Source organism: Tursiops truncatus, chromosome 5 (genome assembly GCF_011762595.2).
Source record: "Tursiops truncatus isolate mTurTru1 chromosome 5, mTurTru1.mat.Y, whole genome shotgun sequence".
Classification (NCBI taxonomy): domain Eukaryota; kingdom Metazoa; phylum Chordata; class Mammalia; order Artiodactyla; family Delphinidae; genus Tursiops; species Tursiops truncatus.
In genome coordinates, this window is record NC_047038.1 from 97,700,255 (window position 1) to 97,772,343 (window position 72,089).

Sequence of the window (72,089 nt, forward strand, 5' to 3'; positions counted from 1 at the left end):
TCTCCCAGTTCACACTGCATGAGCAGAGACAGAGTATCCTGCCCAAATTATAGACTCTTGAGTAGGAAAAATGGCTGTTGTTGTTTAAGCCACTAAGCAGCAGCAGCTAACTCTGATATAGCATCCATGGCAGGAAGAATGTATGGATAATTATTACACACCCTGGAAAAGTGAGATGAATTCTTTTGTGCTGTCTTTTGCTTTGTCAATTTGTAAATCTCCTACATGTCTCCTCCCGCAGTCCCAACCTCAGCCTCCTCTGAGGTTGCTTCTTGGCTCTAGCGATTTACTTCTAGCATGCAGTAGCATTTAAGGAGGTTTTGATTTAATTAAGGGAAGTGGCCTGGTATGAGGGAGCCTTAGGAATTTGGAAGGTACAGGATAAAGCATAATATCAAGAGTGGGAGAATGAGGCTAATGAGAACTGTTCTCATCCTTATCAAAGATTTTTTAAAAACCTTTTTATTTATCATAACTTTTAAGTAACTTTAAAGTAAGCTACATGGAAAACACATTATTTTGCTTAGTAGCAGAATTCCACGCCCATCCTGCATCTTTGGGGCTATGGTTCCTAGGACTAGAAGGCTGAGATGGAACTAAATTGCTCTGCATAAGAAAGGTATGTGGGCTGCACCCCCCTGTTCATTGTAGCATTATTTACAATTGCCAAGACATGGAAACAACCTAAGTGTCCACTGACAGATGAATGGGTAAAGAAAATGTGATATATATTGGAATATTGTTGGAATATTGTTCAGTCATAAAAAGAAGGAAGTCCTGCCATTTGCAACAACATGAATGGAACTTGAAGGCATTATGCTTTAGTGAAACAAGTCAGACAGAAAGACAAATACCATGTGATCTCACTTATATGTGGAATCTAAAAAAACAAAACAAAACAAAACAAAACCAAAAACACCCAAACTCATAGATACAGAGAACACATTGGTGGTTGCCAGCAGTGGGAGGTGGGCAAAAATGAAGGTGGTCATAAGGTACAAGCTTCTAGTGAATAACTCATGGGGATATAATGTACAGCATGGTGACTATAGTTAATAGCACTGTAGTGCATATTTTTTGATATTTATTAATATGGGAAGTCATTCATAATTTGTGGCTAAGCCATAAAACAAAACAAGCAATTTAGAAAATAGTATGCACAACATCATCACATATTTTCATAAGGAAAATGACTAGAAAAAATACCTCCAAATAGTTTCATTTTGCACAAATGTCTTACCTGATTACTATTCTTGCCACCTTTTACACCTTTGAAACTAATCTACTGACCTCTTGACCACAATATTTTCCATGTGCTGGGGGAGTAAAAAGGAAATTAGAACAAATATGATCTGTCCCTGCTTTCATGATGCTTATCAATCACCATCGATGCAGGTGTTAAACCAAAAAAAATGAAGACTGCTAGGAAGGCAAAAGACAGGATATTCTATAAATTTATAATAGCAATCTTTGGAATCCTAAACCCTAGGGTTAATTTTTATAAGACAATAAATAAATAAATAACTTCTGTTTACTGCCATGAACAATGAAACAGGACCTGCTTTCTAGACTCAGCACTGCCATTCTGTATACACTGGTGACCTTGTAACGCTATTTAAGTTTTCTGTCTTGCATATTTGAAAGTTGCCGAGAGAGTAAATCTTAAAAGTTCTTATCACGAGAAGAAAAAATTTTGTAACTGTGTGGTGATGGATGTGAACTAGAATTATTGTGGTGGTCATTTTGCAATATATACATATATAAAATCATTATGTTGTACACCTAAAATGAGTGCAATATTATACGTCAATTATATCTCAATTAAAAAAATGTAATAAAATTCCAAGTTAACCTAGAAAAAAAGGAAAAATAAAGGTATGTGGTGTCCCTGTGGCTGGCTTGCTGCAGGGGATGACTTTGGGGAGGACAGAGATGGGTGGTGGGAATGTTAATTAGGTGGTTTGCTACATGGCTTATGACAGAAATCCTCCCTTTGTGTATAAAATCTACAGTAAATTCTTCACTGCTAGGCAATTAACTCCTGGAGTAGATTTACTTTATGGGGCTGTGAAGACGTGCCAAAAGACATTCAGGCTCCCTGAGGGAGGAAACCACACTTTCCTGGGGTGAAGGGCCGTGCAGGGTAACACCTGGTCTCCCACTGCAGGGAAAATCCAAAATAACAGAAGCCTTTTACTTGACAGCATTTAAAAAACTTCTTATTCTGGACATTTTCAAACTTACGTAAAGGTAGAAAAGTAGAATGAAGAATCTCTACGAACCCATCATTCAACTTTGACATTTTGACAAGCTTGGGCTCATTTTTAAAAGAAGCATATTGTAATTTTCCATGAAGCAGTATTTAAAGACACAAGAATCGTTGAGGAAATGAATTTTTTAATGGCATTCATCTCAGAGAACAGCAGTGGAAATATATTTCTTTCAAAATAAACCAAAAATTAAAAATGTTTTGAAGCCATTTGAAACCATATGATTAGCTGAATTAGTTTCTTAAGGCTTGAGGTGAGATAGCACTGAATAGATGCAGTATTTCATTCCAGCATTTTCTTTCACTACTAGTGAATTTGACCTGTAGAAATCAGAAAAAGAAAAGGAAAGAAAGACTAAATCGATGAATGAATTAGGACTTATCAATTCCGTCTTTACATTATCTTGTTCCAAGTATCAAAACTTTCATTCCACTACTACCCTACTGCCAAATTGCTGCATATTTAAAATCTATACCAAATAATGGCCCCTGGTTCAGTACAGCCTACTTGGAGGAGTCATAAGCACTACTTAAGATTCAGATGAGTCTTCTAGGTTAGAGCCTCATTATGCTTCCTTGCTTGAAAGTTGCATTTATTTACTCATCCACATTAGTTATTAAGTGCCTACTATGCATCAGGCACCATTGCTAGGTGGTTGGGAAAACCAACAGAATGCTTTGTAGATTGCCAGAGCTAACCCCTCTTACCAAATGGCAATGACTCACCAAACATGCTAAGGTAAGAGACTCCTAAAGGCAGAGACCCCAAAACAATTTTTTTCATTAACTGGATGACTAGACCAGTAAACTGCCACATTCTAAGTAGGGGACTAGGGCTACTTTGGCAAAATTCTGAGCCACATTGGTAACAAAGGGCTTTAAAGAAACATCAATGCTAGGGAAGAGAAACAACAGCCAATTCTCAGGATGTAGGGTACAAGGAGGAAAAAGAATAAGAAAACTCACCATCCTGACTCTGCTTGTAAATGAGTAAAGCACATCAGTCATTGAAGAAAACAATCAGAAGACAAATACTAGGATACTAAAATGGTACTAGGGGCTTCCCTGGTGGAGCAGTGGTTGAGAATCAGCCTGCCAATTCAGGGGACACGGGTTCGATCCCTGGTCCGGGACGATCCCACATGCTGGGGAGCAACTAAGCCTGTGCACCACAACTACTGAGCCTGTGCTCTAGAGCCCGTGAGCCACAACTACTGAGTCCACGTGCCACAACTACTGAAGCCCGCGTGCCGTAACTACTGAAGCCCGCATGCCTAGAGCCTGTGCTCCACAACAAGAGAAGCCACCGCAATGAGAAGCCCGCGCACCGCAACGAAGAGTAGCCCCCGCTCACCGCAACTAGAGAAAAGCCCGCGTGCAGCAGCGAAGACCCAACACGGCCAAAAATAAGTAAATAAAATAAACAAATTTATAAAAAATAATAATAACAAAATAAAATGGTACTAAAATGCAACATGAAATGAGCTAAGTTGTTCATGAAGAGGACATCATTTGGTGCTGCATGTGGGCAAAATAAGTAAGAGGGAGACAGACTGTGCCAGTGCCAACCAGTCATACTCATGAAGGCACCATCCTGACCAAACACTTTTGAAGACTTTGGGAGATAAGACTTTGTAGACAATAGCTATTTCCAGGTGAAAATAAAACTTTGATAACAAATTCAATGGGATTGGCAGTAAGTGATGGAAAGGCAGGACTGAGTAAGCCATTGCTCTCTGGCCTGAGAAAAATAGGAAGAACTGAGAGGATTAAAAATGTGACCAGGGGCTTCCCTGGTGGCGCAGTGGTTGAGAGTCCACCTGCCAATGCAGGGGACAGGGGTTCTTGCCCCGGTCTGGGAGGATCCCACATGCCGTGGAGAGGCTGGGCCTGTGAGCCATGGCCGCTGAGCCTGCGCGTCCGGAGCCTGTGCTTGGCAACGGGAGAGGCCACAGCAGTGAGAGGCCCGCGTACCGCACACACACACACACAAAGGTGGAAAAATGTGACCAGGAGAGCTTAGGAAACTAGGTAAATGAGTAGCTGCCCAACTTTGACCATACTGCCACCAAAAAGTCAGTACTCTTCTTCCTAAACGGGAACTTTGGGCCTTTTGGATAACTGGGTAAACTGTCCACACTTAATTTATAGAGACTGAGATAGCTTTCTACCACTTTGGAGAATGAATTATTATTTCAATATTGTGGAGTTGACAAGAACATATAACTAGATATATTACACAGTCACACTTAGTGTAACATCTCAATGGGTTACTGTTGACAGCAGTGAACCTGTGATCTAGGCTTAGGGAAATGAATGTTCTGTCGTACACGTGTCTCTACTACCTTAAATCATGATGTAGTTAAGATAGTTATGGATGAGATGTGGTATGTTTATTTGGTACATCACACGGCCACTCTACATGTGGCAGACATCCTAACAAATCACAGAATTCTTTCCCATCCAATCGGGGTTAGCCCTCTCTACCCAGGCTCTGGGAAGCTGACTCCCAACTGATTGGTGTAGGCTGGCCATTGAAAGTCATTTACCCCCCAATTTGGTAATGGATATCTCATGTATCGGTGAGACAGAGTACCAAAGGAATCAAAGATGTCCTTGAGAATTTGTTTTGATACTCACAAATCAAAGAATTCCCACCAACTTACCGTGCATCTTTTACAAAGCATTCATTGCTCTTCTTTTTTCAATATCTCGCTTGAGTTGACAAAGGGTGCAAAGAGGGAACCATGCCAGACATAGGAAATCATTACAAATAGACCCCTGTTAAAAAACAAACGGATCAACATGTAGCCTATAAATACAGTCATACAATTCCTTGCATTTGTTTAACTTTTCATACCTCTTTAAAACATACATTTTATGTCACTTGTTTATCATGAGAATTCTGTGACGTTATCCCTACTTTTCTGATGACCAAGTGAAGTTAACTGACTTGCTAAGATCACAGAAATTAGTGGCAGTGATTGGTCTTTCTCTTCTCGAGCCAGTGCCCTTTTCATAATAACATACCATTTCAAATGATCTGCAGGTTACAATTATAGCCCCAGTTGTCTATCATCTGTTGTCTCTTTTTTTTCTTTTTAAGAAAACTTTTGGTTTATGTATTATTTTTATTAATGTGGAATAGTTCCCTTTAAAGCCAGTTGTGTAATGCACCAATTTTTCCAATTGGTTATGAGTATAGTGCCAGACGAAGCTTTACCTTGTATGCCTCTAGCCATTTCTACTGACGTCCCTCATGCTATTCTGCAAGGGAGGAAGTCCATAGTGAGGGAGGGATATATAAAGTACGGGAAAAAGAAGAAAGAAGAGAATGAATAGTGTCTGGAAAAGCCACTATTCATTCGTAGAATGGGCTGCTTTGCAAAGTTTTTTTTTTATAAATTTATTTATTTATTATATTTATTTCTGGCTGCATTGGGTCTTCATTGCTATGCACAGGCTTTCTCTAGTTGCAATGAGCAGAGGCTACTCTTCATTGTGGTGTGTGGGCTTCTCATTGCGGTGGCTTCTCTCGTTACAGAGCATGGGCTCTATGTGCACAGACTCAGTAGTTGTGGCTCATGGGCTCTAGAGAGCAGGCTCAGTAGTTGTGGCGCACAGGCTTAGTTGGTCTGCGGCATGTGGGATCTTCCTGTACCAGGGCTCAAACCCGTATCCCCTGCATTGGCAGGCAGATTCTTAACCACTGCGCCACCAGGGAAGCCTTTTGCAAAGTTTTGAGGGCCCTCTCCACGGTAGGTCTAGTTGGGTCTTAATGCCCTTGGGTAGAGATGCCCTTGAAGGGACTCCTGCCCTGTGTAGTCGGCACCGAGTGATCTGAGGGTTCTAGTCTGACAACCAGATTCTATGACTGTGTGTCTTGACTGATTGAAATAATTTTGAACTCCATTTTTGGATAGCACTTATTCTTTAAAATGTTGAATTTAATACAACTCCCAATTTACAGTGTGAGCAGGGACAGAGAGAAAGAGAGAGAGAGAGAGATCTATAGTAGATTTAGTTTATAAGGATTGGGAGCTCCTAGATGGTGAGATTATAAGTGATTTATTTTTCATAAAATTTTTTTTCTTTGCTACAGTGATTTTGATGTTCATCTAACAGAGGAAGCATGTGGGACAAAGAGTGGACAACTAGATAACAATGTTAGAAATCTTCTAATGATGTGACCTTCATCAGATGGAGGAATGGATATTCAGCTTGAAGAAAATTCAGTCTCTTGGCCTTCTCTTTTTCCCTGATAAAGCATCCAAATCCTCTAACCCTTCCTCAAAGTACTTGTTTTTTTCATTCTTTAGTTCATTGTTTATTTTTATTCTTTTTATCTTTTAAACCTTCATTAAACCAACACTTACTGAATACATATTATATGCTACAAGGAAGAAAATATTCAACAAGGATGTAACCACTTTTCTGTTCCAGCATGTCTGTGTCTGTCTTTTACCTCAGGAAGTTTTTAGGGGGAAAAAAGTCCTACTATTATTTGCTAAGAGACCTAGGGAAACCTTTAGAAAACACACCCTATTTCTAAGTCTGTTTCATAATACAAATACAGAGAATATAGAAAAGAAAAAAACATTCCTTTTTCAAATGAGAGGAAATGAACTACAGGTTTATACCATGCTGAAGTTAATAAGGGACATAAACGCCTTGACCAGAGCAGCTTCTTGGGAAGTGGGTGCCTGAAGCAAAGATTTTGCATTCATCACTCTGTTTGGGAAAGGGGACTGGTGCTTCACTTTTTTTGGAAGCTGTTAAAAAAAGAAGTCTTGTTTACAGAATCGTTGAGGAAATAAACAAATGAATTGTGGTACATGGCTGAATACACTTCAATTTGGGAAGACAAGGTGGTCAAGTGGGAAAGACCAGACCTGACTCCAAGTCAGAATAAGCTTGAGCCCGAATTTCAGCATTTACATGTTCTGTGACCTTAAGCCTTTCTCATTCTTGGTTTTCATATCTATAAAGTGGAGATAACAATCCCTGCACCATAAAGAGTTTGTAAGTAGTAAATGAGCACATATATGTTAAGGTAGTGTCCCAGCACCTAGGCGTTCAATCAGTGGTTGTTTTTTTTCTTTCTCCTCTGCTACAGAGGTTGTGGCCCTAGCCAAAGGGATGCTGTCTTGACTGTGTCCATGAAGGGAGGGGCAGTTCAGAGAGGCTGTATTGGAGCAGCCCTATAAAAGTTTGCATAGATGCAAACGGGAAACAAAGCAAAGAACCTGAATTATATAAATCAGTCCTAGGATTTACTAGCCATTTTTGAAGTCTGTTCTAAGGAAGAAGAAGAGAGATACCTTGTCTATAAATACACTTATTTAATGTATACCAAGGAAATTTATTATAGCATAGAATCCCAGACCCTAGAAGCGGCCTTAGAAATCATCTTGCACAACTTTCTCACGACAGATGAGAAAACTGATGCTGACAAATGACTTCTCAGAGAGTCCAAAAGTTAGCTACTTGCTGAGCTGTTCCCAGAACCTTTATCTCCAGAATCCAGCTAAGCACCCCTTCCTCTACGCCATTATGGTCGGGCCACTTTGAGAATCTCACCCTCACACCCATGTACACAACTACATACACCCAACACTTAGTGTACAGTTTTGGGAACTTTATGGGACAGCCACAAAGTTAAGAACCCCTGTGTTAAGTTATGCTGGCATAAATGAGAGTGGCATAAATGAGTGGCATAAATGAGAGCTGCAGGGAGTGCTGAGAGACAGGCAGCTGGGCAAGCCCACAGGAGGAATGTAGCCTGCGCGGAGAAGACAGCTGAGCTAAGAACAAAGATAACAACAGTTACCTGCCAGGCCCTGTGCTAAGTCCTTTCCATGCATGATCTTATGTGACTCTTACTATGCCACCTTGGGGGAGGTATTATTCTTACCATTTTATCAGTGAGGGAGCCAAAGCTTAGTAAGACGAATAACTTGTTCTCGGTCACAATGAGAGGGGCAGAGGCTAAGTTTTCAGGAACACAAATCCGTCCTGTCACTTCTTTGTTTAAAAGCATTTTAATGGCTTTCCGGCTCACTTAGAATAAAAGCTAAAGTTCTTATAATGGTCTCCAAGGCCCTAGAAGGTCTAACTCTTGCTAATGCTCTGATGTCATCTTGTATTATCTCTCCACGCTCCCGTCTCCCTCCCCCCACCCCCCAAACTATTTCTGCCTCTCTGGCTGCTTGCTGTGTCTGGAACATTCCAGGTAAGCTCTACTTCAGGACCTTGGCTCTAGCTATTTCCTCTGCCTGGACTTTCCCCAGATGAGTCATCCTCTCATCCTTTTAGGTGTTTACTTTCTTACTGAGGTCTTTCCTGATAACTCTATTCAAAATTAGAACCTTTCAACACTCTATTCCTCTTCCTTGCTTTTTTTTTTTTTTTTTTTTTGTGCGCTACACGGGCCTCTCACTGTTGTGGCCTCTCCCGTTGCGGAGCACAGGCTCTGGACGCGCACGCTCAGCGGCCATGGCTCACGGGCCCAGCCGCTCCGCGGCATGTGGGATCTTCCCGGACCGGGGCACAAACCCGTGTCCCCTGTATCGGCAGGCGGGCTCTCAACCACTGCACCATCAGGGAAGCCCTCTCTTCCTTGCTTTATTTTTCTCTGTTGCACTTATCGCCATCCTATAGATTATACTCTTACTTAGTTATATTGCAGCTATCTTGTTCCATTAGTGTCTGAGCTCTACCATTGATAACCATCATAGTAGTAATTGATGCGGCAAGAATCTTTGATGGGTGAGGGTTTGATGAGGAACAGGATATTTACATCTCTCTACAAAGTCCTTATCCATTATAAAGGGGAAAATAGCAACGTTGTGATGGAGAATCTTGACAGATGCTATCTTAACCAAGGAATCAAAGTTAACATCACGCCTAATGAGATAAATTGATGTCACTTGCTTCCTGATGTGATGCAAAGCAAACATAGCATCACTTCTGTGGAGTTTCTGCCAAAAGTGTGTAACCTAAGTCTAATCATAAGGAAACATTTGACAAGCCAAACGGAGGGATAGTCTACAAAATAACTGATCTGTATTCATTAAAAAAAAAAAAAGACAAAGACTGAGAAACTCTTCCATATTGTAGAAGACTAAAGAGGCATGACAACTGAATACAATGTTTGCTTCCAGATTGACTTTCTTTTCATCTAAAGAAAATTATTGGGATAATTGGTAAAGCTTAAATAATATCCATAGATTACCTAATAGTATTGTATCAATGTTAAATTCCTGGTTTTGATAATTGCACTGTGGTAATGTAAGAGGATGTCCTTGTTTTTCAGAAATACACACTGAAATAGAGATAACAGGGTATCACGTTTATAACTTGCTCTCAAATGATTCAGAAAAAAATAGAATAGATACATAGATAGATGGAGGAAAGAGAAAAAAATAAAGAAAATGTGGCAAATTTTTAATATTTGGGGAATCTGGGTGGAGCATATTCAGGAAGTCTTTGTACCATCTTTGCAACTTTAAGTCTGAAATTATGTTAAATAAAAATCTCAAAAAAAAAAAAGAATGTAAGCTCCATGAAGACAGCGATTTTGATTTCCTTTATTCACTGATGTGTCTTTAATATCTGTAATAGTACTTTGCGTGTTCTATGTGCTCAATAAATCCCTGTTGGATGAGTGAACTTCAGCTTATGACCTAACAACGTTCTAGATGCTCAATAACCCCTTTTGAATGAATGAACACTGGCATATGAGTTACCAGTGAAGTAACTGTCTCACCAATGTGCCAGCTCTGAGGGGAGCTATCATACACCCTTTTTTTACCCAATGCTTTCTAAGCAACTGTCACCCACCCTGCAGGGTCCTCTGTCTGACTCTGAGTAAAGCCAGGAGAGATTAAGGACTCTGTGCTGACCTCCATCCCTCACCTGCTCGCCGCCAGCAACTTTTTCAGAGACATATCTATTGGATCAATAAAAGATTTTATTATGAATATATTCCAAAGGATAGATAGCCACATGGTCTTTGTAAATCACTTAAAAAATTTAGGATGGTAGTGGAGAAAAGACTAGGGTCAAATCATGATGGTGAGGGGGGCAATCATGGAGATCCAGTCAGACTGAAGGAAGGCCCTCGGCCTGTCCTGTCTGGGTAACTATTTCACAGTGGACGTGGGTGACTCACCGGGATGCCGTATCGGGTCCGATACATGGTCCTCATGGCGACACTTGCTCCACACAGGCAGCATTCGTCCATGTCAGAGGCAATCTGACATGAAAGGCACAGGGGCAAGAAAGTCCCACAGAGGCCTGAGGGCAGGGTGAAATCACACAGAGGAATTAGTCAGGGTCATCGTGAGTTTGACTTAATCACACCGTTTTCAAAAAGATGCTCACTCAGGAAATGGCCTTAATGGACATTCAGAGAAAACACTGGGGTCCCCTGGCTCTTTATGTCTTGCTTCTGGACCCTACACTCCTGGAGGTGGGGAAAATTGACTTGTCATATGCCAGGTCAGATTTAATTGCAAAATCTCCTGCCTTGCCGATCTGAGCACGTCCAAATTGTTTCTTCCCTACCCTTGTTTACATTTGGATCATCCTTGAATAGGAAGTTTGTGGCGTCAGGGGGTCTGAGAAACCCTCTGAAAACTGTGGGAGGGTGTTTAGGGTCAGAAAACATGGAGTGAAGAAATAATTGGAAAAATGAGTAGAGCAGTAGGAAACAGATTCTAGATGGTTGTTCTGGCAAAGAGTAGAGGCCTATTATTGTTATGAGGATTGAAGCAAGTAAAAGTTAAGGCGTATAGGCATCAAAAGCTTAAAAAGCATACTGAAATTTCACTTTAAAGAGTCTGTATAAGACAAAAAAGGGCCTAAGGAAATAGCAACAAACAGGAAACTGTTTGCAAACATGCTGAGTACAAGTCTATTTTGAAAAGTTCTAGAGTAGAGTTTTGATATGACTGTATCCTACATGAGATAAGAAAGCTCTTGTTTTTTAATTGATGGCTTTAAGCAAAAGGCTATCGCCACTGAACTTGGAACTTCCATCATATACAAAGAAAAGAGGCTGTTTTTCAAGACAGTGGAAAGACCAGCCACACAGAGAATGTCTGCAACTCTTTCGGCAATAGACTCTGAAACAAGGAAATTGTCTTACACAAAAGTGTGTTGGGTAGTGTGAAGGAATTAAACTGAAAGCTTCCTGAAATGGAACAGTCACAAGAGTCACATGAATACTGAAAACCAGAAACACAGACTCACCACTGTAGGGAAAGGAAGAGGTAAAGAGAAGACTGGAGAAACACATCAAGAACACAGGGATACTAAAGAGGTGAAAAATATGAAAAAAGGTGATTGATCTGGACAAGAATCACAAACTCAAGGACAGGCAAGTAAAAATGAATGAGTAAAATAGTTGGAAAAAACCCACAAAATAGCCAATAGCAGATGGTGGACATAAATATGGCAAACTGTAGAGTGATGGTCCCTTTGAATGGGTTTAGCTAATACTCGGTAGCAACTGACTTCTGCCAGTTGAGGATGAGGAATCCTCTTTTCAGATTTTCCAAATTTTTAAGAGAAGCTGGAAATCTAGATTGGAAAGTTAGATTTTTATGTGGGCTCTGATTTTTATATGGTTCCTACTATTTTAAAATTAATACAGCAAGAGGGGTCATTATATACAGGACAAACAAAACACATCCTGTGGCAAAATCTGCCCAGTGGTTCCACCTTGTGACCTCTGAGTTCTAGAATAAAACATGGATCCCTTGAGAGGATAAGCAAACAATTTTTGTTATGTCAGCAACTGCACGACTGTAGCCCAGGAGAAAGCAACGACCATGTGCACTTACAAATCCCCACGTCATCACAGCAGTCAAACACGCCGGTTTGCCAGTCACTAACCGTCGCACCTCCTGCGCCATATCTTGGCTGCAAAACAACTGGATTCATTTTTAAGACTAAGTTCAAAAAGGTACTGCCTGTGAAAACAAAACCAAAACAGTATTCAACACCTAACTGTATTGGATATAACGTAGATACCAATTCAGAAGACATTTCATTGCACCCCTCCTGCTTAGGGTTAGTCACATTCAGCTAACTTAGCATAACATTTCCAGACTATTGCCAATATTTGAGAATTAAAAACATAAGGGAAAGAAAAACAACATAAAGGAGAGGGGATGAGGATTCCATTCTCAGGTTGTCTGGTTGTGTGTTTTGTTTTTTTCCTTTTTCTCCTTTCACCAATCTCTCTTTTCATCAGCAATTTTCAAGACAACCATCCTGAACAATGTCTATTTTGCATTTGAAGTGTTTCTATTTATAGAAATTAATTATAATTTAATTATAATCAATTTTTAATTATTTAATAATTAATTATTTTTAATTAATTATTTATTTAATAATCAATAATTAATTATTTAATAATCAATTTTTACGAAGCTATTCCACAGACATTATCTTAGTTGCTCTGTAAGAGAACTCTGTGAGATAAAGTTCTTTACATCTGCATAAAATTGTTATTAAAACAGATGCTTCTAGCTAATGTCAGCATTAACTGCTTATTAGTGGTGTCCTGATAGCTAAAGTTTACTTGGAAAAAGATTAATTTCCCTTTGTGAAGGTATCTCTGAAAAAAGAGGCTTCAAGTCCCACAGAAAAACCCAGTGGTTGCAAAACCAGTAGGAAATAAGTGTCCCCCAAACAAAGTGGTGCCTATACTTCTCATATTTCATCCAGCGATCAAGCTCAGTCTTGTGAGCTGCTACCCCGTCAGAACTCTCAAGAGAGAAAATGTCTTCACTAAAATAATTTCACTAGTGACTTCACTAAAATGATTCACTAAAATGATTTCACTACTGACTAATGTTAGACATTTCTCCTTTCTTATTTCGAATCTAACCATAATGCTGTGCTCTGTAGTCTTGATCCCTGGTCACTTTCAACACTTCCCTTGACTAGTTACAGGGCATCCCCCCACCCCTATTATCTCTCGGCTTTTGCTCCTTCAATATTCCTCCACTATGTTCTCAGGAAAGGCCCCAGTCAAAGGTTCTACCACAAGGCTTCCCAATCCCTAGTGCTTGGTTAAAAATGCAGATACTTGATTCTGATTCAGCAGCCTGGGGTGGACCCTGGGTGTGTAAAAATTTCAAGAGGTGATTCTGATACAGCCAGTTCTGGAGACCACAGTGTATATGTCATATCACTCTTCCTCAGTCCTTCCTAATCAGTCTTCTAAGCTCTTCACCTTGCTCTGCATTTCTTGCTGACTCATTTGTCTACTCTGAGATCCCTGACTATTATCAGTTGATTCCCACCAACAGCCAACTCCCCACCAAGTCAAAGTTCATGGAATAACAAATACCAAAACACTTTGAACTGCCTTAGAAAGGTGCCTCAAATATTTATTATCAAGAACTCGCTTTATGACACAAAGAGAAAACCACCCAGATTGAGAAGGCTATATAATTATGGTCAAATCACACGAAGAATCATGTTTGAAACTGCAAGGTGTAGATAAATATTTAAATAGAATTAGAAGGTCTTTCTTCTTTCTGACTGACTAGGAGGGCAATGATGGCTTTGCTGATAATGCAGGAAAATATATTGCTATGTGGTGGTGCAGACTATTAACTGACAAGCTAAAGTAATAAAGGACTGACCAGGGAGTCTTACAACAGTGCCTGGCACACAGCAGATATGCAGTAGAACATTGTTGAAAGAATGAATTAGCAGAGAGGTGGTGGTTAACAGTCATCAGAATGGATAGTATTCCCTTGTCTAATAGAGTGAATGTAAATTTGTGCTGGGGTAAGACACAAACTTTTCAGGTTTTGTATAGATGTGTTTTGTATTTCTCATTATAACGGAGTCTTTATGAATTAAACTATTCTACATAGCAGTTAGTGTCCACTGGTTTGTTTATAGATATTCCGTCTTAGAAAACCACTGTCATATTGTTAGCTAACATTTGTGATATAACTTATTTAAATGCAATAGAAAACTTGCTTATAACTGACAATTTTTCCTTTTATTGTTTTAAACTTTAGTGTAAGAATCACTTGAGGGCGTTTTTAAGAATGATACATCCCTAGAAATTTGGATTTAATCTAATAGGTCTGGAAAGGGATTGAGGAATCTGTATGTTTAATAAGTGCCCAAGTGCTTCTTAAGGGAGAAGGGTTAATAAAAAGTAAGAGTGGTGAAGGGGACCAGCTGTATTATTGCCTAATCTGACTGCTTTAACTCTAAATCATATTTGTTTGACTCCTTTCCCAGACAATTATTCCTCTGAGAACCAAATCGAAAGGGGACAAGAAGAGAAAAGGATGATTCATTCAAAGTCTTTTTATCCAGCAAGCCTGGCTTCATTTTGGTATTGGGTATAGTTACAAAACCAGAGGGGGGTATCAGAACTTTGAATAAGGAGGAGAAACTAAGAAGAGAACTCATGAGGTGGGAATCTCTAGTAGTGAAATTAAAGACCTAAAACTGCAGAGACACTTACATAGCACCGGATGGACAAGTACAATTCAAAGAGGAAGTGGTGGTATTTAATTTCACAAAACAAGTCTGTTCTGTGAATCTCTTTGACCCTGTGGGAGGTGTAAAATAAGCATCTGACTCAGGGCCCTGAGCTGGAGAAGTCCAAACATGTGATCTGGGAACAAGTTTTGTGTTTTTTGTTTTTTTCCAAAGTAACAGAAGTAGAATTATCATTCGTTCTGGTGAAGTTGGAGAAGGCTGATTGGAGGGCATGGGATTCTTGTCTAAGCATAGATAGTAGACATTCGAGGCAGGGGAAAAAATGTGAGGAAATGCAGAGGGGAAAGAAAGAGGGTGGAACGCATAAAGAACAGTAAAGACATTAGCTTTTGGGAGCAAGAAGCAGGGTCGGAGTGTAGGGATAGAAATGCACGGCTGTACCTCAAGGTCTCCTTCCCACACCTGCAGCAGACATTTTCCACCCTCTGTGTGTCCTTGGACAAATTAACTTCTCTGAGCCTCAGTTTTAACATCTTTAAAATGAGTATAATGTGACCTTCTTCTTTGAGTTGTCGTATTAATGTGATCGAATTATGTCTATTAAACACCGTGTTTCCTGTGTGTCAATGACCTGACATATGCACCACTGTGTCTGTTTTAAACTAAATGTTGCCAAGTAGCAGGGTCTATGCCTGATTTAATGGTACGGAAAAGCGCCTGAGAGCCCAGCACCCCAAGGCTAACGACAATGCGTTAGGAATCAGAAGGCTTGAATCGTAGTCACTGCTAGTATTGGGGAGGCTCAAATAAGATCATGTATGTGAAGACATTTTGAAATCTGCAAATCACCGTATACATGGGAGACAGGTGCCAGTGAAAGCTGATGGAAAAAATCTGCATGTGATGCGTTGCCAGTATCACAATGGCTTACACTTGTATAGAGTGCTATGCTTTTCATGTTTGATCTCTACTGAACCTTGGTCTCTATTTAATATTCACAGCAGGCCAGCGCACTCAGGGAATTAAGGGTGATAAGACCCTTTTTAATGCAGACAAGAAAACTGAGGCAAAGTGGTCAAGTGCCAAGGCCAAGGAAAGATCATGATCGCCAGGCCAACCTCTTTGTAGATGAGAAAATGAGGCTTGTCTCAAAGACTTAGTGTTCGTCCCACATCCTCTTCTTAGTCTCTCCAGGGAAAAGATATGGCAAGCACCTCATAGGAGATGTTGTAGGAACCAGAAGATGAGAAAGTGGACCGAGCAGCACGATCGAGTGGTTAGGTCATGGACTCTGGCCTTAGGCTCCAGCTCTCCCAGTGACTAGTTACATGGCCTTGGGCGAGTTACTTCACCTCTCTGTGCCTCAGTTTCCTCATCTGTGAAATGGGATGTTAACAGTATCTAACTTACAAAGTTGTCATGAGGATTAAATGAATTAATATTTGAAAAGTTCTTTGAGTGATTCTTGGCAGAGGGTAAGTACTTCATGAATGTTAGTTAAATAAGAGAGTAGTACTTGGCTCTGGAGGGAAACACAATACTCCTCCCACCCCATACCTCCTTTACACCCCTAGGAATTGTAAGATGTGGGTAGTTCTCCCACAAGGCTACAGAAGAAAGGGAAAGAAACAGAAAATAGCCACATGTTCAGAGTGACAAAGTGGCAGTGCTGGGATTTGAATTCAGTTCTGAGCTCCAAAGCCTTTATTCTTCTTTCCATTGAACTCTACCAATCAGGGACTATAAATCTTGGCCAGCAGAAATGAGCAAGCCTTGTTCAGGAATAAAAGGTAAGCATTCTCCTAGAACGTCCCTTCTCATACAAATTTTTGGGACTACCGGAAGCTAGACAGTTTGTGACTAACCTCTTTCTTTTTATGTCCGTACGTATGTCTGTATGTGTGTTATGTATTTTTAATATCTTGAAACCAGTCAATAAAAGCTTGTCCAAGGGTTCACAATACATGTGTAGAGAACTGGTTCTCAACCAGAGATTACTGCAACTCCCAGGGGACATTTGGCAATGTCTGGAGACATTTTGGGTTGTTGCAACTATAGGTGAGGACTACTTAGTGGGTAGAGGCCAAGGATATTTCTAAACATCCTGAAAAGCACAGGGTTTTTTTTTTTAGGGAAGAATTTTCCATCACCAAATGTGAACTGGGCTGAGGTGAGAAACTGTGGTTTAGAGAACATTAACAACATCATGAAACAAGAGCATCGGGAGGGATTCTGAAGGCTGTCTAGTGTAGTTTCCTAGCAGATACAGATGTCGTGTCTGCAGCAGGCCCGACGAGCTGTCCTGGTGACGAATGAAACCTTACACATCGCTTTTGAGTTAAAAAAAATGTTCAAAGTGCAAGTGCTGGAACTCAGAGATCAGAACAGGAATCCTGTGCCCCCATAGATTTGTTCACTTCCTGTCTGAAATGCCTCTTCTTTTTTTTTTTAATCAATTAATTAATTAATTTTTGCTGTGTCGGGTCTTCGTTTCTGTGCGAGGGCTTTCTCTAGTTGTGGCGAGCAGGGGCCACTCTTCATCACGGTGCGCGGGCCTCTCCTCTTGCGGAGCGCAGGCTCCAGACGTGCAGGCTCAGTAGTTGTGGCTCACGGGCCTAGTTGCTCTGCGGCATGTGGGATCCTCCCAGACCAGGGCTCGAACCCGTGTCCCCTGCATTAGCACGCAGGTTCTCAACCACTGCGCCACCAGGGAAGCCCCTGAAATGCCTCTTCTGTGTGGCAAGTCCTGCCGGGTACACCACTGCCCCCAAACTTGCCTCTTCTCTCTTCCTTCTACTTATTGTTCCTATGTTGACAGTTTAATCTCCCCAGTTCTATTCTTCTTTTCTTCTTTAAATAAACTTTTAATTGAAATGCACTATATATACAGTATAGAAATTGTAAACATGATTGATGAATTTTCACCAAGTGAACAATTCTTGTAACCACAACCTGATTCAAGAACTAGAAACTTACAGAACCCCAGAAGCCCTCCTTACTCTCAAAGGCAGTCTAACCCTCCACCCAGAGGCAACCTCTACCCTTTCTTCTAACACCAGAGGATCATTTTGCCTGTGTTTGAGACATATTTATTGAATTATATACATTATTTATTCTTCTATTCCTGGCGTCTTTTGCTCAAAATTATGATTGTGAGATTCAACCGTGTTGTGTGCTGCAAGAATTCATTCATTCTCATTGCTGTATAATATTCCATTGTATAGATATACCACAATTTATTTATCTGTGCTACCACTGTATTATTTCCAGTCTGGACTATTATCAATAGTACAGTGCTGCTATAACATTCTTGTACATAACTTTAGGTGAACTATGTATGTATCTCTGTTGTGTCGATATCTAGGAGTGGAATTGCTGGGTCCTAGGGTTCATAGATAGTGCCAAACAGTATTCCAAAGTGGTGGTACCAATTTACACTCCCATCAGTAATGTATGAGAGTTCCAGTTGCTCCACATCCTAGCCAATACCTGCTAATGCCACTATTTTTTACTTAAAGATTGCTAAAGAATCTGGGAAGCAGGCACCTAGGTTTAAAATTGAGAAAAACAGAAATTATGGTTAAATGATTAAATAGAGTTGCTGCATTTAGGGAAAAAATACAGGATATTCAGTTAAATTTGAATAATTATGTCCCAAGCATTATTTGAGATATACTAAAAAATTATTCGTTCTTTATTTGAAATTCAAATTTAACGGGGCATCCTGTATTTTATCTGGAACATTGAGGGAATGATTTTGGTATGAGGTAATACCAATGTGGGGCAGTTACTGCTCCCTGCGTTTCCAGGAATGGGAAGAGGGGGAGGAGGCGAAAACAGCAGACTTTCCAAGGTTGCTCTTCTCTCCACCCCCTCCCCCATAGGGTCCCAAAGCATACTAATGGCAGCAGTGATTTATTTGATTTCTATCTAAATTCTTTTAAGAGCATTTCCTTTGGGAAAACACAATTGTTTATTCATTAATAGAGGAAGGAAAACTGAAATTTCTTGAGCAGTTGCTATTGCCAGTTTCCATGTTTGGCAATCTTAAAGCTGTTGGATTCTAGCCTTATAACCATCTCGCCTTCTATTTTGAAATCTGATACCAGGAAAACTTAAGCAACTCAGGCTGGTTCAAAGCCAGACGAGCTAAAGCCAAAGTCAGAGCTCTTCCATTCTATCAAGGCTTCTGTCTTGTGGAAGGAGTTTCATTGACTAGCCCGGGTCCTGCGTGGGCTCTATTTCTCTCAGCCAGTCTGAGCTATCCTGATGGCATCGGGCGAGACCACTGCTTATCACTCACTTGGGCTTCCCAGGGCTCTTCATTCCCTCGATTTCCATCCCCTCCTTTCTCTGTCCACCTCCTTCTGGCTTTCAGCTTCCTACCAGATAATTCCATGGGTTATATGCAACCCACTTCTGGAACAAGAAAGTAAAATAAAGCCAACTGAGAAAGGTGTGCTTTTGATCATTTTGAGCTTCTGCAGCATCTACATGCCACAGCAGGCCTGTCTTCTAGTCCCAGGTCTGAGTCTGCATCTGGAGCAGGGAATGACCCACTCCTTTCCTCCAGCTCCTGTGTGTCTCAAGCAGAATTCTGCAGCCTCCGTGTCACACTAGACCAGTTATGTTGTAAACCAGAAAATGCCATCCACAAATATGCCTCTTTAGGATAACGGTTATTTTGAGCTGATTATTTTGAGAAACAGCAGACACAGGAGAAGACTGGAAAACAGAGTAGAAGTCACCCTTTAAGGGAAATTTATACTTATAAAGGAAATGTCCATTTGTAAGGGTGTCTCCCTCTCCTACCAAGAAAAGAAGGATGACTCTAAATCACAAGAAACTCTTCAGTGGAGTTACTGTCTGCATAACAAACCTTACCCTTGTTTACCCAGCCACCTCCCCATAAATGGCTTATCCCCACCTTCTCTCTTTTGCCTTTATCTGAAGATGGTATTTAAGCCTGAATTCTTATTTATTTATTTATTTTGGCTGCACCTGGTCTTAGTTGTGGCATATGGGATCTAGTTCCCCAACCAGGGCTCTAACCTGGGCCCCCTGCATTGGGAGCTTGGAGTCCTACGCACTGGACCACCAGGGAAGTCCCTAAGCCTGAATTCTAAGACACCTGTGAGAGTTACAGTTTTCCCTGGGTACCTCCCATGTATATGAGATACACGTGTTAATAAACTTCTGATTTTTAATCTTGAATTTTCTCTTCTTTATCTTTTGTTACAGGGGCCGAGGACATAGAAGGGTAGAGGGAAAATTATTTTTCTTCCCCTACAATGTCATTTCTGAAATTTTAGCCAAAACAATACAAACTGAATCAGGAAATTAAAAGATGATTTCGTAGAGTTGAAGGTATGGCATTTCCTAATTTAAACTAAATCATTTCTATAAACAAAAAGCCTCTGGTCACTAACTGGGGGGTGGGAGGAGGGCTTCCTGCCCCACCTAGGAAAGCCCCCATGTAGGCCACAGCTGAGGAAATGGTCCCTTCTTTTCTATAGACTGGGAGTAAAGAAAGAAGATTAGTCACTCATCTGTATCTGGCTTCCAACCCCCTGCAGCCTTGTCCCCCAGAAACATTCAGATCCTGCACCTATCAAGGAATCTCCTTTCTTGGTCTTCTCCAGCACCCAGACACTCTACAGCAGGCCTGCCTTTTAGTCCCTGGGTCTAAGTCTGCACCTGGAGCCAATTATCTGGATCTCATACAGAATTCGGTATTGTCTGTATGCCAATAGCATTCTGCCTAATGTACCACCGATTATGTCATTTCTGAAATTTTCATCGAAACAATGAAAACTCTCAGTTATAAGGAAATTTTAAAAGATTATGCATAATTGAAGGTAGGGCATTTTCTAATGGAAACTAAATTACTTTTATTTAAAAAATGCCACTCAAAACCATTTTCCCTAATGGTTAAAATGGTGCTCATGCCTGATAATGCTTAAATTAGGAGCTCTCTTGTATTTTTTTTTTTTTTTTGTGGTACGTGGGCCTCTCACTGTTGTGGCCTCTCCTGTTGCGGAGCACAGGCTCCGGACGCGCAGGATCAGCGACCATGGCTCACGGACCCAGCCTCTCCGCGGCATGTGGGATCTTCCCGCACCGGGGCACGAACCCGCGTCCCCTGCATCGGCAGGCGGATTCCCAACCACTACGCCACCAGGGAAGCCCCCTCTTGTATTTTTGATAGTGCAAGACTGGGAACTTTTCGGACACCAGGAGAGTCCAGTCACCCTCCTTTCATCAAGGAGGTGAAGGGGACTTGGCTCACCAAAGTGTGTAATTTGGGGAGAGGGTAGGGGATAAGAAGAACATGATACATGTGCTTCCATTGTCATTCTACCATCACTAATCTCTCTGGGGACCTAATTCATTAAGCTTCTTCTCTACTTTGATCTTATAATTTGTTAAGGCGTGTCGGGCACACACGGTTCTAGGGAAAGACTGCCTTGCACACCCGAACCCTGTAAGCCTGCCCTCAGAAGCTCTTCACAACTTGACTGACCCTGTTTTCCCAGTCCTTCCCTGACCATGTCCTTCCCATATCCAGTCAGATTCCTCACTGCTCTGCAAACTGTCCATCTATACTGTTCCTGCTGTGAATTCTTGCCTCCACTTTCTCCATTGACCTGTCAACATCTCATTTCAAATGCCACCTCTTCCATGAAGCCATTCCAAATCCTCCAAGTTGGCTTTGCCTCTCTCCCTCCTTTGAACTTGCTTAACACTTTGGTGGTGTGGTGAAGAGCCCACTGGACTTGGGTCAGGATACTGGGCTCTAACCATAGCACCAATACTTGGCTATCTCCGTGCCTTTTCTGTAAATGACAATGATAGTATCTTCACTTCCTCCTTCCCACAGTTATTAAGAAAGCTACAGAAAGTTATAGTAACTTCGGATATGAGATATCTGTAATTATGTGCATTCTGAGAACTTAAGTTTTCTTTCCCTTTTTTTTGGTTTTTCTGAGGGTGGTCACTGGGCTTCAATGATCGTTTTTCCCAAAGACAGTGGCCTCCACAAAGCCTAGAAACTACTAAGTGCTTGATGGGGTTCAGGACCAGCTACCTTAAAATGTGGCATCTTGGCATATTGAATATCTTAAGCTGAAGGAGTTTGAGAAAATGGCAAAAGCAGAAAGGTCTCTCCCTTCACCTGTCTTCCCTGAAAGCAGGAGATAAGTCTCTTATGTGAAAGGTACCCTCCCTGTACCAGAAGGAAGGCAGACACCCTTAACACCAGAGATGGAATTTAGGGCCAAGAATAAACAAACCTTGGGACTTTCCTGGTGGTCCAGTGGTAAAGAATCTGCCTTACAATGCAGGGGACGCAGGTTCCATCCCTGGTCAGGGAACTAGGATCCCACATGCCATGGGGCAACTAAGCCTGCACGCCACAACTACTGAGCCCACACACCCTGGAACCTACATGCCACAACTAGAGAGAAGCCCACATACCACAACGAAAGATCCCGTGAGACTCAATGAAGTTCCCGCTTGCTGAAACTAAGACCCGACGCAGCCAAAAATAAATAAATAAAGAATAAATTAAAAAAAAAGAAAGAGTAAACAAACCTTGTTACTTTTTCACCATTTAGTACCCCTAGAGCAAACCCCTTTGTCTTGTCAATTCTTCACAAGTTTACTGTTTTCTTTGTCTAAAAGTATGAAAGTTTCCCCTTCGGTCACTTCTTTGGGTCTTTAATTCTCTTACGAAAGTCCCCATGTATATATGCAAAAATTTAATAAAATTTGTAGGCATTTCTCCTGTCAAACTGTCTTAGTTTAATTTTCAGACCCAGCCAGGGATCCTAAGAGGGTTGAGGAAAACTTTTCCTCCCCTACATGTTCAATATCAGATTATTTATTCATTTAAACCAGTGGGTTTCAATCGGGGGTGATTTTGCCCACAGGGGACATTTGGTAATGTCTGGTGACATTTTGGTTGTCACAGCTTGAGGTGGGGGGACAACTGCTATTGGCATCTAGTAGGTAGAGGCCAAGGATGCCTCCCCTCCCTCCTCCTCCCCCATGCCCCCCATTCCCACCAACAAGGAACTATTTGGCCCCATCGTATCAAGGCTGAGAAATTCTTATTCATACTCTTGTCTTGTTTTTTTAAAAGATTTGAGCAGTTTACAAGTTTACATACATAACAAGATACAAAAATGAAGAAATCAGGGAAGTAAATTTGGAGTAAATTTGGTGCTTGCTCTAAGTTTCCTGTACAGCGTTCAACATGGGCTGCAAATTAGACTCTGAGATTCCTACTGAGGTAGGAGACAGATGGGTCCCTGGGCTGGACAGCTGGTGTCTGTCACGCGGAGTGAAATTGAAGCTTTGTTCTCCCCCAGACACTCTAAGGACAAAGCTAGTGGCAGAAGCTGAGCTCTGCTGAGAAGCGAAGAGATAAGTTGACCACTCCTGAGGTCAGGAAAACTTACCTTTCTGCACATGCGCAGGAAGGCTCCTTGGGGGTCAAAAAGGTAGGTGGCACCACCCAATAAAAAGTGTGGACATGCACCCACAGGCCTCTGCAGTGGGATCCATCTTAACAAAAATTTGCACACGCATGTTGGGGAGCATCCTAGGACCAGTCAGGTGTGAAGGAAGAAGCAAGATAATTGGCCAAATGTAAACAAAGACCAGGAAGGACTGTCCTATAGAAGGGATTTAAATCACCTCTTCACTGCTTTTCTCATTCAGGATGCCTGCACTCCTCTCTAGGTGTGTATTTCTGTAGCTTCTGATTTACTGCCTCCTCCTCTTTAGAGAGGATGCCCATACCCTTTCTCTCTGGGTATGTATTTCTGCCTTGCTTCTGACTTAAATAAGTAAACTGTTTCTCTGTGTGCTCTGCCACATGTTATGCTGTGTCTCTAATAATAAACTTCGTACCTGTTTTTTACAGTTTTTGCCTCCTTGAAACATTCTTGCTTTCAAACAGGGGAAAGAGCTAGGGCCACCTTGCTTCTAGCCTCTAGCCCCTGGTGGTCTAGCAGTTAGGATTCCTGGTTTCCATCCAGGCTACCCAGGTTCAATTCCTGGGCAGGGAACTAAGATCTCTCTTCAGGAGCACTGACTGCTGTCCCTCTGAGATCACTACCAGGCAAAGCAAAGAGGGAACATAAACATTTAGGAGATTGATCATGTCCATAAAATGAAAACAGATTGAGACCTAGAGAAATTTCTCATCAAGCTCCTCAAAAAGGAGATTATTTGTGACATGCAGTGGCTAAAGCCTTTATCAGTATCTCTAAAATAAATAGAATGACTTTCCCAAACCTATACCCTAATATAGGGTTACAGCACAATGCTAGGGTAGAATCACTGAAAGCAATCACCGAGAAGCTAAAATGATCCCATCTAAGTATTTACCCCTCTGATAATCTGGGATGATTCAAGATTAAAAATCAGATTTTTTAGATTGTTCAGTGAAACACATGGATGTATATTCTTTTATAAACTTCCATGAATAGTATTTTCACCAGCTGGGGCTTGATAAGATTTGGGCAGAAGTGAGGTTTAATTAGAAGCCTCTGGCAAGAAACTGAGTTCAGATTCCCAACTAGGGTTGCTTATTATACATAGCAACAGGTACACAGAAGGAAAGGTGTATAAGGCAAATGCACTGTTATAAAAATTAAAAGATGCAACCAGGACATGTACCTGAATAAAAGGCCATCCTAGCGTAGCATGGAGGTGAGCTAACAGCCATCCTAATTCAACACGGAGATAAGCCAAAGGCATGGCTGCAGAAAAGTCTGTGTTTTTCTCAGAAACCCATTCTAAAACTGCTTTAGCAAGTGACCAGTGGGGAAGCTTAGAAAGGAGACTTGGCTGACACAGGCTAACCCCGGTATTTAAATATCCATTTAAAACAAGCTGATGGTATTTTGTTAAGCAGTACATCTTGTGCACACACCAGTGAATCACATCTGACTGTATGACTGATCAAAGCCCCAAGTTCTACGCCCTAGAGCTGGAAAACTTTCATATCAGATGTTACCAAAACCCACCCATTCTGACAATAGAAGAGAGCAGTAAAATGCCCGTGGAGTCTAATTCTAAGTAATGTAACTTCCTGGTCAATGCTGTGAAGACAGAAAAATTATAATATGGAACCTTAGATTATGAGTTGACCTGTTAAAAATACCAACCACTTGGCTGCATTCTGATTCTGGCCCATTGGTCTGGCCTTGGCACTGATATTTTTAATGCTTCCCAGGTGATTCCAAGGTGCAGGGAGGGTTGAGAATTAAATTTTTATAATTATTAAAGGAAGTCTATCCAAAATGATGATTTGAGTACTGAAGTGGTGGAGCTTAAGCCTTTTTTCTTCTTTTTAATAAATTTATTTATTTATTTATTATTTATTTTTGGCTGCATTGGGTCTTTGTTGCTGTGCGTGGACTTTCTCTAGTTGCGGCGAGCAGGGTCTACTCTGTTGTGGTGCGCAGGCTTCTCATTGTGGTGGTTTCTCATGTTGCGGAGCTCGGGCTCTAGGCGCGCAGGCTTCGGAAGATGTGGCGTAGCGGCTCAGTCCCACCGCGGCATGTGGGATCTTCCCAGACCAGGGCTCGAACCCGTGTCCCCTACGTTGGCAGGTGGACCTCCTAACCACTGTGCCACCAGGGAAGCCCATGGAGCTTAAGTCTTTTACACAAAAATAAAACACACATTTCCCCTCTAATTTCAAATTTCCCCTCCCACTTAATTTTCACCCCAAATGTGTATAATCTTAAAAACTTAGCTCAATTAATATGATCAATGAAGACATGTCTAAAAATCACAAAAGTGTCGAAAGAAAAAATTTCTATTAAATCCAGCATACAAAGTTAACCACTATTGACATCTGTGATTATATCCTTCCATTTAATCTAACAAAAATTTTTTTGTGTGCAGGAACACCTTTTAATGAACATACCCAAAAGTGGCAATAAAATCATTTATCCTACAGTGAAGAGAAGGCTGCTTCCCTTTCTGTTATAACTGAGGAGCAAGCATTTATCTCTTTTAGAAGTGGGATCCAATCATTGTGCTCTAGCTCAGAATTATTATCTAATTAGTTAACACCTCTACCATGACTCTTGAGTTGGTATAAAGGAGCAGAAAGAGTCTTTCCAAGAGAGTTTAATCTGAGTTCTTCCAGCTCATCCCATAGTTTATTTCTGTTTGCAGAATTAAAGGTTGAAATATTATTGGTTGAGTGAATGAATCTTGGAGTTACCTCTGAAGTCTCAATTCATATGCAGCTATGAAAACTCTGAACTAAAATCATATTCCTCACTTAGGCAATTATTTATCTCCCCAGACTCATATCTTGCCTTTATTCTGTTTCTCTCTTCACATCTTTCTTAGAACACTTTGTCTTCAATAGGAGCTCAGCAGGGGGGAATCCCAAAAAGAGAAGAGGGTATCACCAGCTCCTGGACTTGCAGAGGGCTTGGCTCTACCCATGCCTGGCATATCTAGTATCTGGTCATAGCAGTATAGCAATCCTGCAACTGTCTCAGATTTAATATCTTGGTTAAAAAAACTAGAAGAGGACTTCCCTGGTGGCGCAGTGGTTGAGAGTCCGCTTGCCGATGCAGGGGACACGGGCTCGTGTCCCAGTCTGGGAAGATCCCACATGCCGCAGTGCCGCTGGGCCTGTGAGCCATGGCCGCTGAGCCTGCGCGTCCGGAGCCTGTGCTCCGCAACGGGAAAGGCCACAACAGTGAGAGGCCCACGTACTGCAAAAAAAAAAAAACCAAAAACCAAAACCAAAAACAAAACCTAGAAGACCTATGATGTACAGGACTGTATTTTAAATCTTGCTGCAACTCAGTTTTGAATTGAAATCATCTGTCCTTTGAATCATGTGGGTTGAAGATCACTTACCTGGTAAAAGACAGCTAATAGCTGCATCCACTTCAGCACAAACATCTTGAAGGGACTTAGTTGATTTTTTTAGAAAACTTTTTTGGTAAACAGTCAACTTTGTTAAATAATTTTAGATTTTGTACTATTTGTGAGGGATGGGGAGGAAAAGCCCCCCATCCCACCCAATGCCAACAACTTGTACTGGTGATGGAAGTAAAGAGGGTTAAGAGAGTGCTGGCCATTTGCCATAAAATCAAAGGTCAGAAGTTACAGAATGGTGAACTTGGGTGGTGTCTGTAATCTGTAACTTGAGCTAGTCCCATCCAATACTTTCTAAGAAGATAACAAAACCATTTGTGAGTGCTCTAGTCAGTATAAATGGATCTCAAAACTTCAGTAAAAATACAATTACCTGGTGGCCATGAAACGCTTAAATTTAATTCAGGAAAAAAGCAGCAGCCTATACAAGCACTCAATTATAAAATATGTTTTTCTCCCAAAAGCCTCCAGATGTATTTTTCTGGAGCATGATCTATGCGCTAACAGGGGCAGCCATTAAAAGCACACACATTTTTCTCCATTTTCATCCCCCCTCCCCCGCCCATCCTCATAAAACCCAAATGAGTTTGAAAGTAGTATTAAGTGCTAATTTCTCAATAAAACTGATGCCTAACCAATGGTGCTTGCTCAGTCCTCCTGGATTCCTCTGCATTTTGCTAATGCATTCAAGTGCATTGGGGTTGTTCTTAGGGTTGATTGCTTTGCAAGAGGTAAACTAAGCACATCCTTAAGGCACCAATAAAGTTGGGGCAATAAAATGAAATAAAATAGTGAAAACTTTGAGGGAAATAATCACAATCACATCAGACTTCTTTACATATGGAGGGGTGTGGATGGGTAGCACACCACACATTTTCAGTGTATTTAAGGCCTCTCAAGATGCCTGTCTGGTCCTGGTTATATTTTAAGGTCAGTTGTTTTCAGGTCCCACACCTCTATTGGAGTCTGAGCACAACGGGTCCTAGCCACTCATCTTTTTATCCTAACACAGTGCCTGGAGCAGAGTAAAGGTTCAATAATGAATGTTTAAAAAAAATAAATGAATGAACAAATGTATGAATACAGAAACTGTTATGTCCCATACACACAATTTCAAAATCTCTAGACTGGGGCTTCCCTGGTGGCGCAGTGGTTGAGAGTCCGCCTGCCGATGCAGGGGACACGGGCTCGTGCCCCGGTCCGGGAAGATCCCACATGCTGCGGAATGGCTGGGCCCGTGAGCCATGGCCGCTGAGCCTGCGCGTCCGGAGCCTGTGCTCCGCAACGGGACAGGCCACAACAGTGAGAGGCCGGCGCACCGCAAAAACAATCTCTAGACTGTACATCTATCTAGATGTCAGAAATAACACCTCCCAAACTGCACATGCCCTTTATCCACCATCTTTAAGAAATGTGTTTGCCTTAGGGACCTGGAAGTAAGAGGGAGAAAAAAACCTTCTTTTTCTCCTTTCTTTAAATCATACAAGTGAGAAAAGCTAATCATTCCCTCAACAGTGAAAATACTGAGATGTGCCTTGGTAATAGTGCCCATAATAACAACAATACAAATCAGGACAGGCAACAAGTGGCCAGATTGTGATGATCTCAAAAAATTGTTTTTGTTATATAAAAACAGAGCCATTTAGAATTAACTTCGGACAATAAAATAATAATAAACCTCAAAATGACTGAAGCAGACGTCGTGTCCCTCTGCCCCACACTAGCAAAAGTAATTCCAACAGCAAATCTTGAAACCAGCTACAAATGAAACAAGTTTCTAGAAGGAATTTTAGAATATTCTGCTTAAACAGAATATTAAGACACCAGTCTTAATGATGATACGATAATTTCTTCTTTCAATGTCTAAGAACATTTTTTTCTCTTAAAAAATGTACCTTCATTTTTAAGAAACTGTCATGATATACACAGGCTCTTATGAATCACCACTGTCAAATTTAATTTAAAAGACAATTACATGTTGCAGACGTGGGTTTTAACAAAAATTCACCAAAACAAATGATTAATACCTATTATTCAATTCTGCCTTGTGTTAGTTACGTGGTAACGTTTTACTGGCTCCGGAATTCGTTACTTTTAGAATAATTTTTTTTTTCTTTTGAAAGAGGATGAAAGAGAAAGACAAGAGGTTTGCAGCACTGAAATTATTGCAAAAATACTTACCACACGCAAGGTAACTGCAGAGGACAGCAGCTCAGACCAGCCAGGAGAAGCCTCTGGGAACATCGTTTTGTTGCTGCAGCTGGGGCTGTAATCAGCAAGGGCGGGGTTCGGGTGTGGAAAGTTAGGAGGTGGGATTGGAGGAAAGAAATTATGACCTGGCTGCCTTTACTGCCTGGTGTGGGTCACTGTTTCTCCCTTTCAGAAAGCGGACACTCCATTTTTACCTTATTCCGTTTATTTTATGTGACATTTGCCTGACAACACTGCCCCCTTAGAGAGCAAGATTTATTTATGATTGGGCAACAACACATTTTATGAGGGTCCAAGGCTTGTTTATTTATTTAGGATTTCTATAATTCATCTACTTCCTAAGGCACTTAAGGGTCTTGAAACACGTTTAAAAGTAAGCATTGGGCAGCTGATCTTAAGACTCAAAAAGTGCTAAAGACATAATTAATCTTCCTTCTTTTTTTTTTTAAAGCATTTCTTAATTTTTAAAAAACAATTTATTTATTTTTGGTTGCACTGGGTCTTCGTTGCTTTGCGCGGGTTTTCTCTAGTTGCAGCGAGTGGTGCGCGGGCTTCATTGCGGTGGCTTCTCTTGTTTCTGAGCATGGGCTCTAGGCACGTGGGCTTCAGTAGTTATGGCTCGCAAGCTCTAGAGCACAGGTTCAGTAGTTGTGGCACACGGACTTAGTTGCTCCGCGGCATGTGGGATCTTTCCGGACCAGGGCTCTAACCCGTGTCCCCTGCATTAGCAGGTGGATTCTTAACCACTGTGCCACCAGGGAAGCCCCTCGATGTTCCTTCTTGTCAGGTTGTTGAGACTTGTATTCTAAGCTAAAGTGCTGTATGGCAGAGGGGAGACAAGGGAAGATATTGAAGGTTAAGGGGGCAGAGTGGGACATGGTCAGTGGCATTTTGGAGCCGCCTGTCTGGTGCCAGTGTGGAGCCTAGATTCTAGAAGACAAGACTGTCGTCAGGGAGACCACTGCAGGGACAATTTTGTAGAGAGAGAAGGATGCAGAGGGCCTGAGCAGGGATGGAAAGCAAAAGTGTGGCTTGAACAGAAAATCATAACAGGAATGGGCAGTTCTTAGTGATTGGGCATAGGGATGGGAGGGGGAGTGAATAACTTCATGAATCAGAAGGTAGGTACATAGATATACAATACTGTATATAAAAACCTCAACTGTTTCCAGGTTGCTGACTAAAAATTTGTTAGTTTATCAGAGGTTAAAATGTCCTTCATCCTTCCTGGTGTGACTCTGATAAGTTTTATTTTCTTTCACGATGTTTGTGCATAAAACACGAATGAGTCACATGACTGAAACTGTTTTATGTTCTCCTTGGTTAGATGTGTGTACAGAGGGAGTTGTTCTTTGAGGTGGAGGATAAGGGGGACAGGGGGACCTGGGTGCTCACTTATTTCAGAGGACCATTTGCCTAGTCTATTAATATTCACACATACCACTGAGTAGAAAACCTAATTATCAGCATAATCCATGCTATCTTACTGCAGGAGACTGGAGTGTGAGTTATAACCACTGCATATATAGGCCACTAAACCAAAAAAGAGGTAAAGAGGTGATACCATCCCTGTCCTGGAAGAGCTCATGACCTGGGAAACGAGACAAACCAAATGGCCTTAGAGACAATATCCTTAGGATCCTACAAAGCAAGAGGTCATCAAGTTCCAGGCCACTTATTATGTGACTCTTGGGCAAATCTCTTAATAAAAAAGGTTATGATGTATTGAGTATCTAGTATGTGCTGAGCACAAAATCACTTCAACGAATGTGTCATGTATCTTCATCATAAGATATTCATAGCAACTGTAATTGTTACTAGCCTTATAATAGAAATAAAGAAACTGAGCCCAGAGAAGTTAAGTAGCTTGCCCCAGGGCCCTACAGCAGCTAATTTGGGAAGGGGGAAATGTGAATCCAGGCTAATCTGACATAAAAGCCCATATTTTTCCACTACAACTCTCAACTATAAAATGGTGGTGAAAACATCCACATCACAGGACCATGGTGAGGATTAAACGAGATAATATGGGAGAACCCAGATACACAGAGGATACGCAGTAGAGTCGTGTTTCCCCTCCCCTGTCACCCCTGCTCTTCCTCAGGACAAGACTCTGTTTTTTAGGTTCTTCCAGAGCCTGCTGGGTACCCCTCTCCTCCACAGTAGGGTATCTCACCTGCCTCATTCCCCAGCTGGACGCTGAGCCCTTTGAAAGACAGGTGGAGGCCTCTGTCATTAACATGACTTTAAAGCTGAGGCCAAGCCAGACAGAGGCATGAGAGAAATTCAGGGACTGGTGGTATCACACTAAAATGTCTTTATAGCATTATGGTCTAAGCAAGCTACATAAGAATAGGAAAAGAATCATTTGGGGATCAGTGGAATTCTATCAAAAGGAGAAGCATCCAGGGTTTGGGGACTTTACCCATTCTGCCCATTTATACCAATCAAGTGTTTTAAAAGCGGCGCACCAGGTCATCTGTGATTGGAGTGAAATCAGACCCCCCAGGTGCTATGGTCTAATCTCTGGTTGTTTTATTCGTTCACTCAAAAAACACACATATATATATATATATAGAGAGAGAGAGAGAGAGAGAGAGAGAGACACAGAGAGAGACAGAGAGACAGAGACAGAGAGAGAGACAGAGACAGAGACAGAGTACTTGCTATACATCAGGCCTATGTGAGATACTAGGGATACAACAGCAACAAACAGGTTTCCTGCTCTCAAGATTCCTGTTCGGTTTCATTCTAATAAAGGAGAAAGATGAGGAAAACACATGCAAACACAAACAAACCCCACGTCAGCATACAAGTGAATAAAATAGTAGCATGTTGTTCTAAGCGTTGGGAAGAGAGTCGTCAAGGGACTGAGGTTCTGAATAAGGCGGTGGTGGGAACGCAGGACCTACCTTAGGCAGGGTGGGCAGGAGAGGCCTCCCTGAAGCAGACATCCAAGGAAGAGCAGGTGCTGGCTCTGTGGAGACAGGTGGGAAGAGTGTCCCAGTCTCAGGCAAAAGTCCCAGTGTGAGCTCAACAGATTTGAGGAACTGAAAGGAGACAGCTGTAGGAGAAGCAATAAGCATTCTAATTGACTATGTGAGGAACCCAGGAATGGTGGCAGAAAGAGTTTTATATGACTATTCAGGAAAGACTCCATGAAGAACTATATTTCTAAGGAGACTGGTGAACTGGTGTGTGTGTGTGTGTGTGTGTGTGTGTGTGTGTGTGTGTGTGAATTCCAGCTGAGAAAATCATCATTTGTTTGTCTTTTTTTGTTTGCCATTTGTTTGTCTTTTTTTTTTTTTCAACATCTTTATTGAATCTGTTACAATGTTGCTTCTGTTATATGTTTTGGTTCTTTGGCCACGAGGCATGTGGGATCTTAGCTCCCTGACCAGGGATCAAACCTGCACCCCCTGCATTGGAAGACAAAGTCTTAACCACTGGACTGCCAGGGAAGTCCCTTGTTTGTCTTTTTAGGATTGAAAGATGTGGCATGGCCACAACCTAGCTAGTGTTGCTCTTTTCTTTGCAAACAGGCTCCACAAGGTTTGGGGCTGAGAATGGGTAGATTTAGTGGTTGATGACCAATTCCCTGAGAAAAGTGATCAGGTTGGGTGTGTGTGACTCCTGATATTGACTAGACTGCTTTAGAGAGGGTCATTGCTGCTTTCAAAAAGGACTAAGTAGCCACTGGCCTGTGTCATGTGGGCACTGCCTGGGGTGGAGTTCTGTAGATGTTGCTCCTGGGGTTAGCCGTTGAGTAAATGTTTATCAAGACAGTATGGCATAGTGGTGCCAAGTGTGGCCTCTGGAGTGGGAATCACCACCACTGGCTCACTGTGTGAACTTGGACTAGTTAGTCACCATCTCTGTGCTTCGAATTCCTCATAGAGTTACTGTCAGAATTAAAAAGTGAACATGGGGCCTCCCTGGTGGCGCAGTGGTTAAGAATCTACCTGCCGATGCAGGGGACATGGGTATGGGCCCTGGTCCGGGAAGATCCCACATGTCGCAGAGCAACTAAGCCCGTGCACCACAACTACTAAGCCTGCGCTCTAGAGCCCGTGAGCCACAATTACTGAAGCCCACGTGCCTAGAGCCCATGCAACAAGAGAAGCCACTGCAATGAGAAGCCCGTGCACCGCAGTGAAGAGTAGCCCCCGCTCGCCACAACTAGAGAAAGCCCACTCGCAGCAACAAAGACCCAGTGCAGCCACAAATAATAATACATAAATAATAAATAAATTTATTTTTTTTTAAAGTGAACATGTCCTAGCAGTCTATAAGTACGTGATAGGTACTCAGCAAATACTGCCTTTTTTTTTTTCCTCCCTTGAGTTAAGGATGTGAGAAAAAGGAATCATAATGGAAAGAAGTTGAGGAAGTGTTGGATAGAATCTGCAGACTTGCTATGTGGAATGTGGACAGTGAGAGGGAAAAATTGAAATGGGTCTCAAGTTTCTAGCTTGGCATACTGCTTGACGGTTGTATCATTTAAGACTATTTCTGACTCCAGTCACAGAATATTAGGCAAAAAAAGGGATTTATTGCCTCACGTCTGAAAAATCCTGGGTACAACCAGCTTCGGGACCCAGGCCCAATCCTGTGATCAGGGCCCAGTGATCTTGGCTCTGCTCTGCTTCATGCCAACTTCATTCCTTCTCAGACTTCATGTGCCCTATAGTGGTACAGGGGCTGCCAACAGCTCCAGGCTTGTCCTCCCAGATCCTGTATAATAAATAGGTAAAGAATAACAATAGTTAACACCCACATTTTCTTTTTTTTTTAATTTTTAGCAAAACTTTTTACTCTCACTTTTTTCTTATTAGTCATCCATTTTATACACATCAGTGTATACATGTCAATCACAATCTCCCAATTCATCACACTACCACCCCCACCACCCCTGCCACTTTCCCCCCTTGGTGTCCATACGTTTGTTCTCTGCATCTCTGTCTCTATTTCTGCCCTGCAAAACGGGTCATCTGTACCATTTTTCTAGATTCCACATATATGCGTTAATATATGATATTTGTTTTTCTCTTTCTGACTTACTTCACTCTGTGTTACAGTCTCTAGATCCATCCACGTCTCTACAAAATATCCTATTTCATTCCTTTTTATGGCTGAGTAATATTTCATTGTATATATGTACCACAACTTCTTTATCCATTTGTCTGTCGATGGGCGTTTAGGTTGCTTCTGTGACCTGGCTATTGTAAATAGTGCTGCAATGAACATTGGGGTGCATGTGTCTTTTGGAATTATGGTTTTCTCTGGGTATATGCCCAGTAGTGGGATTGCTGGGTCGTATGGTAGTTCTATTTTTAGTTTTTTAAGGAACCTCCATACTGTTGTCCATAGTGGCTGTATCAATTCACATTCCCACCAAAAGGGCAAGAGGGTTCCCTTTTCTCCAGCATTTGTTGTTCATAGATTTTCTGATGATTCCCATTCTAACAGAACACTCACATTTTCTTACATAATAGGCAACTGCTCTAACTTTTTACATATATCAACACTTGTAATTTTCACAAGAATGAGGTAGATAAGAAAACTGAGGCAGATTAAGTACTAGCTCGAAGTTAAAATAAGAGACAGAGCCAGGATCTGAGCCCAGGTGGTCTGGTTTCCAAGTCTGCGCTCCGAAGTGCCTCTTCTGAAAGACAGCCACCATCTTTTTGATTCCGGTTGTAGTGCATTAGTTCTGTTTGGGTACCTCAGGCTAGGAGAAGGTGATGTTTAATTGTCTAGGCTGTAGTAACATGCCCATCCTGAAGCAGGCATGAGGAAACGCCATCCAGAGCTCCTGGGCTGGAAGCAAGGGAGGGATGGTCCAGCAAAAGGATATCTGGATACTCTCTTCAGAACAAACAGCAGAACAAGAGCTTTCTATCACAACTGAGATAGAAAATAAAGAAGAGGAAAGAGTTTTAGGGGGGAAATGATGAACTCAGTGTTAGAATGCTAAAGTTTGAAGTACTAGAAATATATCAGTGTGAAGATGTGGCTCACTGGACATATTGATTCATACTTGAATCAAGGTGATAATAAAAACGTGAAAATAAAATGATAGGTAGAGAAATATTAAACAAGTGAAAAACAAATGAAAGCAGGAGTGGTAACATTAATATCAGATGCGATAGAACTGCAGAGGCTAAAAGCATTTAGAGTATGAAGAACATTATTATATAGTGATAAAAGACAAACAATAAAGATGTAGCAGTCATAAAGTAGACATCAAAGGACTTAGAAGCTAAATACATGTAGGTAAGGAAAACTTGATAAATATGCAGTTAAAATGAGAGAGTTCAAAATACCTCTCACAATTAGCCAGAATTAATAGTTAAAAAAAATTCATTATGCTGTATACCTTAAACTTATACAGTGCTGTTTGTCAATTTTATCTGCATAAAACTGGAAAGGACTTCCCTGGTGGTCCAGTAGTTAAGACTCCGTGCTTCCACTGTAGGGGGTACGGGTTCGATCCCTGATTGGGGAAATTCCACATGCTGCGTGGAAAAAAAAATCATTCAGACCAACAAAATAATACAATGTTACTAGTCAAAACATTATTCAGATGAGCCAAATAACATAATAAAATAACTTGATATAGTACATATAAGGACTTCTTCCATCCTACAAATAAAGAAAATATTTTTTTCATAAAAATGAAAAGTTATAGATACATGATAAAAGGTGACCTAAAAACTGTAAATAGTTAGAAATTAAGGGAAAAACTCCCTGCTAAGTCTTGGATCAAAGTGGAAATAAAAGGGAACTCATAACTCTCTGGAAACCAATGAAAAAGAATCCACTTCTACTGAGATTTATAGGACCCTGAAAACAGTACTAAGAGGAGCATTTAGAGCTCTAAAATGCCTTCACAATTTAAAAGTAAAACCAAAAAAATAAAGGAACTAAATAGTCATCTTAAAAATTTAGAAAAAGAAATCAGGAAATTGAAATCAATAAAGGTAAAAGTTGAATTAATATTATATAAAAATAATAGAAAGAATAAAATAGTAAGAAGGATAAATTAGTCAAAATCTACTGGAAATAACTTCGAAAGTTTATTGAATAGATTGATAAACTATATATTTATATAAAACAGACAAACAACGTGCAAGGTTGAAGAGAGGAAAAAAAGAGAAAAAAATAGAAGAGGTTAGGAAGGAGAAAAGAGTCATAACTACAGGTACCTGAGAAATTTAAAAATTTGAGAGACTCACTCTAGGCAACTCTACAGCATTGACCACAAAAGCCTACAGGAAATGTATGATTTCCTGGCAAAATACAAACTATTAAAACAGACCCCTAGAAGAGAGGGAAAACATGAATGGACCAATGATAAGGTGCTTGGAGGTCAACAGTGAGAAGACTCTAGGACCAGATGGCCTCACAGCTGAGTTTTAATTTACCTCTAAAGTCTGATAATTCCAGTGCTAAGTAATTTAGACCCTTGCTACTCAAAGTGTGTCCATGGACTGGTAGTATTAGCATCACCTGGGAGCTGGTTAGAAATGGAGGTTTAGCTACTGCAAGCCATAGAAAAATTTTTTAAATTCATGTTTTGAAGCCAATATAATTTTAATACCAAAACTTAAGAAAGAAAAAAGTATAGATTACATATAATTATTAATTACAATTATAATTATAGATTAATCTCACTGATGATTTAGAGAGGACAATTATAAATAAAATATTAGATTATAGAAGACTTCATTACATCAAAAAATAAAAAAACAGGGCTTCCCTGGTGGCGCAGTGGTTGAGAGTCCGCCTGCTGATGCAGGGGATATGGGTTCGTGCCCTAGTCCGGGAAGATCCCACATGCCGCAGAGCGGCTAGGCCCGTGAGCCATGGCCGCTGAGCCTGCATGTCCGGAGCCTGTACTCTGCAATGGTAGAGGCCACAACAGTGAGAGGCCCACGTACCGCAAAAAAAAAAAAAAAAAAAAAAAAAAATTAAAAAAAAAAAAACAGTAAATAAGCAAGTTTTATTTCACAACCACATGAGTGGTTCAATATCCAAATCCATCACCATAATCTATTACACTGATAAACTAAAAAAGAGAAAACATCAGTAGATATTCCAACAACACTTGTGAAAATTCAGCAACCATTCAATCTGAATAAAAATTTTAAGTAGGTAGGTATAGGAGAAAATTATTTAAATAGGCAAAAGACTATTTACCCCAAACCAATAGCAAATATTATCTTAAGAGAATGTGATAAGGTGGATGGATGCTAGATAAATATACAGGAATCTAAAGTTTTTTTTCTGCTCTAATAAGAGCCAGAAAAAAATTAAAATGGGAACATATTTTTCCATATATAATAGTGATAAAAACTATAAATTACTTTAGGAATAATTCTAATAAGAAAGTAACAGAAAATACAGAGAAAAAAACTTACTGTCTTGTTAAAACACAAAATAGAGCTGAATAGCTGGAAATGTCTTCCATGTTTTTAGATGAGAAATCTTATATCATGAAAAAGTCAATTCTTTTAAAATTGATTTCATGCAGTTTCCATTAGGATAAAAACAAGGTTGCTTTTTTTTTTTCTTGGAATTGGTTAAGATGATCATATAGTTCACTGGGGAAAATAAATGTCCAATATTAGGTTAAGGAAACTATGAAAAAGGAAACAGTACCGGATAATCAGAACCTAAAGCTACCATAATCAAATCAGTGCAGTGTGGACATAGACTCAGTGCAGTGTGGACATAGACTCAGATTCCAATGAGGCATTCATATAGGGAAAAGGTGGTAGTCTAATTTGGGGGAAATAGGTAGTTTAATTCCGGAGAAAGAGGTTTATCAAATGGGCCATTTAATAAACAACTGACTTCTTTCTGGAAGAAAATAAAAATGGACTCCACCTTATGCCATATAAGAAAATAAGCTGCAGATGAATTAAAGTCTTAGATATAATCTTAAAAATCTAGGCAACTACATGGACAAAGAAGCCCGGAAGCTATAAAGTTAACCGTATTTGATTACATGAAATTTGTAAAAAATTTAAAGCAAAACCTATCATAAGCAAAGTCCACAAGGCCAACAATAGATCTGAAAATATTAATAATGCATACAATAGAAAAGGAATTGATTTGTTTTAATATACAAAGAGCTCTTACGAATTGATAAGAAAAATAATCAACAACCCAACAGAAAACTTGCAACCGAAATGAATTGGCAAAATACAGAAGAGCAACTCCAAAGACCCACAAAGATGCTTAAATCCACTAGTTCCAGGGAAATGCAAACTTAAGTAACAGTAAGATATTACCTGACACTCATTAGATTGGCAAAAGTGAAAAGGAGTCATACTGTTACTTGCTAGTGGAATATAGGAAGTGTTTCCTATTGGTGGAAATGGAAAGTGTTAGAGCATTTTTGGAAGGCAACATAGCATTAATAAATGAGTTAATATTCATGAAATGCTTAAAACTGTGTCTTTCACATAATAAATGATATATTTTTTTGTTACCTGAATGAAACTTCTCTAAAAATAAAATACACGTATCTGTTGACTCAACAATGCCCCTCCCAGGACTCTATCCTATAACAAACATGCAAAGATGTTTTTATAGCATTGCTCATAGTGGCTAAGAGCTAGAAACAAAATTAATGTCCACCAAAGGAGAATGAATAAATAAACTGTGACAAATCTGCACCACGGAATATAATGTGGCCTTTCAGAAGAATGAAGTAGAAGTTTAACAGATGACTTGCTGGGATTTTTGCCTTGTACTCTTGAGTGGGAAAAGCCAGATGCAGAAAGTAGATATGGTTTCAGTTTTGTAAAGTCGTGACAAAAAGCCATATCCATGTATGCATATGTAAATCTGTAGAGAATTGTGTAAGAGAAAGGTATGGAGAGACACACGAGGTTGTTAACATGACTTACTTGGGGTGGAGATGGAGGGCAAGATGCTGCTATGAAGGGACAAAAGGAGAGACGAGAAAGAAGAAGTATCCACAATAAAAATAATGTACGAAATGATCCCTTTCATGTAAAATTATACTAGATGTATGAATATATAATGAGATGCATCAAAATATTAATAAGGTTTATCTTGAGGTAAAGAGTTCAGGTAATCTGAAGGTGATGGGGGTGTGGGTGAGGAGTGGTATTTTGGGACTGTAGCCAGTTGGGTTCAGTGAACATTTACCCAGGTGGATTGATGGGATGAACCCACAGAGAACCTATTATCATGAGGATTTAAAGAGCTCCCTGGGCAATAACTCATCCCCAAAGAAAAAAGAATCAAGGATCACATGTTGGGGTTAAGAACAGTTGGTCACTGTGGGAGGGGTGGGAAAATTTTGAGTGTATGTATTGCTCTTGTAAACTAGTAGCCAGTCTGGCCTCAGTTCATGCTTGTATTCTAGGTGGGGACCTTTGAAAAACAGCAAAGTGAAGCCAGAGGGCTGTTACAGATGTGCTCACCCATTCATTCCTTCAACAAATATTTCCTAAGGCCCTGCTATGTGCCCAGCAACATTCTAAAGGCTAGGGATATGGCAGTGAACCAAAGCAGACAAAAATCCCTGCCCTCATGGAGCTTACACGTTGGTCCTTCCCTCCCTCCTCAGTTGTAAGTCCTCTCAAGCACAGAAAGCATGTCTTCTTCTTTTTATCCCTGTGGCTAGAAAAGTTCTTGACACATGTGAAGTACTTTTTTTTTTTTTTAACTTTTTGGCCACACCTCGAGGCATGTGGGATCTTAGCTCCCCAACCAGGGGTCGAAACTGCACCTCTTGCAGTAGAATCACGGAGTCAACAGCTGGACCGCCAGGGAAGTCCCGTGAAGTACTTTTAAAGTATTTATATAATGATATAGCACTTTGGATGTTTGTGATATTCTAATCTCTGGATGTTTGTAGGTGTGTCTTATCTTCTCTTTGGATTGTAAACTCCTTGAGGGCAACACAGTGTCTTACACACAGTAGTCACAACAGACATTTGCCGCCTGATAGGTCTGAAGAAACAGTGACAAAATAAAGGGAATAGAAATGGAGACGACATTGGAGAAATAGATGTACAAGTCTTTGTGAAGGGACCCTCAGTGGATTGGATGACTTACCAAAAGCCAAGGCAAAGAAGAAGAGAATGAATCCAAGATTCTGGCACAACAATATTATTAGAACAGGGCTTCCCTGGTGGCGCAGTGGTTGAGAGTCCGCCTGCCGATGCAGGGGGCACGGGTTCGTGCCCTGGTCCAGGAGGATCCCACATGCCGTGGAGCGGCTGGGCCCGTGAGCCATGGCCGCTGAGCCTGCGCGTCCGGAGCCTGTGCTCCGCAACGGGAGAGGCCACAACAGTGAGAGGCCCGCGTACCGCAAAAAAAATAAATAAATTAAAAAAATAATAAAAAAAATTATTAGAACAAATGTAAGAAACTTTAAAAGCAAAACTGGTTTTTGTAGAAGACTAATAGTCACTATTTGGATGCTCACATAGACATATCCAGCTGCTAATGTGAAACATGCATCTGAAGAGAAGGAAGAACCAGGGAAGTGGGTCTGAGAACTTTTTGTTGCAGTCATGTGAGTGAGTCACCAAGGAAAAGAAAATGGTATTCCCAGGACTTAGGGTTGGAGACCTGGGGTCAGTCCAGTGGTGCTAATTACTGACCACGAAATTCTGGGTACACTGTTTAATGGCTCTGAATCTTGTGTCCTCAACTACATGAAGAGCTACTAATGCCTGCCCTCCCCTCCACAGAGCATCAGCATGATGTATGTGTGGTGTGTGGTAGTGGCTGAAAACTGCCGAGCACCATGCAAATGAAGGATGTTGGTGACGATGGAGCTGCCTGAGACTGAACATTGGGGTTATGGCCTCACTGTTTCACCTGGTCCACAGATGCCTACCCATCCTTCAGATCTGAGCCCCAGTGACCTTGCCTTATCTCCCCATGGCCCACTGCCTCTGTCATGGTCTGTCACTGCAAGTCCGCATTTCTTTTTCTCTTTTTAATTTTTTATTTTAATTTAATTTATTTTTTTATACAGCAGGTTCTTATTAGTCATCAATTTTATACACATCAGTGTTTACATGTCAATCCCAATCACCCAATTCATCCCACCACCGCCACCCCTCCGCTGCTTTCCCCCCTGGTGTCCATATGTTTGTTCTCTACATCTGTGTCTCTATTTCTGCCCAGCAAACCAGTTCATTTGTACCATTTTTCTAGGTTCCACATATATGCATTAAAATACGATATGTGTTTTTCTCTTTCTGACTTATTTCACTCTGTATGACAGTCTCTAGATCCATCCACCTCTCTACAAATGACCCAATTTCATTCCTTTTTATGGCTGAGTAATATTCCATTGTATATATGTACCACATCTTCTTTACCCATTCGTCTGTAGATGGGCATTTAGGTTGCTTCCATGACCTGGCTATTTTAAATAGTGCTGCAGTGAACATTGGGGTGCATGTGTCTTTTTGAATTATGGTTTTCTCTGGGTAAATGCCCAGTAGTGGGATGGCTGGATCATATGGTAATTCTGGTTTTAGTTTTTTAAGGAACCTCCATACTGTTGTCCATAGTGGCTGTATCCATTTAGATCCCCACCAACAGTGCCAGTGGGTTCCCTTTTCTCCACACCCTCTGCAGCTTTTCTTCTTTGTAGATTTTCTGATGATGCCCATTCTAACTGGTGTGAGGTGGTACCTCACTGTAGTTTTGATTTGCATTTCTCTAATAATTAGTGAAGTTCAGCAGCTTTTCATGTGCTTCCTTGCCATCTGTATGTCTTCTTTGGAGAAGTGTCTATTTAGGTCTTCTGCCCATTTTTGGATTGGGTTGTTTCTTTTTTTTACTATTGAGCTGCATGAGCTGTTTATATATTTTGGAGATTAATCTTTTGTCTGTTGATTTGTTTGCAAATATTTTCTCCCATTCTGAAGGTTGTCTTTTTGTCTTGTTTATGGTTTCCTTTGCTGTGCAAAAGGTTTTAAGTTTCATTAGGTCCCATTTGTTTATTTTTGTTTTTATTTCCGTTACTCTAGGAGGTGGATCAAAAAACATCTTGCTGTGATTTATGTCAAAGAGTGTTCTCCTATGTTTTCCTCTAAGAGTTTTATAGTGTCTGGTCTTACATTTAGGTCTCTAATCCATTTTGAGTTTATTTTTGTGTATGGTGTTAGGGAGTGTTCTAATTTCATTCTTTTACATGTAGCTGTCCAGTTTTCCCAGCACCACTTATTGAAGAGACTGTTTTTTCTCCATTGTATATCATTACTTCCTTTGTCATAGATTAGTTGACAATAGGTGTGTGGGTTTACCTCTGGGCTTTCTATCTTGTTCCATTGATCTATGTTTCTGTTTTTGTGCCAGTACCATATTGTCTTCATTACTGTAGCTTTGTAGTATAGTCTGAAGTCAGGGAGTCTGATTCCTCCAGCTCCGTTTTCTTCCCCCTCAAGACTGCGTTGGCTAATTGGGGTCTTTTGTGTCTCCATAGAAATTTTAAGATTTTTTGTTCTAGTTCCATAAAAAATGCCATTGGTAATTTGATAGGGATTGCATTGAATCTGTAGATTGCTTTGGGTAGTATAGTCATTTTCACCATATTGATTCTTCCAATCCAAGAACATGGTATATCTCTCCATCTGTTGCTATCATCTTTGATTTCTGTCATCAGTGTCTTACAGTTTTCTGCATACAGGTCTTTTGTCTCCTTAGGTAGGTTTATTCCTAGGTATTTTATTCTTTTTGTTGCAATGGTAAATGGGAGTGTTCCCTTGATTTCTCTTTCAGATTTTTCATCATTAGTGTATAGGAATGTAAGAGATTTCTGTGCATTAATTTTGTATCCTGCAACTTTACCAAATTCATTGATTAGCTCTAGTAGTTTTCTGATGGCATCTTTAGGATTCTCAATGTATAGTATCATGTCATCCACAAACAGTGACAGTTTTACTTCTTCTTTTCCAATTTTTATTCATTTCTTTTTCTTCTCTGATTGCCATGGCTAGGACTTCCAAAACTATGTTTAATAATAGTGGTGAGAGTGGACATCATGTCTCGTTCCTGATCTTAGAGGAAATGCTTTCAGTTTTTCACCATTGAGAATGATGTTTGCTGTGGGTTTGTCATATATGGCCTTTATTATGTTGAGGTAGGTTCCCTCTATGCCCACTTTCTGGAGAATTTTTATCATAAATCAGTGTCGAAATATGTCAAAAGTTTTTTCTGCATCTATGGAGATGATCATATGGTTTTTATTCTTCAGTTTGTTAATATGGTGTATCACATTGATTGATTTGCATATATTGAAGAATACTTGCATCCCTGGGATAAATCCCACTTGATTATGGTGTATGATACTTTTAAAGTGTTGTTGGATTTTGTTTGCTAGTATTTTATTGAGGATTTTTGCATCTATATTCATCAGTGATATTTGTCTGTACTTTTCTTTTTTTGTAGTATCTTTGTCTGGTTTTGGTATCAGGGTGATGGTGGCCTCATAGAATGAGTTTGGGAGTGTTCCTCCCTCTGCAAATTTTTGGAAGAGTTTGAGAAGGATGGGTGTTAACTCTTCTCTAAATGTTTGATAGAATTCACCTGTGAAGCCATCTGGTCCTGGACTTTTGTTTGTTGGAAGATTTTTAATCAGTTTCAATTTCATGAATTGTGATTGGTCTGTTCATATTTTCTATTTCTTCCTGGCTCAGTCTTGGAAGGTTATACCTTTCTAAGAATGTGTCCATTTCTTCCAGGTTGTCCATTTTATTGGCATAGAGTTGCTTGTAGTAGTCTCTTAGGATGCTTTGTATTTCTGCAGTGTCTGTTGTAACTTCTCCTTTTTTATTTCTAATTTTAATGATTTGAGTCCTCTGTCTCTTTTTTTTGATGAGTCTGGCTAATGGTTTATCAATTTTGTTTATCTTCTCAAAAAACCAGCTTTTTGTTTTATTGATCTTTGCTATTTTTTTCTTTGTTTCTGTTTCATTTATTTCTGCTCTGATCTTTATGATTTCTTTCCTTCTGCTAACTTTGGGGTTTTTTTGTTCTTCTTTCTCTAGTTCCTCTAGGTGTAAGGTTAGATTGTTTACTAGAGACTTCTCTTGTTTCTTGAGGTAGGCTTGTATAGCTTAAACTTCCGTCTTAGAACTGCTTTTGCTGCATCCCATAGGTTTTGGATCATCATGTTTTCATTGTCATTTGTCTCTAGCTATTTTCTGATTTCCGCTTTGATTTCTTCAGTGATCTTTTGGTTATTTAGTAACGTGTTGTTTAGTCTCCATGTGTTTGCATTTTTTACGTTTTTTTCCCTGTAATTCATTTCTAATCTCATAGTGTTGTGGTCACAAAAAATGCTTGATATGATGTCAATTTTCTTAAATTTACTGATGCTTGATTTGTGACCCAAGATGTGATCTATCCTGGAGAATGTTCTGTGTGCGCTGGAGAAGAAAGTGTAATGTGCTGTTTTTGGATGGAATGTGCTATAAATATCAGTTAAATCTATCTGGTCTATTGTGTCATTTAAAGCTTCTGTTTCCTCATTTATTTTCATTTTGGATGATCTGTCCATTGGTGTAAGTGAGGCGTTAAAATCCCCCACTATTATTGTGTTACTGTCGATTTCCTCTTTTATAGCTGTTAACAGTTCTCTTATGTATTGAGGTGCTCCATTATGGGTGCATATATATTTATAATTGTTATATCTTCTTCTTGGATTGATCCCTTGATCATTATGTAGTGTCCTTCCTTGTCTCTTGTAACATTCTTTTTTTTAAAGTCTATTTTATCTGATATCAGTATAGCTACTCCAGCTTTCTTTTGATTTGCATTTGCATGGAATATCTTTTTCCATCCCCTCACTTTCTGTCTGTATGTGTCCCTATGTCTGAAGTGGGTCTCTTGTAGATAGCATATATATGATCTTGTTTTTGTATGTATTCAGCAAGCCTGTGTCTTTTGGTTGGAGCATTTAATCCATTCACGTTTAAGGTAATTATCGATATGTATGTTCCTATGACCATTTTCTTAATTGTCTTGGAGTTGTTTTTGTAGGTTCTTTTCTTCTCTTGTGTTTCCCACTTAGAGAAGTTCCTTTAGCATTTGTTGTAGAGCTGGTTTTGTGGTGCTGAATTCTCTTAGCTTTTGCTTGTTTGTAAAGCTTTTGATTTCTCCATTGAATCTGAATGAGATCCTTGCCGGGTAGAGTAATCTTGGTTGTAGGTTCTTCCCTTTCATCACTTTAAGTATATCATGCCACTCCCTTCTGGCTTGTAGAGTTTCTGCTGAGAAATCAGCTGTTAACCTTATGGGAGTTCCCCTGTAGTTTATTTGTCATTTTTCCCTTGCTGCTTTCAATAATTTTTCTTTGTCTCTAATTTTTGCCAATTTGATTACTATGTGTCTCGGCATGTTTCTCCTTGGGTTTATCCTGTATGGGACTCCCTGTGCTTCTTGGACTTGGGTGGCTATTTTCTTTCCCATGTAAGGGAAGTTTTCGACTATAATCTCTTCAAATATTTTCTCAGGTCCTTTCTCTCTCTCTTCTCCTTCTGGGACTCCTATAAAGTGAATGTTGTTGTGTTTAATGTTTTCCCAGAGGTCTCTTAGGCTGTCTTCATTTCTTTTCATTCATTTTTCTTTAATATGTTCCATAGCAGTGAATTCCACCATTCTGTCTTCCAGGTCACTTATCCGTTCTTCTGCCTCAGTTAATCTGCTATTGATTCCTTCTAGTGTAGTTTTCATTTCAGTTATTGTACTGTTCATCTCTGTTTGTTTGTTCTTTAATTCTTCTAGGTCTTTGTTAAACATTTCTTGCATCTTCTCGATCTTTGCCTCCATTCTTTTTCCAAGGTCCTGGATCATCTTCACTATCATTATTCTGAATTCTTTTTCTGGAAGGTTGCCTATCTCCACTTCATTTAGTTGTTTTTCTAGGGTTTTATCTTGTTCCTTCATCTGGTACATAGCCCTCTGCCTTTTCATCTTGTCTATCTTCCTGTGAATGTTGTTTTTGTTCCACAGGCGGCAGGATTCGCAAGTCTGCATTTTTTACTGTGATGATTTGATCCACATCTGTCTCTCTTCTCTCAGGGGCACCCCAAGAAAGCAGACTCCGCATCCATTTTGCTCCCTGTTGGGAGCACAGTGCCTGGCACATTGCAGTCCCTCCAGAAATATTCACTGAGTGAACAGAGGAGAAAACCATGTGAGCAAAGGCAGCAGGAAAGATAGAGTCGTAGAAGGAGGAGGAAAAAACAGAAAACCACAGCTGTAGACAAAGCAGTAGAGAACATTTTTGTAAAGAGGCAGGGGCAAAGGTGCTGAATGCTTTAAGAAACAAAACTGAGTGAGGAATGGAAGATAGCCCTGGATTAACTGTACTTTGCTGTGATTAGAATGTTGCTGTCATTGAAAAAATATTTTAAATATGACAAGCGGCAAAGCTGTTGGATGAAATTTATCTCTAAAGATAATTTTCTGAAGAAAATTTCTAAAGAAGGGAAATGTAAATATTGAAACCCTTCCTATTTCTCTTAGGCATTTAGTAACCTTGCCTTGTGAAACAAGAAGACAAAAGGCATGCAAATTCAGCAGAGTAACTTGAATGGAGCTGTAGAACATTAACAGCCAAAGGCCAGGTCTGCAGTTGTTGCTAGAGAAGTTTCTAGTTACAAAACTTTTGTTCAAAACCGAAATGCTGCTAATAATACCGTATTATATACTTGAAAGTTGCTAAGAGACTAGATCTTAAATGTTTTCACCACAAAAAAGAAACAGTAATCGTGTGACGATGGAAGTGTTAGCTACAGGTGGTAATCTTTTCCAATATGTCAGTGTATCAAATCAACAGGTTGTACACCTTAAACTCCCAAAATGTTGTTTTGTTTTTTAATATTTATTTATTTATTTATTTTGGCTGCACTGGGTCTTAGTTGCAGCATGCGGGATCTAGTTCCCTGACCAGCGATGGAACCTGGGCCTCCTGCATTGGGAGTGTGGAGTCTTACCCACTGGACCACCAGGGAAGTTCCTCACACAATGTTATATGTCAATTATATCTCAATAAAGTTGGGGAAAAAACTCTAAAATGTCAGAGTTAATTTGGGTCCATGTTTTTTGTGCATTTAATAACTTTTATACACTATTTTATAGTGTGGACACACTTTTCTAAACTCAGTTTTTAGTCTGGGAATATGAAATATTTGGATGATATTCAATATTTTATTCCCATTTGACCCTATAGATCAGTGCTTCTATGTATCAATATCTGTAAGAATTCCAGAGGTGATAAGAACACCTAAGCTTTATATAAAATCTGTTATAAATAAAATGCAATATCTTTGTCCCTTGAGGGTCTTACCCTCTTTCTTGAGTGTATGGTGGAGACTTCCAGTGATTACAGTTTTAAATATTGTGGTAAAAATACACATAGCATAAAACTTACTGACTCACTTATTTTTATATGCACAGTTCAGTATTATTAAATATATTCACTTTCTGTGCCACCAATCTCCAGAAGTTTTCATCTTGTAAAACTGAAACTCTATACCCACTAAACAACAACTCCCATTTCCTCCTCCTCCCAAGCCCAAGGCAACCACTCTGATGGTAACTTTTCTTATTGGGCCAGTTTCCTAGAACTTCTGCCTGGATGGGTGTCCTTATGACATCCCTGGGAAGTCAGAAACTGTACGTACCCATAGAAATTAGTGTGTCATTTGGCTAATCCAGAGGATTTGTGATTAGGTATAATTCTATGCGAAGAGGAAACAAAATTCAGGGGTGGATTCATAAACACTAAAAGCTGGACAGAGTTTGGATATGGGTAAAGAAATTTAATTCCCGGGCATTAGTCACACGCCTTGTGCCTGAAGGAACAGGCGGATTCAACAGCTGGAGGAAGTGTAGAGATCATTTAGATCAGGTTCATTCAGTAAACGTGTACTGAATACAGTTAGGCCTGACCCTGACCTAGGACTTGGCACTCAGTGAGCTCCCTGGCTTCAAGGAGCTTGCAGTCAAGTAGTTGGAACAAGAGAAGGCAGATAATAAATGTGTGTTTGTTTGCGGTCACTTCCACAAGTTTCCATATGTGATGAATATCCTTTTAATCTCAAATATACTGACTTTGGATGGCAAAGACATAGATGGCCATATCTACAATTTTTAAGTTACCCATTTTCTACCATCTTCTATAGCATCAACACTGAAATGTTCACCACTTAGCTGAATTTGGCTGACATGCTTTGAATGTCTACTAAGCACTTACAGGTCCATAATCACATTTGCTCCTTGGAAATGCCCCAGAGGAGGATATAATTATTATAATTCTCATTTTGCAGATGAAGAAATGGAAGCTCAGAAAGCCTGGGTGACTTTCCTAGAGTCACAAAGCTAGAAAAGGTAGAGTCAAGATGGGACTCAGGTGCTCTGATTAAACGTGGTGCTTTTTTGACTTCCCCATATGTTAATCACAGCTAGAAGGTTGTCAGTCAGTTGGTCTTTAATACATAGTTATTGAGCACTTACTGTGCCAGGCATCCAGGATACTGTAGTGAATGTGATCCAAGTGAGCCGGTCCCTTCCCCAGCTAATGTTGTACCGTGAGAAGACAGATAATTACAGACAATCACAAATGCTAAGCATTGCAAAGGGGTGCTTTGGGAGAGTAAAACACAGTAACCTCACCCAGGCTGGGGCGGGGTAGGGGGTGGGAGCATCATGGTGTGGAGGGGAGTCACAGCCAAGTATTTTCCTTCGGGAAAACAAAGCTTCAGGACCCTGCCCTTAATTGCTGTTGGCTGCAGCCAGACACATTCAAGTTTGTTTTGTTTTGTAGGAGGATTCAATTACTGCACAGGTGGGTGCAACTGAACTGTGGGTAGAAAGTGCAACCCCACCCAGACCAGTGAAACCGGTTTCGGTGTTCTTACATCCTGTGCAATACACTCTGTGAAATGTTTGTTTAAATACACTCATTTTGGAGCAAAAATTAAATTTAGCCCCTGGGTGAGGAACTAGCACCTATTCTGTTAGTGCTACTTTAAGCAAGGGAAGAACATCCCACCTAAATGGGGAAAAAAGTGCTGTTTGACTTGATGCAAATCTTGAAAAACTGACTTCTGCACTGCTCTCTTCCAGCAAATTGACACAATCATAGAAACAGTTGACAAGAAAGTGATTTCCAAACACAATTGCAAAAGACTGTAATACTGGAAGGAATTCACTACCATTAAAAAAAAGGGGCGGTGCGAGGTGGGGGTGGGGGGGTGGAGAACATGTTTCTTCAGTTACTTGCATTCTGGTTGTAACTAATTAAGGTTCGTTTTAACATACTGTATGAACCACTGTCATTGGATGTTGCCAGGCTCAGAATGTGCTAGACTCAACATGCTGAGTGGGTCACTGCACTGGCCCCTGGGTTATAAAGATGCAACAAAAACTTTATTCTTGCCACTCTTCTACAGATTATGGTCTAAGAGTACAAGAATCTTGCTTTCTGGACGTTCTGGAACTGTCCCAATTTCAGGTAATTCAGTTCCTGGTCAAACCACAGCTCCTAGGAGACAACGGACTTCCTTGTCTCATATGTTGCTCTATATCTACCTCAAACAGAGAGTTTTCATGTTGCACATAATTAATGAGTTGTGTAAGGGAGGAGGTATTTTCCTCTACACTTCTAGGTTCTTTGGCCGGCCCGTTAATTAGATTGACATGAGATAGATTAACAGGAGGAAAACAAATCTAATTATGTTTGTGCAGGAGCCCCACAAAAACAATGAGACCACATATGAGCCACAGGTAATTGTGGCTTATATGTCATCCTGAGCTAAGGAATGGGATGGGACCTGGGGCTTCAAAGGGGAGGTGGTGATTTATAGAACGATGAGAAAGGCAGATGTTTGGTCATTAGATGTTTGTTCTGCCATGCAGTTGGGTCATTCAGATTAAAGTTATCTCTGGTAAGAGCTCTCTTTCTGGGCAGGTTCCCTAACTAAATTCTTTTAAGCAGTTAAGGGAGAGGTAAAAGTTCTTCTTGAGTCTGCTGGGTCTTGATTGTCTTCAGCTCAAAATAATCCACATGCCAAAGTGGCACATTTTGGGAAGTCTTGTTCTGAACCCCTTTAGTGCTATATCTGACGGTACAGAAATCATAGTCATCACAATTGTGAGAAACATTTAATAAGACCAGAGATGTTAGAGTGTCAGTGGAGAATCACCATTCATTCATTTGCTAACTTATTGATATGTTGAATAAACAGTTACTGAATACCCACTTGATGCCACTCACTGTTGTAGGTGTTGGGGATACAGAAGTGGAAAAAACAGGAAAAAAATCCTGCCCTCGTAGAGCTTAAGGCCCGGCAGGGAAGAAAGATACGTATGAAAACTAAGTTAAATACATGACATATTAGATGGCAGTGGAAGATACAAAAATAATAAAGTAGGAAAGGGGAATATGAAGTATTGGAGTGCGGCTGCTTGCAGTTTTTCAGGGCAGGTACATTTGAGCAGACGTCTGAAGGAGTTTTGGAGTGAGCCATGCAAACACCTGGAGAAGAGTCTTCTGGGCAGAGACACTGGAAGTTAAAGGCCCTGAGGTGTGGGCTTGCCTGGCTCTTTCGAAGAAGAGCAAGCGGTCAGGGTGGTCTGAATAGTGAGGGGAGCAGCAGGTAATTGGGAACAGATTGTTTAAGGGTTTTGCAGTCATTCTTCTGTAAAGAGTTCAGCTTTTACTCTGGGTCAGAGGGGAAAGTGTAGAGCATTTTGATTACAGGATATTAATGCTGTTAATAGTTAACCTTTACATGGCATTTACTAGATGCTGAGCACTGCTCTGAGTACTCTACATATATTAACTCATTTATTCCCTATATCATCCCCATGAGATAGGTATTACTCTCATTTATGCAGAGGAAACTGTGGCTGTAAAAAATTGAGCAAATTGTCTGTGGTCACACAAATAGTAAGTGATAGAACCATAATTCAAACCCAGGCAGTTTGGCTGTGGCCCATTTCCTTTTCCAGGCCACACAGTGAAACTAGATTTCCCAGTCTCCCTTGCAGTTAGGTTGCCCTGCTTTGTCCTGATCTATAGCCTCATTTAGACAGAAACTTTCTTCTCATAAAACTGGGAGGTTAGCCCTTGAACCAATGGTAAGAGTAAATCACAAGGGAAATTAGGAAATATCTTTAGACAAATGAAAACAAAAGCACAACATACCAAAACTTATGGGATGTAGCAAAACACAACTAAGAGGGAAATGCCTATATTTTAAAAATGAAGAAAGATCTCAAATCAACAACCTAAATTCACGCCTCAAGGAACCAGAAAAAGAAGAACAAACAAAACCCAAAGTTATCAGAAGGAATGATTAATAAAGATTAGAGCAAAAATAAATGAAATAGAGAAAAGAAAAATACAGTAGAAAAAAATCAACAAAATTGAGTTGTTTTTTTTTAAGATCCGTAAAATTGTCAAACCATTATTAGACTAAGAGAAAAAAGAGAAGTCTCAACAAACAAAAATCAGAAATGAAAGAGGAGACATTACAACTGGTGTCACAGAAATACAATGGATCATAAGAAACTATTTTCAACAATTATATGCTAACAAATTGGATAAACTAAAAGAAATAGATAAATTTCTAGAAACATACAACCTGGCAAGACTGAATCATGAAGAAATAAAAAACAGACCTATAATTAGTAAGAAGATTGAATTAGTAATCAAAAACCTCCCAACAAAGAAAAGCCCAGGACTAAATGGCTTCACTGGAGAATTCTACCAAACATTTAAAGAAGAATTAACACCAATTCTTTTCAAATTCTTCCCAAAAAGAAAGAGAAAGGAACACTTCCAAATTCATTTTATGAGTTCAGCATTACCCTGATACCAAAATCAGACAAAGACAGTAAAAGAAAAAAAATTACAGACCAATATCCCTGATGAATACTGAGGTAGAAATCCTCAACAAAATACTAGCAAACACATTAAAAGGATTATACACCTTGTCCAAGTGGGATTTATCTCTGGAATGCAAGGGTAGTTCAACATACAAAAATCAGTCAATGAAATACACTATATTAACAGAATGAAAGAAAAACTCTTAAGATCACCTCAATTGATACAGAAAAAGCATTTGACTAAACTCAATACCCTTTCATTCACTCAAGAAATCAGGATTAGAAGGAAATTACCTGAACATAATAAAGGCCATGTGTGGAAAGCCCAGAGCTAACATCATACCCAATGGTGAAAAACTGAAAGTTTTCCCACTAAAATCAGGAACAAGGCAAAAATGCCTACTCTAACCACTTCTATTTAACATAGTACTGAATGTCCTAGTCAGACAATTAAGCAAGATAAAGAAATAAAAGACATTCAAATTGGAAAGGAAGAAATAAAATATTTTTATTCACAGATGACATTATCTTATATGCAGAAAACTCTAAAGACTTCACCAAAAAACTGTTAAGTCTAATAAACAAATTCAGCAAATTTGCAGGATACAAAATTAATACAAAAATATCAGTTTCATTTCTATACACTAAGAATGAACAATCTGAAAATGAAATTAAAAATAGAATCCCACTTAAATAACATCAAAAATAATAAAATACTTGGAAATAAACTTAACCAAGGAGTCAAAAGACTTATGCACTGTAAACTACAAAACACTGCTGAAAGATACTTAAAAAGACATAAGTAAATAAAAAGATATCCCATGTTCTAAGACTGGAAGGCTTAACATTGTTAAAATTTAATACTACCCAAAGCAGCCCACAGATTTAATGCAGTCCTCATCAAAATTCCAATGGCATTTTTTGCAGAAATAGAAAAATCTGTTCTAAAATTCATATGGAATCTCAAAGCACCCTGAATAGTCAAAACAATCTTGAGAAAGAAAAACAAAGTTGTAGGCCTTATACTTTCTGATTTCAAAGCATATTACAAAGCTACAGTAATCAAAATCATATAGTACTGGCATAAAGGCAGACATATAGACCAATGGAAAGGAAGAGAGAGCCTAGAAATAAACCCTCATATATATGATCAAATTATCTTCAACACCACAGTGGGGACAGGAGAGTCTCTTCAACAAATTGTGCTGAGAAAACTGGCTATCCACATGGAAAAGAATGAAGTTGGGCCCTTACCTTACACTATACACAAAAATTAACTCAAAATGGATTAAAGACCTAAATGTAAGACCTGAAACTATAAATATTCTAGAAGAAAACATGTCATACATTATGATATTGTATTTGGGAATGATTTCTTGATATGATGCCAAAAGCACAGGCAACAAATGTAAAAATAGACAATGCGAATACATCAAACTTTAAAATTTCAGTTCAGCAAAGGAAACAATCAACAGAGTAAAAAGGCAACATACAGAATTGGGAGAAAATATTTGCAAATCATAAATATCTAATAAGGGATTACTATTCAGAATATATAAAGAACTCCTACAACTCAACAACAAAAAAACAAAATACTCAATTTGAAAATGGGCAAAGGACTTGAACAGACATTTCTCCAAAGAAGATTTACAGATAGCCAACAAGCATATGAAGAGATACTCAAGATCACTAATCATCCTGGAAATGTAAATATAAACCACAATGAGATATCACCTCACATTTGGTAGTGAATGGTCACTACTAAAAAAAAAAAAACAAAAAAAAGAAAAGGGACTTCCCTGGTGGCACAGTGGTTAAGAATCTGCCTGCAAATGCAGGGGACATGGGTTCAATCCCTGGTCTGGGAAGATCCCACATACCATGGAGCAACTAAGCCCATGTGCCACAACTACTGAGCCTGCACTCTAGTGCCCATGAGCCACAATTACTGAGCCTGCGCACCACAACAACTGAGCCCATGAGCCACAACTACTGAAGCCCTGGTGCTCTAGGGCCCTCATACTGCAACTACTGAGCCTGCATGCTGCAACTGCTAAACCCACGTGCCTAGAGCCCATGCTCCGCAACAAGAGAAGTCACCACAATGAGAAGCCCACGCACTGCAACGAAGAGTAGCCTCCGCTTGCCACAACTAGAGAGAGCCCGCGTGCAGCAATGAAGACCAAAAAATAAATTAAAAATTAAAAAGAAGAAAAGAAAAGAAAAAGAAAGTAACAAGTGCTGGCAAAGACATGGAGAAATTGAAACCCTTGCACATTGTTGATGGGAATCTAAAATGGTGCAGCCACTATGAAAAACAGTATGCAGATTCCTCAAAAAATTAAAAATAGAATTATTATATGACTCAGCAATTCCACTTCTGGGTATATATCAAAAAAAATGAAAACAGGATCTCAAAGAGATATTTACACATCCATGTTCATTGTAGACTATTTACAATAGCCAAGAAGTAGAAGCAGCCTTGATCTCCTCTGATGAGTGAATGCATAAAGAAAATATGTCATGTACGTAAAATGAAATATTACTCAGTCTTAAAAAAGAAGGAAATCCTGCTATATGGTACAATGTGGATGAACCTTGAAGATATTATGCTAAGTGAAATAAGTCAGCCACAAAAAGACAAATACTGTGAGATTCTACTTTTATGAGGTATCTAATGTAGTCAACTCCACAAAGACAGAAAGTAAAATGAAGGTTGCTAGGTGCTGGGGGAGAGGGGGATGGGGGGTTAATTTTTAACGGGTACAGAATTTCACTTTAGGAAGATGAAAAATCTCTAGAGATGGATGGTGGTGATGGCTGCACAACAATGTGAATATACTTAGTGTCACTGAACTGCACACTTAAAAATGGTTATGATGGTGGATTTTGTTATGTGTTATTTTGTTATGTGTATTTCAACACACACGCACACAGAAATATATATTTGAAAAAAATAGATATCCCTGAATGTCATCCCCAGAAATCCTGGTTCAGTAAATCTGGGGCCCAGGAATACGCATTTTGAACATGCAACTGTGGTGATTTGATAAGTGTAAACAAGCAGTAAGAGACACCAGAAGGTTAACTCTTACTCATAATCTGGGGAACCTCTTACATGAGCACACCTGTGGAGCTCTGGATGACTAAGAGACACTTCCTGCTGCTCTGCTGGACTACTCGCTTTCCCTATGCTGATAAATTGTGGTTGAACACCACCTGTGTATAAGGTGCTGTGCTAGGATTTGGGTGGTGAATACAAAATGCAGTTTTAATCTCGGGGAGACCGTCAAACATAAGGAAGAACAAAGAACTATAGAACCCAAAAGCTCAAATTGATCATTGGTAACTTGCAGCACTTTGACTCTTCTTTCCTCTTCTGGGCAGTGGGGCAATGTTGCCCAGCTCACCGGGTTGTTCTGGAGACAAAATGAAATAAAAGGTGTGCAAATGTTTTTAATTTTTGTAACCAATTACTCAGTGTTTACTTTTAGGGTGAGTGCTTGAATCTTGGCTCCATAAAGTTCCAGAGCAGAAGTTCTTAATCCTAGGCCCACATTACCATTATCTGGGGAATTTTTTTTAAACATCCCTATTGACTTCCTCTCCACCCAGGTTCTCATTCAGTTGGTCTGGGGAGTGGCCTGAGCGTGGGCGTTTGTCAAAAAGCTCTCAGGTTTCTCAGCTGGCAGCCAGGTTTGAGAGCCATTGTGCTATGAAATACACAGGAGGGAATATTGAGTTCAAACTTGCAGGATGGGAGAGGCTCACAGAGCTGCTCATGTTGTGCTGGACCTTCGAAGGCTGTGTGAGATTGGGGGATAATATCTTTGGACTAGGTAATACGTACACACGATATAAAATTCAAAAAGTCTGAAAAGATCTATCTTGACAGGCTTATCTTCCTTTCTCTCCTGGGCCCCTCTCCTGTCTTCCTCTCTGGGACAAATACTCTTAGCAGTTCTTGTTTATACCACCAGAGATATTCTTTACAGTCGCACCGAGGAACTTATCAGTTTGGTAAGGGAAAAGGAGAAGAGAAGTGTCATTTTCTGTTGCATGACCTTCCACTTTGCACAGAATAGCATCTATATGGGTGTAGCTTGACTGAGGAAGTTCGTCTAACAAAATAACAAATAGGTGATTTTTCAGGAATTTTTTTTTGTGTGTGGAGGTGCGGAGGTTCTTTTTTACTTCCTGTCACGGTGCATTCTGAGTAGCTCCATTTTTTAAATTACACTTTTTATTTTGAGATAAATGTCGATTCACATCAGTTGTAAGAAATAATACAGAGACATCTCATGTACCCTTGGCCTGAGTGACTTAATTTTAATTCCAGTGCTAATCAATATACTTCAAATCAAATTCTCTGGTATGGTTTTGAAAAACTGTACCCGGGAAATGAGAGTGAGGTTGCAGGGTGGGGGTGGGGAGTAGAGAGGAACAGGTAGTTTCAGTTTCCCCTCATGATTGCTGGGAAATCAAAACTAACACCTAATGTGCTTACTTCTCTGTGGTGACAGATGCCCCTTCTTTGTAACTTGATCTGTGTGTGTGCTGGGGAGTCATGGCCACACCAGGTAAGGAACACTGGCTGGGACAGAGGCTTCTTTAGGGCCGTCCAGCAATTTTTACCTGCATCCAGGTCCTGGATCAGAAACTGTAAGAGTGCTGGGCCTGCCTCTTTCAAATCCTATCTTCCTGGTTTTCGTATTCCCAGGAACGAACAAGTGTAGGCAGCAAGCCATTCCTGACTCTCTCGGGTTTCCAATTCCCTCTGTTAAGAGAATTTCACAAACAGATTACATAATGGGGTAGCTGCCATCCCTTCCCTGCCTCTTCCTTTCTGAACTGCAATGGCACGGAGGAACAGCTAGTTGGAAAGACTGATCTTCCCTCAATTCTCCTTCCACTCTTTACCCGTGTCCTGCGTAGTCTATGTTCTACTGATTGAAAATGCAAATCATCGGGCTTGAGATTCTGTCAGTGAGAAACTTCTGAGTTATGCATCCCCTCCCAATGGACAATTTTGGCCCAGCATCTGGTTCCTATGCTGATGTCGTTTGTATTCATAGTTCTGCGTACAATAATACTTAATATTTTACATGGGCCTTTTTGGTGCAGGAGGAGGTACAGACATTGGACTTCATCACATATGTTCCTTAAGATATTTAAGGTATACAACAGGGGGAAAGAGTGGAACACAACCATCAGTAAACAGGACCTTGGGCTTTGTAATTATGTGAAATAGAAAACTATGCATATGTGTGAGATTCAGATACATTCTTTTCTATACTGATACTAGCTATCATTTATTGGGTGCTTAAGATACTCAAGCAGAATGTTGATGTTTTATATGCATGATCTAATTTAATCTCTACAACACATCTGTGATACATACTATTATTATCTTTATCTTATTGTTGGAGCAACCAGTGCTTGCAAAGTTGAAGTGATTGCTGAAGGTCCGAATGGCTGGTAGATGAGGCAGGGTTTGAACCCTTATCTGTCTGGCACTAGAGCAGGGTCTCAACTTATATATGCTATGTATAGCTGGAGAAGCCTTTGGACCCTTTCTTAGAATGGGTCTTAGCCTTAATCATTTCTTAGCATTAATGATTTAAATGCAGAAAAATAAGTACATTGAATTACAAGGAAAAGCAATTGTGTTGAAATACAGTTATCAATTATGGTAGGTAGCCTTGAGGGTGACCCCTAATGATCCTGCCCTTGGTATTCATGCCCCCTCCCCTTGGATTTGGGGTGGACCTAGTGACTCACTTCTAATGAATAGAATATGGCAGAAATTATGGGATGTCACTTCTGAGATTAGGTTATAAAAAGACTGTGGCTTCTTGGGGACTTCCTCGCCCTCTCTCTTGGGTGACTTTCAGTGTAGGGAGCCAGTTGCCCTATCCTGTGGTAAGTCTGTGAAGAGACCCGTGTGGCAAGGAACTGAGGGCTGCCCATAACCATGTGTGAGCTCTGAAGCAGATCCTTCCCCATCCAGCCTCAACAGCACTGAAGCCTAGGCTGATCTCTGACCCAGAACCTTCTGGCTAAGCCGCACCAGAATTCCTGGCCAGGGACACTGTGAAATACTAAGTGTTTGTTGTTTTCAGTCACTAGTTTTGGGTTATGAGCAATAAATAACTAACACACCAACACATTAAGATAAAACAAATTTTGGGTAATATGTGTGGTACTTAGCAGCGAGAAAGTATGTTTAAAATTTAGGCAAATTAAAGTAATAACCACATCGTCTAGTTTCTGTATTTGATGCTTTGACATCTTAAGGCTTTGCTGATCCTGGAGAGCTGCCCCTCCCAGGGCTACCCAGTTCCTAGAGATGGTATGTGACATGCCTTTCATATGCAAACCAATCTGTCCAGAGCCCATATCCTCTGTCTGGCTCCATACTTTGGTCCACTGTCCACCTGCTCTAATCACCCCAGGGCCAGGTACCAGACAACTGGGGATGGCCCCTATGCCTCACAGCCCACTGAATTTACTCATACTAGACAATCTTAAGCTTGTTCATCCTGCCTCACCTGTTCCTTCCCGTAGAAACCACAAAAGGCTCTTGTCCATGTTTTCCCCTCAATCACTCTGCCTCCTGATCGACTCCAGTGCTTCCCTGTGACCCTAACCCCCACCCCATGGTGTGACATTCCTCTTCTGTGAGCATAACTATTATGGACTGAATGTTTATGTCTCCCCAAATTCATATGTTGAAACCCTAACCCCCAGTGTGTCTGTATTTGAAGATGAGGCCTCTAAGGAAGTAAGGTTAAATGAGGTCATAAGGGACTTCCCTGGTGGTCCAGTGGTTAAGACTCCACACTTCCAATGCAGGGGATGTGGGTTCGAACCCTGGTCGGGGAACTAAGATCCCACACGCAGTGTGGTGTGGCCAAAGAATTAAAAAAACAAACAATGAGGTCATAAGAGTGGGGCCCTGATCAGATAGGATTAGTATCCTTATAAGAAGAGGCACCAGAGAACTCTTTCTCTCTCTCTCACTCTCTCCTTGTGTGCACACAGTAAGAAGGTGACTGTCTACATCCCAAGGGGAGAACTCTCATCAGACACTAACCCTACTGTCACCTTGATCATGGACTTTCAGCCCTCCAGGACTGTGAGAAATAAATTTTCTGTTGCTTAAACCACCCAGCCTGTGGTGTTTTGGTATAGCAGCTGAGCAGATGAATACAATAACCAACTATCTTGTCAATGGCAGTCTTCTCCTGATGCATTGGCCTTGCAAAACCTGAATAATAATAAAACACACATTTTAAAACAACAAGGCAATATGCATGTCATAACAGACATTCAGTCCATTTTGACATTTTGTTTTAATAATTACAAGCATTAAGAAGACTGTTCCACAAAAATATATTGTTGCAAATGAAATGACAGCTCCCATATCTCAGTTAACAAAGCAAAACACCAGAGCCTTTTTGTAAGAAACACCAGAACTGCCTGACTTTTAAAGTACAACTCTATTTTGTTGTTGTTGTTGTTTTGAGCCACACCACACGACATGTGGGATCTTCCCTGACCAGGAATCCAACCTGTGCCCCCTGCACTGGAAGCATGGAGTCTTAACCACTGGAAGCCCCAAAGTACAACTCTATTTGAAATAAGTATTTTGTCCTAGATCAACACCTTCAATATAACTTAAAAGAAAACGATCATAAATTCATGGTCAACTTTGATGCCATTATGATAGAAATAAGTTTTGGAAGAGTTCTAAATGTTTCCAGATGTTCTCAGCTTTCTCTTTTCAAAGAAACAGAAAAAATTTTGTCGATATGAAATAGCAGAAAAGCCATGGATATCTTTGGACAACCAATGTAGAATATGGAACGTCTAGACTCACATTTGCTTAAGAGCAGCTACGCACAAGAAGACTGCAGCCACAGGTGTTCTATTGGAAGCCAAAAACCTTAGTAATTTTGAAGTAGTGATGAGTGATATAATATTTCAAGATATTTCAAACAACTGAATTGGATATGAAAATGTCTGTGATTTCTCCTAGTAGAAATGCCATGGCTTCTTTTAAAGCTACTGAAGGAGAAAAACGATATGGTCATCTCAATAGATGCAGAGAAAGCTATCGACAACATTCAACACCCATTTATGATAAAAACCCTCCAGAAAGTAGGCATAGAGGGAACTTTCCTCAACATAATAAAGGCCATATATGACAAACCCACAGCCAACATCATCCTCAATGGTGAAAAACTGAAAGCATTTCCACTAAGATCAGGAACAAGACAAGGTTGCCCACTCTCACCACTCTTATTCAACATAGTTTTGGAAGTTTTAGCCACAGCAATCAGAGAAGAAGAGGAAATAAAAGGAATCCAAATCAGAAAAGAAGAAGTAAAAGTGTCACTGTTTGCAGATGACATGATACTATACATAGAGAATTCTAAAGATGCTACCAGAAAACTACTAGAGCTAATCAATTAATTTGGTAAGTAGCAGGATACAAATTAATGCACAGAAATCTCTGGCATTCCTATACACTAATGATGAAAAATCTGAAAGTGAAATCAAGAAAACACTCCCATTTACCACTGCAACAAAAAGAATAAAATATCTAGGAGTAAACCTACCTAAGGAGACAAAAGACCCGTATACAGAAAATTATAAGACACTGATGTAAGAAATTAAAGATGATACAAATAGATGGAGAGACATAACATGTTCTTGGATTGGAAGAATCAACATTGTGAAAATGACTCTACTACCCAAAGCAATCTACAGATTCAATGCAATCCCTATCAAACTACCACTGGCATTTTTCACAGAACTAGAACAAAAAATTTCACAATTTGTATGGAAACACAAAAGACCCCGAATAGCCAAAGCAATCTTGAGAACGAAAAATGGAGCTGGAGGAATCAGGTTCCCTGACTTCAGACTATACTACAAAGCTACAGTAATCAAGACAGTATGGTACTGGCACAAAAACAGAAATAGATCAATGGAACAGGATAGAAAGCCCAGAGAGAAACCCACGCACATGTGGTCACCTTATCTTTGATAAAAGAGGCAGGAATGTACAGTGGAGAAATGACAGCCTCTTCAATAAGTGGTGCTGGGAAAACTGGACAGGTACATGTAAAAGTTTGAGATTAGAACACTCCCTAACACCAAACACAAAAATAAGCTCAAAATGGATTAAAGACCTAAATGTACGGCCAGAAACTATCAAACTCTTAGAGGAAAACATAGACAGAACACTCTATGACATAAACCACATCAAGATCCTTTTTGGCCCACCTCCTAGAGAAATGGAAAAAGCAGCTCATGCAGCTCAATAACAAAAAAACAAAAAACCCAACCCAAAAATGGGCAGAAGACCTAAATAGACATTTCTCCAAAGAAGATATACAGACTGCCAACTAACACATGAAGGAATGCTCAACATCATTAATCATTAGAGAAATGCAACTCAAAACTACAATGAGATATCATCTCACACCGGTCAGAATGGCCATCATCAAAAAATCTAGAAACAATAAATCCTGGAGAGGGTGTGGAGAAAAGGGAACACTCTTGCACTGCTGGTGGGAATGTGAATTGGTACAGCCATTATGGAGAACAGTATGGAGGTTCCTTAAAAAACTACAAATAGAACTACCATATGACCAGCAGTCCCACTACTGGGCCTATACCCTGAGAAAACCATAATTCAAAAAGAGTCATGTACCAAAATGTTCATTGCAGCTCTATTTACAATAGCCAGGAGATGGAAATAACCTAAGTGTCCATCATCGGATGAATGGATAAAGAAGATGTGGCACATATATACAATGGAATATTACTCAGCCATAAAAAGAAACAAAATTGAGTTATTTGTAGTGAGGTGAATGGACCTAGTGTGTGTCATACAGAGTGAAGTAAGTCAGAAAGAGAAAGACAAATGCCGTATGCTAACACATATATATGGAATCTAAGAAAAAAAAATGTCATGAAGAACCTAAGGGTAAGACAGGAATAAAGACACAGACCTACTAGAGAATGGACTTGAGGATATGGAGAGGGGGAAGGGTAAGCTGTGGTAAAGTGAGAGAGTGGTATGGACACATATACACTACCAAACGTAAAATAGATAGCTAGTGGGAAGCAGCTGCATAGCACAGGGAGATCAGCTCGGTGCTTTATGACCACCTAGAGGGGTGGGATAGGGAGTGTGGGAGGGAGGGAGACGCAAGAGGGAAGAGATATGGGAACATATGTATATGTATAACTGATTCACTTTGTTATAAAGCAGAAACTAACACACCATTGTAAAGCAATTATACTCCAATAAAGATGTTAAAAAAAAAAACTACTGGGGTTTGTTGCCTACTTTCATTTTCTTTGTTTTTTTTTTTTTTTTTGGCCACGCTGCACAGCTTGCAGGATCCCTGACCAGGTACTAAACCTGGGCCATCGTCAGTGAAAGTGTGAAGTCCTAACCATTGGACCTCCAGGGAATTACGGTGCCTAGATTCATAATTGAGGGAAATGCTAAATTTTATTTTAAGGTTAGTGAAAATAAACATGTGTTTTTTCCGCATCCAAATTCCTGGATCCCAGTTTAGAACCTTGCCCTGAGCTGTGCTCTCAGCCACTACCCATACTCCCTTTCCCATGGGTAGGAACTAAGGTGAACTGTGATCTTAGTTCTCAGAGTTAGGAGTACCTAACCACTGTAGCATCAAAGGTAATAGACCACAAGTATATTTCCAACAAAGGATTACAATGAAGGGAAATGTAGATATGCCCCCAAATTTGTGATTTTTCTAATAGTTCCAGAGAACACAGGAGAGTGATCACACCAGAATTAACCTGAGCTGTGGCCAGCAAGGGAAGGATGCTCAGTGTATTATAGGGCATGAACAACAAGAAACCTATTAAGATCAGCAGAGACCTTGAGCATTGAAGAGATGATTTCTCCTTTATTCCCCTTCTATGTAATAAAAATTTAAAAACTATACCAAATCATAAAATAAGTATTAGGTGGTCGAACAAAGTTTTCATTTTTCCTACAGTGACAAATTTGATTCTTTGGGGGAAATATCTAATTATCTTACCAAAACTAGTTTTTGGATGCCTCTGCTTTAGTAGTAGTCAAAATGCATACTTTGTCTATTGGGTAACTCAGCACCAGTTAGGATATTGCAAGTGAGGGAAATCCATCTTCATCTTGGAACCCAATCAAGCTCCTCGCCTAAGGGAGCAGAGGGTCCTAGTGACAGCACCTGGCTGTAATGTGTCCTCTCGCTGGAGCTGTGGTCTGCTGGGTTGCCAGGATGGGGAGGGCTCATATTACTGTGAGGTGCCATTCCTGGCATAACAAGGACAATAGGACTGGCATTTTCCAGACATTATTGAAGGGCACCAGCTTTGTAGAAGTCAACAGATAAATGGTACTTAAGTCACACATTGAACAATCACATTAAAAAAGACCAAGAAATTCTGCAAATAATAACAACTATGAACCAAGGAAGTCTACTCCAGTGCATTTGACATGAACCTGGAATAGCTTGACAAACTCCCCCCTCAAAATTGGGTGGTGGTGGTCATCAGAACTGGAATAACTTACATGAGAGCACGAGTGATTCCTTTAGACACTCTAGAAGGGAAGAAGAAAGTTTCCCACGAGTACTTCATGGACAAAATACAGATATGTGCTCTAAAGTCTGTACTTCTCAGACTTTTCCACTGGTGTACCATTAAGGATAGAGAAGTAAAAAGGCACCTCTAGGAGGTTAAAGGAAATAAGCCAGAGCAGCCTATTTTCAACTCCCTAAGTTCAAGATTTCTTTGCAGTTGCATGCCTGATTTAAAAAATATGTGTGGATTTCCTATTTTACTCCACTAATACATCTATAGTTGCTTCAGTATAAAAATGTTTTCATATTGAAGACCACCATGTAAAGTCATTCCTGGAAGATCTGACCTTTCCTGTGTACTTTGCCTACCTTAGCCTTCTACTGTATATCCCTGGGGAAATAGTTACACTAATCCATATCTACAAAATAAAGTAAATACATTAATGTTTTTAGGATCATGGTTTTCAGTGTAAGAGAAAACAAATATAAACATGAAATAAAACCAGTTAAGGGGACTTTCCTGGTGGCACAGTGGTTAGGAATCCGCCTGCCAATGCAGGGGACACAAGTTCGAGCCCTGTTCCGGGAAGATCCCGCATGCCGTGGAACAACTAAGCCCGCGAGCCACAACTACTGAGCCCATGTGCCACAACTACTGAAGTCGGTGCACCTAGAGTCTGTGTTCTGCAACAAGAAAAGCCACCACAGTGAGAGACCCGTGTGCTACAATGAAGAGTAACCCCTGCTCACCGCAACTAGAGAAAGCCTGCACAGAGCAACGAAGGCCCAACGCAACCAAAATAAATTTTTAAAAAAAAGAAAAAAATTCTTTAAATTTAAATTGAAAATATCACTACGTACTTACTAATTAAAAAATATATTCCCTACCTCTGTCCACTGAAAAAGTCTAGAAACAATGACACTCCAGCAACAATATGTTTAGCTAGCATCCAGATCTTGGTTTGTAAGAAACACTCCTCAGTAAAAAGAAGCAGGCCTGCTTTGAGAAACGGCTGATTCCATGTCTGGGACAAAGAAAGAACAAAGTGAACCTGGAACACTTTGTGCACTGGAAAGTAAGAAAGTGTTAAAAACAAATGATGAAAACTTCAAAAGGACACAAAAGTCAGTTTGAAGGGGTTTCTGTTGGTCAAATTTTGGACAATTTAAGCATTAGCAAAAAATAGTGAATAAATGAATTATAACACATTGAACAAGTAACAACCCATGAATCTATAGTGCCACTTAAAAAAAAAAGAGAAAAAGAAAAAGGATGGTAAGGAAAGAGAAAAAGTAAAAAGAGAAAAAGAAAAGGGTGGTAAGAATGACAGTTAATAATGTAGAAAGAATTATAGAATTGAAAAACTGTTCTGTACTCCACTGTAATAAGAGATTTAGGTCATGCCCGTTAATGAATTAGGTAAAAGTCTCTTAGGGAATATCCCCATGGTGCCAAAGAATCACCCCACCAATTATTTACTGATTGCAAAGGGGGAAATTACTGTTACCACAGAAACACCGGACACTCACCACCTTAACCAGTTGACCAAACTTAGCATCATTAGTAATGAGTCATTTTGACCTTAAGCCTCCTGCTGAGGTGAAGTACGAAGCACATGGCTTCAACGACAGAGTATTTCCTCCCAAAATGTTTAACCTGGATCAAATTAAATTAAGCCTTAAGACCTAACCTGTAGTTTGAAGTTTATAGGAAATGCAGGGGTAGAGAACCAAGTTAAAGGACCATGAGGGAAAAAATCAGAAAACCCCAGAATTTGAGGCATTCTATAAGATCACTGACCTGAATTCTTTAGGGAATCAATATGGGTGAGGGAGGAAGTGGAGGAAATATGGAGACATAATAACCAAATGCAAATGCAAGAAAGGGTGCTGGTTTGAAAAAAAGCAGTTATAAAAGACATTCTTGGCATGTAAGAGACATACAAAAATAAAAAAAATAGCTGGGGTCTTCCCTGGTGGCGTAGTGGTTGAGAGTCCGCCTGCCGATGCAGGGGACACGGGTTCGTGCCCCGGTCCGGGAAGATCCCACATGCCGTGGAGTGGCTGGGTCCGTGAGCCATGGCCGCTGAGCCTGCGTGTCCGGAGCCTGTGCTCTGCAACGGGAGAGGCCACAACAGTGAGAGGCCCGCGTACCACAAAAAAAAAAAAAAAAGCTGGGTATATACTTAGATCCAGGTGAGTATAGGGTTGAAATAATGGTGTGAATTGTGTCACATTTATATTGTAATTATGTATGCCTAAAAAAGATGTGAACTTTTATTAGAAATTTTTTTTATCTCCTAACACGAAAAGTGTAATTAAAAAACTTTTTAATACAAAAAAAAAAAAAGACATTCTTGGGACTGGTGAAATTCAAATATGAACAGTATATTCGGTTAGATTGTGGAATTATTAATAATTTTCTTAAGTATGATAATATTATTGTGTTTATGTAAGAGCCTGTCTTCATTTCTAGGAAGTATGTATATTTGAAAGTGAAGTGCTACGATTTCTATCATTCATTTTCAAGAAGCTCAGCCAAACACACACACAGAGACAGAAAGAGGGAGAGAGAAAAAAAAAAATATGGCCAAGAAAGGAGGATATATGGTTTTTATTGTATTGTTGTTTCAAATTTTCTGGATGTTTGAAAACTACTACAATAAGAGTTTGAAGGAAATACTTTTTATATCTGAAATAGTTTTGTGATCATACCAGAAAAGAAGACTATGGAAAGACTGAAAGATTCTTACCTAGTTCACAGTCTTTGAAGCTAAATAGGAGATACTATAGTTGACCCTTGAACAGCACAGGTTTGAATTGTGAAGGTCCACTTACACACAGATAATTTTCAATAGAAAATACTACAACACTACACGATCCGAGATTGGTTGAATCGCAGATGTGGAACGGCATATACGGAGGAACCGGGGATAGGGAGAGCCAGCTATAAATTATACTCAGATTTTCAACTTCGTGGCACCTCTAACCCCCGTGTTGTTCAAAGGTCAACTGTATATTAATCTTAAGAGTGGAAGAAATACAAACTCTGACCAAGCAGTCTGGGTGGGGTGCAGTCCTCCAGAGCGAGGTAAAGATAGATCTAGTCGGGGATGTAGACCATTTGCACAGTAAGGGCTACAGGCACCTCATTCCAGTCTTCATCCTGACAAGGCACTGTCTTGAAAAGACAACCCCTCCCCAAATTGCTTGGGTTGGCACAATTGTTTTTGGCGGATGTTATGGACTGTATTGTACCCCTACCACCAAATGTTGAAGTCCTAACCCCCAGCACCTCAGAATGGGACTAATTGGAGAAAGGGTCTTTAAAGAGGTGATTAAGTTGAAGTGAGACCATTTGGGTGGACTCTAATCCACCAGTATGACTGTTGTCCTTATAAGAGGAAATTTGGGCAAACAGGAAACACCAGGGATGCACACTTACAGGGGAAAGAGCACGTGAAGACACAGAGAGAAGGTGGCAGTCTGCAAGCCCAGGAGGGAGGTCTCAGAAGACACCAAACCTTCAGACACCTTGATCTTGGACTTCTAGCCTCTAGAACTGTGAGAAAATAAATTTTTGTTGTTTAAGCCACCCAGTCTGTGTTATTTTGTTATAGCAGCCTGAGCAAATTAATACAGTACAAATCATCTTTCAACTCTGGGAAGATTTAGATTTAAAAATAGAAATGTTTAAGAGGATGACACCTATAGTATTAATATTTTTGTGTTAATGTAAAACTTAGTGTTTTAAGTAGTTGTAATGTTTAAGATAATTTGTCTTGTTATAACAAGAGATCAGTCTTATGATTTCATTTAAAAATGTCAAAGGGAGTAATTGATTTAACATTTTTGATTTTAAGTCAGGTTCTTACTAAATCTCTTAAATTAAAAATCACAACTTTTATAAGTTGGATTTATTAGATTTGTATGCTTATGTAGATTCCCAGGGAAGTTTTGATATTAAATCAAATAATTATATATTTATGAAGAAAAAATATACTAAATTTATAAGTGTAATTTAAAAGATTTTAGTGAGTTTATTTAATAACTTTTGTAAATGGCACCAAATAATATTTAAGTCCTTTCAAAGTGGTTTTTAAACTTTGCTATATTTGTAAAAGAACAATAAGAATTGTAAGTTGTATGTAAAATCTTAAGGTAAACTAAGTTTTTAGATGGCAACTTTAGTAAATTAAATATTAATTTTAAAAACAAAGGTAACCTCTGAATAATCTTTTCAAAAACCAAAAACCAGCCTCAAGGGCATCCAAAGACTCACACTGACAGTTTATATTTCGACTTTGTGACTCCTGGGTATTGGGCACATGATGTCCTATGGAATTAGAAGGACCAGTGTAGTGGGGTTAAATTGCACTCAAAGGTTGAAAACATGTGGCATTCTTCTTTTCTGTAACTATTCTTTTTTTCTGAAAGTTCCATTTCCTCTGACGGAGAGATGGGGTGGTGGAATGAAGGTAGATAACCAAACATCAACTTTACAATTAAAGGTTACCGGAAACAACTTTTGGGTTAATCCAATCTCTTTGGGGTAAGTGTTCAGTCTTTCAGGCGTTTTCCTCTTTCCCTCTTCCCCTAGCCAAGACAATGTCTGGGAGGGGAAATGTATATGCATCCACATAGCATTGAGTGGAGTGGTGACTGGTCCACAGTGAGTTTCTCTTTTGCTCAGTGGGCCCTTACTGGGCTCTGGTTGCAGTGTCTTGTCCCACTTAGCCCAGGACATTGGTGTATGCTCTCACTGAATCCTCTTGGCCTCCAGTGGCATTTTTGCATTGACTCTACAGGTCCATGAGGTCTTTCATACTTTTCCTGACTCATCCAAGGCACAAGGAGGCACCCTATACAGGGATAAATTCCACCGTCTCCGGGAGCCTTTCCAGGCTCTGTCTGAACTGCTCTCTCTGTCCTGTTTGTCTTCAACTCAAGATGTTTTCCTTAGGATTAATTTCTGGTCTCCTTGGACTTGGTCCCTTCTGTCAGACTGAAAGCTGCCTTATGTGGTGGGGAACTTAAGTCTTCCTTTGCTCCCACCCTGTTGTCCTGGGCCAGCCTTTCTCATTCCTAGCTGGCTTGGACACTGAGACCCTGGACTGGATCTGCAGCTGGGCCTCCATTTCTCAAGGAGTTGAAGCAAAAGACATCAAATTTGGGAATGTCCTGGATTGCTTAAGAATTCACAAAACATCATTTGAAAAAGATGTGATAAGAATTGCTAGGAACCTAAAAGTTATAAGGTACTAAGTTTTTTAATAAAAATTAAAAATTTCTTCCTAATAAAATTTTTTCTAAGAAATATTTAAATTTGAAATAATTTGGAAGAAAATTTAATTATAGATCAGAGCTACTATTAGCCAAATGATACTTTTATGAAAATTAGAGGGACGCCCTTTCTTCTGAGGTGGGGTATAGCCCTAAACAGGACTCACAGCTTGGGAAAGGAAACAGAGCACAGACTAAATTCAGTCCCCACTCAGCCCTCAGCTAGTTGCCCTTGGGAAATAAACATCCTGCCCAAGAGTCTGCAGAGGCCTGAGAGAGATGCCGGTTCAATACAGAACTTTATTAACTGCCTGACATTGGGCAAACACCTCAGTTCTTAAAACCTTAAAACCTTCACTTGTCTCATGCAGCAAGTGAATAGGTCATTACTGACCTATAAGGTCCTTTTTATCTAAAAACATCATGCTCCAGGGGCCACCAATTTTTTGAAGTGGGAGTTTTCTCAGGAAGTAAGTACCAAATGCTGGCCACAAGGGAAACTGGTCAGAGAAGTGAAAGTGACCTGAATTCGTGGGAAGAGAATGATCAAGTTATTCTAGAGTTCGTGATAGTCAGGGAGAGTTGGACGTGACCAGATGTATATCCTAGACTTTGGTAAGATAGCTCGAAAGTTTTTTGATAAATGATAAGACTCTCTGGATAGAGACCCCCAAAGGGAAGATGCAAGTGTTTGGGAGAAGTCCTTTGAAATGAAATTCTAAATCTTGCAGACATGGATGATCCTGGGTAGGAAGAAAAGGGAGAGTTATCTAAAGAGACAAACTTAGCAGCCTAGTAAATTCTCTAGTAAACTCAGATATTAAACGACATGCACGAAAGACAGAAGAAGATTAAATTTCAAGTGTGGCCTTGAATTGAAAGGCAATTTTCAGGAAGCTCAATCTTCAGAATGCTATGATACTTGTGAAAATTTTCAAAGGCAATAAAAAGACTTAAAAATCAAGTTTATTGAGATATTATTTACATACAATAAAAGGCATATGTTTAATTGGACAGTTTGATGAGCTTCAACAAATATACACACCTGTCAAGATATAGAACATTTTCAACAACCTCAGAAGCTCCCTTGTGCTCCATTCAGTCAGTCATCCCCCAACCTGCCCTAAGTGTCCACTGATCTGATTTCTAGCACCATAGATTCGTTTTGCTGATTCTAGAACTTCCTATACATAGAATCAGTCTGCATGCATCCCTGTGTTTTCTTAATATTTATTTATTTATTTGGTTGCACTGAGTGTTAGTTGAGGCAGGCAGGCTCCTTAGTTGTGGCTCGTGGGCTCCTCAGTTGTGACTCACGGGCTCCTTAGTTGTGGCATGCGAACTCATAGTAGTGGTATGTGTGTGAGATCTAGTTCCCTGACCAGGGATAGAACCCAGGCCCTCTGCATTGGGAGTGCAGAGCCTTATCCACTGTGCCACCAGGGAAGTCTCCCTGTGTTTTCTTAGAATAATGTAAAAAGAACTAAAAGCAAAGAAACAGTGAAGTTTGTCCCCTGGAGTCAAGGATCCTGAGTTAATCAGTAATGAGTGAACGTGGAATTCCTCTATGCTGGGCTAGAATGCTCTGAGATGAAAGTAGACTCTTGGGACAATGTGTGTAAAGCCCACAGACCTTAAAATCAGTGATCAGTGTGTTCAGACTCATAAAACTTCATCAGTCTATGGCCTCTGCCCCATAAACTTCACAATAAGGGGGAAGGAGGGGGTAGTAAGAGATTATTTTTAAAAAAAACTGTGTGGAACTACTAAAGCTGTCATTTGAGGGTTGGTTTGAGAGCTTTGACTGCAGATATCATAGTGATATCATATCAAGAAAGATGGTTGCCTCAAATCCACCAGATTTCAAGAAGACCTGACTTGTTCTGCTTTCATTATTTGTTTACACTATTTGACCAGATCAATTGCAATTTGAAGAGGACACATTTTGCTATGAGTGGGTCCTAAGAAGTTGGAAAGAAACCTTGCATCGTGTCCCCTGCTCTGAGTGTAAGGACACTTAGAGATGAGAAATCCATTGTATAATTTGTGCTGGAGAGGATGGCTGAGGTAGCAAAGGACCTTGGACCTCCATTAATGGATTTCAAAGATGGTCGATGTGAGATTCAGCAAAAACAACCACTGTTGCCCTGTGTGGTGGAGCAGGGGCCCCCTTGTGACATCTGGCTCTGATCTCAGGACCACAAGCCTCATAAAGGATTTGCCATCAAAAAGTCTAAGTAATCTCCAAAGACAAGGTCCAGAAAATTCCAAATATTCTATCCAAGGCATTAGAATGTCACAAGGGAGAACTTTCCTTGGAGGATAAAAATAAACAGGCACCAAGCAGGAATTCACACAAGTGTCACTGCTGTTTTCTTAACTTTCTCTAGTCTGTTTTGAGATCAGGAGACGTGGATTCCTTATCTCTCTGTATCCTCTGATTTGAAGAGTTTGGTTAATTAAGGTATCAATGAGGATGTGGTGAACTATCTTGAGTGATTTGAATGTCCTGCCATCACAGGAGCCCAGACCTACCTCTGGACTAATTATTGAGAGAAGATTGTGAGCGAACAATGATTGGGAAATAGGAATCTCTAAGGTGTCCTTGGGTAGAAAGAACTTCTCCTCCAATAAGTACTTATATGTGTATGAGTGTGTTTAGCATTGATAATACTATTTTTCTTTTCCCCCAATTCTTTAGTATTGAAGTTTTTCTTAGAAACAAGGTTGGGGGGACTTCCCTGGTGGTCCAGCAGATAAGTCTCCGTGCTCCCAATGCAGGGGACCCAGGTTCGATCCTTGGTCAGGGAACTAGATCCTGCATGCCGCAGCTAAGACCCGGTGCAGCCAGATAAATAAATAAATATTTTAAAAAATAAAAGAAACAAGGTGGGGATTTTACTAAATTATGATTTGAGGACTATCTTATTTTATGATACTATGAAAGATTGTCCCCTAGTTTGTCTGTTAATTTGCCATTAAGACCTCTATATCCTATCTCCTTTCCTTGTTCTCCAATAAACATGGAATTTTTGTACCATTAGCTATATTCCAACACACAAAACTTTAAGAAAAAAAGCTTCCTCTTAACCTTCCTCAGAAAAAAAATAAAAAAGAAAAGAAAAGAAAAGAAAATATGGATTATTAGGCACAATGACAGGTAATATATAAAATATAAACATAGCTGTTGCCCCAGGGAGCTTATAATTAGAATCATAATGCATAATGAAATAGTTTATCAGGCTAAAGACTATATTAATTGGCAAAAACAGAATACTACTTTCTTTCAAAATTATAAGTACTGAAAATTATTAACCAATCCCTAGATTCTATTTACTACTCCTAAGAAAGCACTGCCAGTCTTTCATTATTTATTCTAATACCAATGTTAAGTA

General features: G+C 39.9%; 1 protein-coding gene across 1 annotated transcript; it reads right to left on the reverse strand.

Moving 5' to 3' along the window:
• Window positions 1–2,386: 2,386 nt before the first annotated feature.
• LOC101321800 (placenta-specific gene 8 protein-like) lies at window positions 2,387–28,968 on the reverse strand. Its single transcript, XM_004322068.4, has 5 exons — window positions 28,859–28,968; window positions 12,118–12,246; window positions 10,443–10,567; window positions 4,936–5,050; window positions 2,387–2,590 (listed from the first exon to the last, which is right to left on the reverse strand). The coding sequence occupies exons 2-4, from the start codon at window positions 12,215–12,217 to the stop codon at window positions 4,946–4,948; spliced, it is 330 nt and encodes a 109-aa protein (XP_004322116.1). The 5' UTR covers window positions 12,218–12,246; window positions 28,859–28,968; the 3' UTR covers window positions 2,387–2,590; window positions 4,936–4,945.
• Window positions 28,969–72,089: the final 43,121 nt, after the last annotated feature.

Coding starts and splice junctions, on each gene's coding strand:
- LOC101321800 (XM_004322068.4), bottom strand. CDS start 12,217: ATGAATCCAGTTGTTTTGCAGCCAAGATATGGCGCAGGAGGTGCGACG. Junction 10,568..12,117: donor CTGTGATGACGTGGGGATTT/GTAAGTGCACAT, acceptor CCCTGCCCTCAG/GCCTCTGTGGGACTTTCTTG. Junction 5,051..10,442: donor GGACCCGATACGGCATCCCG/GTGAGTCACCCA, acceptor GTTTTTTAACAG/GGGTCTATTTGTAATGATTT.